This window comes from Rhinoderma darwinii, chromosome 1 (assembly GCF_050947455.1).
Source record: "Rhinoderma darwinii isolate aRhiDar2 chromosome 1, aRhiDar2.hap1, whole genome shotgun sequence".
NCBI lineage: Eukaryota > Metazoa > Chordata > Amphibia > Anura > Rhinodermatidae > Rhinoderma > Rhinoderma darwinii.
Window position 1 is genome coordinate 653043270 of NC_134687.1, and position 65129 is coordinate 653108398.

General features: G+C 40.7%; 1 protein-coding gene across 1 annotated transcript; it reads left to right on the plus strand.

The window, feature by feature from the left end:
• The first annotated feature begins 2715 nt into the window (after positions 1 to 2715).
• LOC142669792 (uncharacterized) lies at positions 2716 to 31830 on the plus strand. The gene is made up of 4 exons (XM_075847108.1): positions 2716 to 2835; positions 4428 to 4525; positions 4680 to 4788; positions 29217 to 31830. Exons 1-4 carry the CDS (start codon positions 2751 to 2753, stop codon positions 29930 to 29932), a joined length of 1008 nt encoding a protein of 335 aa, XP_075703223.1. The 5' UTR covers positions 2716 to 2750; the 3' UTR covers positions 29933 to 31830.
• The last annotated feature ends 33299 nt before the right edge of the window (positions 31831 to 65129 follow it).

The following is a 65129-nucleotide window of genomic DNA, read 5'->3' on the forward strand; positions in this document are numbered from 1 at the left end:
ATAGCACCAGGGACAATCCTGATAATCAGTATATATTATATAAGTGATCACACATAGCACCAGGGACAATCCTGATAATCAGTATATATTATATAAGTGATCACACATAGCACCAGGGAGAATCCTGATAATCAGTGTATATTATATAAGTGATCACACATAGCACCTAAGGGACAATCCTGATAATCAGTATATATTATATAAGTGATCACACATCACCTAAGGGACAATCCTGATAATCAGTGTAGATTTTGGAATAGCTGTGCCTGCAAATCCCTTATGTCAAATAATTATTTCTCCACCGCAACATGACGTTCAGTGTTGTCATGGGGATGGCCGCCTTTGGACATGACTGATGGATTACTGGCGTCTTTCTTGTTCCTATCTAGAAGAGGTTTATGTATTCGCACCATTAATGTTGTACAACCGACATATTGACCCTGACATTGTAGAGAGCGGATGAGATAAATGACGTGATGTAATATAATCTATATCTGTCTTACTAGTGACCCCGTTATCTGTACAAGACAAATAACTATTTGTAGCTCTGTTATAATTCCAGGATCGGCTTTTTATGACCACGGTGGAAATAACCTTCAGTGGTGAGACAAGTCTGACTCCGTATTTCACTGTCACATAAACTCGGGGGAGACGTTGTCCTCGTGTTGGGGTCTCTCTGGAATAACTCTTACACCATCCCGAATAATGTCATCCAGTCCTGACCGCAAATGGGAAGACACTTTACAATAATGTCTCTAAAATCCTTATACTTCACGCTGAAAGAAGTCGTAAAATATAATCATTTAGGAGTCCTAACATTTGTTTTTGTGGCGTTAACAATTATTTATTGTTAAAAAAAATCCATAATAAAACATTTTGTTAGGTGAAGTTTATTTTTTTTCTGTACACAATTGAAATTGACAACATCATTACTCCACAATCTCAAGGTGAGTACGGTCTCACAGAGGAGCCCCCTCCCAAACACTTAGATGCCTCAGTCACTATTGACTGCAGCATCGAAGAGGTTAAACGGTCGTAATCGTAGTTCTCTCCGGTCTCCGGTCTTTGCATCAGGTATCAGGTCTTCCCTATGTCATGTGAACAACTCCTGAGCGGTAAATGTCCTGTGCAGGAAGTGATTAATTGAGTAAAATACAAGTTTATACTGAATCTTGTCCCACAAAACAATGTATCACTCAGCTCTGCTCCACCTGTGCTATAACATAAGAGATCACACTGCATGTTCCCTATATATAATGTCACCTCAGCTGCTGCAGAACCTCACAGTTCATATCAAACACGGACTGCATAGTGTGCACCACGACTTGTGAGATGTTCGCAATGTCTCCCCAGTATCCGCCATGTGTGAGGTTGTCAGGAGTCAGGTCTTCATTGTCTGGAGGGGAAATGTCTTAATTTTACTCTTCTCACCTGAAAGATATGTCGCAAATGTGTGATATATGGGGGTCCCACCTCTATGTGGAGAACGGGTGTCCCCCGACCTACCTGGTGAGGTGATTACTGCATCCAGGTGGAGAATGAATGTAGAGGTGACCACACATGTGCACGACTCTCCCCATTCACTTGTATAGGAGGTCCAGAAACAGCCGAGCACGGCCAGAGGTGGAGCCGCATCTATCAGACATTTCTGGCATATCCTGGGGAGAAATGTCCGTGTTGGGAATACCCCTTTTATTCCATGTGGTGACGGCTCTGAGAAGATGTTTCTCTCAATGATCAATAAGTGAGGTTCTGTATGTCACACATGATGTTGTCCCCTGTATGATCTCCATCTTCTCCTTTCTTCATAAAGACGTCTGCAGTACTAGATCCTCAAGATCCTCCAGTTTTCCCATCCTCTCCTCCACAATGTTCCTTCTCCTGAATGACCCACCAAGGATGGACAAGGACAGGAATGAGGTGAGCAGAAGAATATTAGACTTCACCTTGGAGATCATCTACCTGTTGAGCGGAGAGGTAAACTTTTCTACATTATAGAACAAGTCACACATAAGGAAGGGACAATACATAATAGGAAGTAATAGGAAGTATCCGGTGTCCAGACCTTCCAAGTGACGTCAAGAAGCCACCAGCAGAAAAGCTAAAGATCAGCCACCAATGTGGTCAGTTATGTGTCATGTCACCAATGAAGCAATAGTAATGTTGTAGAGCAATGAGAATGACAAGGAACCAGGAGGATCAGGATGACATCTATATAGAAACATAGAAGATGATGGCAGGAGGAGAGCACATGGTCCATCTAGTCCCCACAATATTATTTCCTTTTTAGTTTTGGCCTCGTTCTATTTCCTCAATGTCTTTTTGTAGGTGAGGTCTCCAGTATTACAGATGTGGGGTCACTAGAGCTCTATACAGCGGGGTCACAATCTCCCTCTTTCTACTGAGGGGGGAATACTGTGTTCAGTTCTCTAAGTGTCTCTCTCCATACACAGGAGTACACAATAGTGAAGAAGACATCGGGTGACTGTACGACTCCCATCATCCATGAGTCAGGAGGATGGAGCAGTAGTCAGAGCCCCATCACAGAGCCTCCCCCTCGCTCCCGGATACATGAGAAGAAGATCTTAGAACTGATCTACAAGATGACTGAGCTGCTGACTGGAGAGGTGACACTGCTGGGAATGCTGGGGAATTCTACAGTAACGGCACTGGAGGAGTCTGGGTGATGACTGTATCATTGTGTGTGTCAGGTTCCTATAAGGTGTCAGGATGTCGCTGTCTATTTCTCCATGGAGGAATGGGAGTATCTAGAAGGAAACAAGGATCTGTACGAGGAGTTCATGATGGAGGACTTCCGGCCGCGCACATCACAAGGTGAGAAGAGACCGATATATATATATTGGCATTACTGTGGACACAGGCTGGCACTGGCGGCCATGTTGAAATCTTAATACCGTCATGTGCAGTACATATACACATGTATACAATGACGTGTATACGATTTTGGGTCTTTTCACATCATGTTAGATCCCTGTGTTTCGTGCTGCCGGCTGCTCATAACTCTGCATTAGTCACATTACATTGTACAGCGCTGGCGTATGTTCTGGATACAGATGCCATAAAGACGAGCAGGACGCTCTGTCTCCTAATGCAGAGTTATGGGCAGCTGGCAGCGCGGACTATGGGCAGTCCGTGCTGTAGTTAGAAGTAAACATGATAATACGAGTCATTTAGAAAGATGATTATCGGCACACTCCGGCAGTATAATAGTTTCCTATATAATCTCAGTATAATCGGAGGTTCTCTTTAATATTACAAGTTATGGGTTCTAGATTCTGGAGATGGGTCGATGATCCAGGGATTTATTTTGATTTCCAGATTTGGTGTCAGGGGAGGAGTTTTCCTCTAATGAGACAATTGTCATTCACCTCACGGGGGTTTTATCTTCCTCTGGATCAACACGGTCGGATTATAGGTTGGACATGATGGACTTGTGTCTTTTTTCATCCTTAATAACTATATAACACAGAATGTATGGAGCAAAGTTTACCACTAATGTAAAGTACAATGTGTTCTGGAAAGACAATCTCACAATGACTTGGATAAAAAAAAAGCTTATTCTCCCTTGTGCTATGTGCACCTTCTACAGGCAATTATTTATTTTTCATTAAATATTTGACTTTGTTTTTTTAATTGACTTTAATTAAACATTTTTCCAATTTTTACGATACAGCGGTTATGTCTCCTCTATACACAGGAGCGAGATCATTATCTATCAGCCTAATCTGTGAGTGAAGTGAACTGACGGCTGAGAGCGGGTCCTGAGTCTTTATCACACAGGATCACAATAATTACCCTCAGATCTAAGGTGATGAACACGGATACACAGGACCCGCTCTCAGCCGAGTCGTCAGTTCACTTCACTTACGGATTCGGCTGATAGCGAGTGATTCTGCTTCTGTGTGTAGAGGAGACATAACAGCTGCATCGTAAAAATAAAAACTTTTAATAAAAGTCAATTTAAAAAAAGAATGTGTATAAACACCTAAGACCAATATATATATATTTATTTAATTAAAGAAAATATTGTCTACAAAGATGTGTACAGTTTATATTAGGCTAATAAGCAGACGACACCTTGAAGTTTTTTGGTTTGCAGGGAAGTCTCAAAATTTGGGCGCCCTGTGTCCCACCATTTTCATGTGTATCCGCGTCCACAGAACATAGATACAGTTAAATACTATGGCGGAGCAGGGAGCCGTCGGCGCCCCGCTATTTGCTCTGGTAGGCCACAGTCGACTTTAGGCCTGCGGCTTACAAGGCTCCGAGACCGCGGCGCAGGTAGTGAGGACCTCAACATTGTCATTTCGGCTCTGATCAGTAAACATAGAAGTGTAGAGAGAAGTGTCTGATATATAGACAGATATACAGTAGTCATGTATTCAGTCACTGTGTGTTTCCTACAGATGGATCCAGTAGGGGAAATCCACCAGAGAGATGTCCCAGTCATCTGTATTCCCAGGACTGTCCAGAGGAAAATCACAATGTCCCAGAGACTCATCAGGTAGATGAAGCTGAGACCTATACCAGATCTATATAGGGGGGTGTGGAGCTTTTTGGTCCTGTGGTTATAGATTTTGGGGGTTTCTTATGTTGATCTGTTGGATTCTTCGTACCCTCTGCTGTATTGTACTGAATTGTTACATATGTGAAATCAGGGGGAAGATCTGACTAATAATAAAGTGGAGGATGAAGAAGAGCGGGTGAGGAGCGATCAACCGTGTAAGAGTGAAGTGGAGGAGGAAATTCCAGGAGGTGTTACCACAGGTCAGTAATAATGAATCTAGAAAGTGAATTGGGAGGTTTGTTAAGGTGGAGTTCCTCCTTAGTTCTACATTACAGTAACACGTCAGACAATGTGTTATACATAGTGCAGGAGCTGAGGGAGCTGTGACTGCACATAGAAGTTCTCTACAAGGTGATCTATGAACATGCACTAGGCTTAGTGTCAGATTTGGGGGGGGGGGGGGGGGGCACCAGCTACGATTAATAGCTGCACTAACATCCGGGATCTGAAAAAACTCAGTTTATCCACTTATTTTTTATGTCATTATATTAAAAATTCTAAAATTTTGCAGTTTTCCCTCTGGCCACGGAGTCTCATAATAGACTGATTCTTCCTGTTCTGTAGAGATCACTTCTCAGCAGTCGTCTCATTATCATCACAGGCAGGATTACACTGACAGGTAACACCTATATATAGATAACACAGGATCCATCATTGACAATAGGTGATGGACACAGCTCCCCTCCTCCCCCTCCCTGCGCAATGGCCACTGCACAGGTCACAGAGCACACCTAGAAATCTGTCCTGTAGAAGTCAATGGCTCAGCTCCAGACTATTGTTTCCCGTGACCCATGTGGCTGCTGTAAAGCATATCTCTAAATGCAGTTAACAGCTCAGACAAGATCGACTTGGCCTTAGTGACCGGCCATTCTTTTTAGTTTTTTCATTGTCTCATTCCAAGAGTCATACTTTTAATTTTTGTGTAGTCCTAGCCGTATGAGGGCTTGTTTTTTGCGGGACGAGTTTTATTTGTAGGTTTTTTATGTTTTAGAGTGAACAGAAATCGCCTCCAGCTGTGCCAGGACGTTTATCCGAATCTCCCGTGGCTGTAGGCGATGTCTGTTCAGTCTTCCATCGCTCCGTTAACCCCTTAAGGACGCATCTTTGTTTTGGCCTTAAGGCTCCGAGCCCATTTTTCAAATCTGACATATTTCACTATGGTAATAACGTCGGAATGCTTAAACCTATCCAAGCGATTCTGAGATTGTTTTCTCGTGAGACATTGGGCTTCATGTTAGTGGTAAAATTTGGTCGATATATTCAGTGTATATTTGTGAAAAATTGCAAAATTTAGAGAAAATTTTGAAAAAATTGCATTTTTATGAATTTAAATGCATGTGCTTGTAAAACAGACGGTTATACCCCCCAAAATAGTTACTAGTTCACATTTCCCATATGTCTACTTTAGATTGGCATCGTTTTTTGAACATTCTTTTATTTTTCTTGGACGTTACAAGGCTTAGAACATAAACAGCAATTTCTCATATTTTTAAGAAAATTTCAAAAGCCTTTTTTTTAAGGTACCTGTTCAGTTCTGAAGTGGCTTTGAGGAGCCTATGTATTAGAAACCCTGATAAAACACCCCATTTCAAAAACTAGACCCCTCAAAGTATTCAAAACAGTATTTAGAAAGTTTTTTTTAACCCTTTAGGAATTTCACAGGAATTAAAGCAAAGTGGAGGTGAAATTTGCAAATTTCATTTTTCTTGCTGAATTTCAATTATATTCCATTTTTATTCTGTAACACAGAAGGTTTTACCAGAGAAACACTACTAAATATGTATTGTCCAGATTCTGCAGTTTTTAGAAATGTCCCACATGTGGCTCTACTGCGCTCGTGGACTAAAACACAAGCCCCAGAAGCAAAGAAGCACCTAGTGCATTTTGAGGCCTCTTTTTTATTAGAATATATTTTAGGCAGCATGCCAGGTTTGAAGAGGTGTTGAGGTGCCAAAACAGTAGGAATCCTCCAAAAGTGACCCCATTTTGGAAACTACACCCCTCAAGGAATTAACTTATGGTTGTTGTTACCATTTTGACTACACAGTTTTTTCACAGCACGTATTTGAATTAGGCTGTGAAATTTAAAAAATGAAATGTTTTCCAATAAGATGTAATTTGTGATCAAAATGTCTTATTTTCACAAGAAATAAAATACCCCATTTTGTCCCCCAATTTGTCCTGAGTGCGGCAGTACCCCATTTGTGGTGAAAAAACTCCTTCTGAGCTCTCCCATGGGCCCAAACGGCAAAGTAGCGCTATGTGTTTGTTGGAGTCCATATTTTGCTGGATTGGTTTTCGGGTGCCATGTCGCATTTGCAGACCCCCAGAGGTATCAAAGCAATGGAAACCCACCAGAAGTGACCCCATTTTGGAAACTACACCCCTCAAGGAATTAATTTATGGTTGTGGTTACCATTTTGACCGCACAGTTTTTTCACAGCACGTATTTGAATTGGGCTGTGAAATTAAAAAAATGTACTTTTTTCCAATAAGATGTCATTTTTTATCAAAATTTCTTATTTTCACAGGGAACAAAATACCCCATTTTGTTGCCCAATTTGTCCTGAGTGCGGCAATACCCCATTTATTCTGATAAACTGCCGTTTGGGCCCATGGGAGGGCTCAGAAAGAAAGGAGCCCCAGAGGTATCAAAGCAATCGAAACCCACCAGAAGTGACCCCATTTTGGAAACTACACCCATCAAGGAATTGATTTATGGTTGCTGTGACCATTTTGACCGCACAGTTTTTTCACAGCACGTATTTGAATTGGGCTGTGAAATTTAAAAAAAAATCATTTTTTCCAGTAAGATGTCATTTTTGAGCAAAGTTTTTTATTTTCACAGCGAACAAAATACCCTATTTTATTGCCCAATTTCTCCTGAGTGCAGCAATACCCCATTTGTGGTGATAAACTGCAGTTTGGGTCCATGGGAGGGCTCAGAAGGAAAACACCACCATTTGGCCTACTGGAGCTTTTCTGGTGCTATGTCATGTTTGCAGAAGCCCCTGAGGGACCAGTACAGTTGAAACCCCCGAGAAGTGACCCCATTTTAAAAACTACGCCCCTTAAGACATTCATCTAGAGGTGTAGTGAGCATTTTGACCCCACAGGTACTGTGTAAAAGATAATGCGCAGCAGATGGTGCAGAGTGAGATTTGCAATTTTCTATACATATATGTCAATTCAGTGTCCGATATATTGTGCCCAGCATGTGCCACCGGAGATATACACCCCATAAACTGTAATGTGGGTTCTCCCAGGACGGCAATACCCTACATGTGGCTGTTATTAGCTGCCTGGGCACACAGCAGGCTCAGAAGGGAAAGATGAGGGGGATAAGCTGTGCGGAGTGCGTCAGGGTAGATGAAAAATCTAAGGGATGTATGATAAATTTTAAAACACTTTCATACAGAGCCCTGGTTTTTCGGGACACGCGTCACATTGATATATTGTGTCCTCCCTTATCCCCCTCTTATAGCAGACTTTGCACCTCTTTTGACTTTTTCCCTTCTTGCCAGTTTGGGGAACTTCTCCTGGAAAGTGTTGCCCTGGTACAATGCGTGTGACCTCGCTTACAGAAGTACTGGGTGCCCCCCCTTCTTGGTCCCTAAAGATTAGTTTCTTGATAACCACCTCTTGAAATTCCAGGAAAGTTCCCCTCTGGCCTGCACATCGATGTAGCACATACGCATTGTACAATGCCATCTGTATGATGTGCACGGCCAGCTTCTTATACCACACCCGCGATTTGCGCATGGCGCTGTAGGGCTTCAGGACTTGATCTGACAAGTCCACCCCTCCCATGTACCTATTGTAGTCCAGGATGCAGTCTGGTTTGGGGGTCTCTGTACTGGTACCTCGTACAGGTACATGGGTACTGGGGTGGCATCTCTCTTGTCTTGTAGTTGACACACAATATGTTGCTGCTAGAATGTGCCCTACTCTCACCCCTTCTGAGTGTTTGCCCCAGCAGAGTCTTAGGGAAGCCTCTCAGGTTTCTTCTAGCAGTGCCGCATGCCGCAGGACTTCTGGAAGCGAGGCAGTTGAAGAGTGGGACGCTGGTATAAAAATTATCCAGGTAGAGGTGGTAACCCCGGTCCAGCAGTGGGTGCACCAAATCCCGCACAATTTTAGCATTAACTCCCAGTAAGGGGGGGGGGCATTCTGGGGGCTGAATACTGGTGTCCTTCCCTTCATATATCCTAACTCTGTAGGTGGGCACGGCTCATTATCAGTATAATGTAAGAAGCGAAGTATTGCCTAATTTATTATTTTTTAGGTTCCAGTTCAGTTCTGAAGTTGCTTTGAGGGGCCCATATATTAGAAACCCCTATCAAACACCCCATTTTAGAAACTAGACCCCTCGAAGTATTCACAACAGCATTTAGAAAGTTTATGAATTTAGAGCAAAGTAGAGGTGAAATATTTTTTTATACCGTTTTTTTAATAACACAAAAGGTTTTATCAGAGAAACGCAACTTAATACGTATTGCCCAGATTCTGCAGTTTTGAGAAATATCCCACATGTGGCCTTAGTGCGGTAATGGACTGAAGCACCGGCCTCCGAAGCAAAGGAGCACCTAGTGGATTTTGAGCCCTCCTTTTTATTAGGCACCATGTCCGGTTTGAAGAGGTCTTGTGGTGCCAAAACAGTGGAAACCCCCCAAAAGTAACCCCATTTTGGAAACTAGACCCCTTGAGGAATCCATTGTAGTTTTCTTGGGGTGCATGCGACTTTTTGATCCGTTTTTGTTCTATTTTTAGGTGGCGTGGTGACTAAAAAACAGCAATTCTACTATTGTTTTTTCATTTGTTTTTTTTTTACAGCGTTCACCGTGCGCTATAAATGACATATTCACTTTATTCTGCGTGGCGATACGATTACGGCGATACCAGATGTTTATAGTTTTTTTTTATGTCTTATGGCGTTTGCACAATAAAATACGTTTTGTAAAAAATCATTCACTTTTTGTGTTACCTTATTCTAAGAGCCAGAACGTTTTTATTTTTCAATCAATAAAGCCGTGCGAGGACTTATTTTTTGCGTAACGAACTGTAGTTTCGATCAGGACCAATTTTAGGTACATGCGAATTTTTGATCTCTTTTTATTCCATTTTTTGGGAGGTGAAGTGACCCAACAATTGTGATTGTGGTACGGTTTATTATTATTTTCTTTTACGGCGTTCACCGCGCGGGATAAATAACAAAATAATTTTGTAGTTCAGGCCGCTACGGACGCGGCGATACCAATTATGTGTAGTTTATTTGTTTGTTTATATATTTTTATTAATAATAGAGGACTGATAAGGAAAAAAGGGGGATATTACTTTTAAAACTTTTATTTTCTTATTTTTACACATCTTTTTTTTAACTTTTTTTTTCACTTTATTACTTTGTCCCACTAGGGGACATGAGGGCAGGAGGCCCTGATCGCTATTCTAATACACTGCACTACATGCGTAGTGCAGTGTATTAGAACTGTCAGCTACTCACTGACAGCAAGCTCAGTGGGTCCTGACTTTGTCAGGACCCACTAGGCTTCCGTCGATGGCATAGCCGGACGCCATTGTTAGGTGTCCGGTTGCCATAGTCACCATCGCCGGCCGCTATCGTGTAGCAGGCCGGCGATGGTAGCTTAACCCCTTAAAAGTATTGAACGCGGCTTTTAAGGGGTTAATCAGCGGGGATACAGCGATCGGTCCCCGCTGTAGGAGTTGCGGCATCTGCTGTACGAGACAGCAGCTGTCACAGCTCCTGCATGTGTCGGGAAGACGGCCGAAATGGCTGTTACTCCCGCGACGTAATTTTCCGTCGCTGAGCGCGAATGGCATGGTCAGCGCGACGGAATATTACGTCGCTGAGCGTTAAGGGGTTAATAATAGTAATAACAATACTATATTACTATAATATTAATACTACTACTACATTACTATAATACTACATTACTATAACTATAATACTACATTACTATAACTATAATACTACATTACTATAATAATACTACATTACTATAACTATAATACTACATTACTAGAACAATAATACTACATTACTATAACTATAATACTACATTACTACAACAATAATACTACATTACTATAACTATAATACTACATTACTAGAACAATAATACTACATTACTATAACTATAACACTACATTACTAGAACAATAATACTACATTACTATAATACTACATTACTATAATACTACATTACTATAACTATAATACTACATTACTATAATAATAATACTACATTACTATAATAATACTACATTACTATAACAATAATACTACATTACTATAACAATAATACTACATTACTATAATATTAATACTACTACTACATTACTATAATACTACATTACTATAACTATAATACTACATTACTAGAACAATAATACTACATTACTATAATAATACTACATTACTATAACAATAATACTACATTACTATAACTATAATACTACATTACTAGAACAATAGAACAATAATACTACATTACTATAACTATAATACTACATTACTAGAACAATAATACTACATTACTATAATAATACTACATTACTATAACAATAATACTACATTACTAGAACAATAATACTACATTACTATAACTATAATACTACATTACTATAACTATAATACTACATTACTATAATACTACATTACTATAACTATAATACTACATTACTAGAACAATAATACTACATTACTATAACTATAATACTACATTACTAGAACAATAATACTACATTACTATAATAATACTACATTACTATAACAATAATACTACATTACTAGAACAATAATACTACATTACTATAACTATAATACTACATTACTATAACTATAATACTACATTACTATAATACTACATTACTATAACTATAATACTACATTACTATAATACTACATTACTAGAACAATAATACTACATTACTATAACTATAATACTACATTACTATAACTATAATACTACATTACTATAACTATAATACTACATTACTAGAACAATAATACTACATTACTATAACTATAATACTACATTACTATAACTATAATACTACATTACTATAATACTACATTACTATAACTATAATACTACATTACTATAACTATAATACTACATTACTATAACTATAATACTACATTACTATAATACTACATTACCATAACTATAATACTACATTACTATAACTATAATACTTCATTACTAGAACAATAATACTACATTACTAGAACAATAATACTACATTACTATAACTATAATACTACATTACTATAACTATAATACTACATTACTAGAACAATAATACTACATTACTATAATACTACATTACTATAACTATAATATCTCTACATTGCCATAATACTATAACAATACTACATTACTATAATACTTCATTGCTAAAATACCACATTACTATAATAATACTACATTATTATAATACTACAATACTATAACTATAATACTACATTACTATAACTATAATACTACATTACTAGAACAATAATACTACATTGCTATAACTATAATACTACATTACTATAATAATAATACTACATTACTATAATAATAATACTACATTACTATAATACTACATTACTATAACTATAATACTACATTACTAGAACAATAATACTACATTACTATCATATTAATACTACTACTACATTACTATAATACTACATTACTATAACTATAATACTACATTACTAGAACAATAATACTACATTACTATAATAATACTACATTACTATAACAATAATACTACATTACTATAACTATAATACTACATTACTAGAACAATAATACTACATTACTATAACTATAATACTACATTACTAGAACAATAATACTACATTACTATAACTATAATACTACATTACTATAATACTACATTACTATAACTATAATACTACATTACTAGAACAATAATACTACATTACTATAACTATAATACTACATTACTATAACTATAATACTACATTACTATAACTATAATACTACATTACTATAACTATAATACTACATTACTATAATACTACATTACTAGAACAATAATACTACATTACTATAACTATAATACTACATTACTATAACTATAATACTACATTACTATAACTATAATACTACATTACTATAATACTACATTACTAGAACAATAATACTACATTACTATAACTATAATACTACATTACTATAACTATAATACTACATTACTAGAACAATAATACTACATTACTATAACTATAATACTACATTACTATAACTATAATACTACATTACTATAATACTACATTACTATAACTATAATACTACATTACTATAACTATAATACTACATTACTATAACTATAATACTACATTACTATAACTATAATACTACATTACTAGAACAATAATACTACATTACTATAATACTACATTACTATAACTATAATATCTCTACATTGCCATAATACTATAACAATACTACATTACTATAATACTTCATTGCTAAAATACCACATTACTATAATAATACTACATTATTATAATACTACATTACTATAACTATAATACTACATTACTATAACTATAATACTACATTACTAGAACAATAATACTACATTACTATAACTATAATACTACATTACTATAATAATAATACTACATTACTATAATAATAATACTACATTACTATAATAATACTACATTACTATAACTATAATACTACATTACTATAACAATAATACTACATTACTATAACAATAATACTACATTACTATAATAATAATACTACATTACTATAACTATAATACTACATTACTATAATAATAATACTACATTACTATAATAATACTACATTACTATAACAATAATACTACATTACTATAACAATAATACTACATTACTATAATATTAATACTACTACTACATTACTATAATACTACATTACTATAACTATAAGGGCACGTTCACACATGGCGGAATTTCACTTAAATTCCGCTGCGGACACTCCGCAGCGTTAATCCGCAGCGGAGCCGTTTCTCCATTGACTTTCACTTTAATTTAGCAGTGTTCGTTTACACGATGCGTACAATTCCGCTGCGGAGCATAGGCTGCGGAGCGGAATTTGGTGTCCGCAGCATGCTCTGTCTGTTGCGGAGCAGTGGCGGACTCATGGCGGAATTTCTCCATTGACTTCAATGGAGATTCAAAGTTCCGCAATGAAGTCCGCAGCTGTCATGCACATGTCATGTGTGCTGCGGATACGTCTTGCTTTTTTAACTTGACATTTCTTCATTCTGGCTGGACCTATGTATTTCTAGGTCTACAGCCAGACTGAGGAAGTCAATGGGGCTCCCGTAATGACGGGAGCGTTGCTAGGAGACGTCAGTAAATAGTCACTGTCCAGGGTGCTGAAAGAGTTAAGCGATCGGCAGTAACTGTTTCTGCACCCGGGACAGTGACTACCGATCCCAATATACATGTATCTGTAAAAAAAAATGAAGTTCGTACTTACCGAGAACTCCCTGTTTCTGTCTCCAGTCCGGCCTCCCAGGATGACGTTTCAGTGTAAGTGACGGCTGCAGCCAATCACAGGCCAAGCACAGGCTGCAGCGGTCACATGGACTGGCGCGTCATCCAGGGAGGTCGGGCTGGATGCCGAAGGAGGGACGCGTCATCAAGACAACGGGCGGTAAGTATGAATTTTTTTTAACTTTCACTAGGGAAAGTGCTGTCCCTTCTCTCTATCCTGCACTGATAGGGAGAAGGGAAGCACTTTTCCCGCAGTCCGCAGCAGCTAGTCCGCATCAATTTTCTGCACATTTTGTGCAGATCCGCAGCCGTAATCCGCAACCCGGATTAGGTGCGGCATTGATGCGGACAGTTGCGGAGGAATTCCGCCATGTGTGGTCATGCCCTAATACTACATTACTATAACAATAATACTACATTACTATAATAATACTACATTACTATAACAATAATACTACATTACTATAACTATAATACTACATTACTAGAACAATAATACTACATTACTATAACTATAATACTACATTACTATAATACTACATTACTATAACTATAATACTACATTACTAGAACAATAATACTACATTACTATAATAATACTACATTACTATAACAATAATACTACATTACTATAACTATAATACTACATTACTAGAACAATAATACTACATTACTATAACTATAATACTACATTACTATAATACTACATTACTATAACTATAATACTACATTACTAGAACAATAATACTACATTACTATAATAATACTACATTACTATAACAATAATACTACATTACTATAACTATAATACTACATTACTATAACTATAATACTACATTACTATAACTATAATACTACATTACTAGAACAATAATACTACATTACTATAACTATAATACTACATTACTATAATACTACATTACCATAACTATAATACTACATTACTATAACTATAATACTACATTACTATAACTATAATACTACATTACTATAACTATAATACTACATTACTATAACTATAATACTACATTACTATAATACTACATTACTATAACTATAATACTACATTACTATAATACTACATTACTAGAACAATAATACTACATTACTATAACTATAATACTACATTACTATAACTATAATACTACATTACTATAACTATAATACTACATTACTAGATCAATAATACTACATTACTAGAACAATAATACTACATTACTAGAACAATAATACTACATTACTATAACTATAATACTACATTACTATAACTATAATACTACATTACTATAATACTACATTACTATAACTATAATACTACATTACTATAACTATAATACTACATTACTATAATACTACATTACTATAACTATAATACTACATTACTATAACTATAATACTACATTACTATAACTATAATACTACATTACTATAACTATAATACTACATTACTATAACTATAATACTTCATTACTAGAACAATAATACTACATTACTAGAACAATAATACTACATTACTATAACTATAATACTACATTACTATAACTATAATACTACATTACTAGAACAATAATACTACATTACTATAATACTACATTACTATAATACTACATTACTATAACACTACATTACTATAACACTACATTACTATAACACTACATTACTATAACTATAATACTACATTACTATAACTATAATACTACATTACTATAATAATAATACTACATTACTATAATAATAATACTACATTACTATAATACTACATTACTATAACTATAATACTACATTACTATAACTATAATACTACATTACTAGAACAATAATACTACATTACTATAATACTACATTACTATAACTATAATATCTCTACATTGCCATAATACTATAACAATACTACATTACTATAATACTTCATTGCTAAAATACCACATTACTATAATAATACTACATTATTATAATACTACATTACTATAACTATAATACTACATTACTATAACTATAATACTACATTACTAGAACAATAATACTACATTACTATAACTATAATACTACATTACTATAATAATAATACTACATTACTATAATAATAATACTACATTACTATAATAATACTACATTACTATAACAATAATACTACATTACTATAATAATAATACTACATTACTATAATAATACTACATTACTATAACAATAATACTACATTACTATAACAATAATACTACATTACTATAATATTAATACTACTACTACATTACTATAATACTACATTACTATAACTATAATACTACATTACTATAACTATAATACTACATTACTATAATAATACTACATTACTATAATAATAATACTACATTACTATAATAATAATACTACATTACTATAACAATAATACTACATTACTATAATAATACTACATTACTATAATAATAATACTACATTACTATAATAATAATACTACATTACTATAATACTACTACATTACTATAACTATAATACTACATTACTATAACTATAATACTACATTACTAGAACAATAATACTACATTACTATAATAATACTACATTACTATAACTATAGTACTACATTACTAGAACAATAATACTACATTACTATAACTATAATACTACATTACTATAACTATAATACTACATTACTATAATACTACATTACTAGAACAATAATACTACATTACTATAACTATAATACTACATTACTATAACTATAATACTACATTACTATAACTATAATACTACATTACTATAACTATAATACTACATTACTATAACTATAATACTACATTACTATAACTATAATACTACATTACTAGAACAATAATACTACATTACTATAATACTACATTACTATAACTATAATATCTCTACATTGCCATAATACTATAACAATACTACATTACTATAATACTTCATTGCTAAAATACCACATTACTATAATAATACTACATTATTATAATACTACATTACTATAACTATAATACTACATTACTAGAACAATAATACTACATTACTATAACTATAATACTACATTACTATAACTATAATACTACATTACTATAATACTACATTACTATAACTATAATACTACATTACTATAACTATAATACTACATTACTATAACTATAATACTACATTACTATAACTATAATACTACATTACTAGAACAATAATACTACATTAGAACAATAATACTACATTACTATAACTATAATACTACATTACTAGAACAATAATACTACATTACTATAACTATAATACTACATTACTATAACTATAATACTACATTACTATAACTATAATACTACATTACTAGAACAATAATACTACATTACTAGAACAATAATACTACATTACTATAATACTACATTACTATAACTATAATACTACATTACTATAACTATAATACTACATTACTAGAACAATAATACTACATTACTATAATACTACATTACTATAACTATAATATCTCTACATTGCCATAATACTATAACAATACTACATTACTATAATACTTCATTGCTAAAATACCACATTACTATAATAATACTACATTATTATAATACATTACATTAAGAATATTACATTACTATAATAATACTATATTACATTAACAATACTACATTACATTGACCCATTCCCGCAAATTGACGGGTCTGGTACGTCGGCATAAGAAGCAGCTTCCCGCAATCCGACGTACCAAACCCATCATGAAGATAAAGCAGGCACAGGGGCTGTGCTCATTTTATCTTCAGCGGGTGTCAGTTGTAATGTACAGGTGACATCCCGCTGCAACGGCGGCAGTCGCAGGACCGAATAGACTTAACTGTCAAATGAAAAATGACAGTTACAATACACTTCACTACATAAGTACATACATACACTACCGTTCTAAAGTTTGTGGTCACCCAGACAATTTTGTGTTTTCCATGGAAACTCACACTTATATTTATGAAATGAGTTGCAAAATGGCTAGAAAATATAGTCAAGACATTGACAAGGTTAGAAATAATGATTTTTATTTCAAATAATAATTTTCTCCTTCAAACTTTGCTTTCGTCAAAGAATGCTCCATTTGCAGCAATTCCAGCATTGCAGACCTTTGGCATTCTAGCTGTTAATTTGCTGAGGTAATCGGGAGAAATTTCACCCCATGCTTCCAGAAGCCCCTCCCACAAGTTGGATTGGCTTGATGGGCACTTCTTGCCATACGGTCAAGCTGCTCCCACAACAGCTCTATGGGGTTGAGATCTGGTGACTGCGCTGGCCACTCCATTACAGATAGAATACCAGCTGCCTGCTTCTTCCCTAAATAGTTCTTGCATAATTTGGAGGTGTATTTTGGGTCATTGTCCTGTTGTAATTGGCTCCAATCAAGCGCTGTCCACAGGGTATGGCATGGCGATGCAAAATGGAGTGATAGCCTTCCTTATTCAAAATCCCTTTTACCTTGTACAAATCTCCCACTTTACCAGCACCAAAGCAACCCCAGACCATCACATTACCTCCACCATGCTTGACAGATGGCGTCAGGCACTCTTCTAGCATCTTTTCAGTTGTTCTGCATCTCACAAATGTTCTTCTGTGTGATCCAAACACCTGAAACTTCGATTCATCTGTCCATAACACTTTTTTCCAATCTTCCTCTGTCCAATGTCTGTTTGCTTTTGCCCATATTAATCTTTTCCTTTTATTAGCCAGTCTCAGATATGGCTTTTTCTTTGCCACTCTGCCCTGAAGGCCAGCATCCCGGAGTCGCCTCTTCACTGTAGACGTTGACACTGGCGTTTTGCGGGTACTATTTAATGAAGCTGCCAGTTGAGGACCTGTGAGGCGTCGAGTTCTCAAACTAGAGACTCTAATGTACTTGTCTTGTTGCTCAGTTGTGCAGCGGGGCCTCCCACTTCTCTTTCTACTCTGGTTAGAGCCTGTTTGTGCTGTCCTCTGAAGGGAGTAGTACACACCGTTGTAGGAAATCTTCAGTTTCTTGGCAATTTCTCGCATGGAATAGCCTTCATTTCTAAGAACAAGAATAGACTGTCGAGTTTCACATGAAAGCTCTCTTTTTCTAGCCGTTTTGAGAGTTTAATCGAACCCACAAATGTAATGCTCCAGATTCTCAACTAGCTCAAAGGAAGGTCAGTTTTATAGCTCCTCTAAACAGCAAAACTTTACAGCGGTACTAACATAATTGCACAAGGGTTTTCAAGTGTTTTCTAATCATCCATTAGCCTCCTAACACAGTTAGCAAACACAATGTAGCATTAGAACACTGGAATGATGGTTGCTGGAAATGGACCTCTATACGCCAATGTAGATAATGCATTAAAAACCAGACGTTTGCAGCTAGAATAGTCATTTAGCACATTAACAATGTATAGAGTGTATTTCTGATTAATTTAATGTTATCTTCATTGAAAAAAACTGTGCTTTTCTTGCAAAAATAAGGAAATTTCTAAGTGACCCTAAACTTTTGAACATAGTGTAGTGTAGTGTACATAGTGCAGTGTGTCCGTACCGGGTATCAGAAGATCAAATCTACAACTCCCCTAGTAAGTTAAAAAAGAAATGTTCAAGAAAAATAAATAAATTTAAGTTTTAAGTAATAAAACCAATAATCAGTTTCCCTGATCAAGTCCTTTATAATTAGAAAAAAAAAAAAAAAAAAAAATATATATATATATATATATATATATATATATATATATATATATACACATATATATACATAATAGGTTTTGCCTTGTTCGGAACGGCCTGAACTATAAAAATATCACATTATTTTTACCGCACAGTGAACACCGTAAAAAAATTCTATAAAAAACAATGACAGAATTTCTTTTTTTTGGTCACCTTGTCTCAGAAAAAATTGAATAAAGTGGTCAAAAATTCGCAAATGCCCCAAAATGGTAATCACAAAAACTACAGTTCGTCCTGCAAAAAACAAGCCCTCCCGCAACGATCTCAACTGAAAAATAAAAAAGTTATGGCTGTCAGAAAATGGCGACACTAAAACATGATTTTCTTTTATAAAAGAGTATTTTTAGTGTGGGAAAGTAGAATAAACGATACAAATTTGGTATCGCTGTAATCGTATCGACCTGTAGAATGAAGTTAACTTGTTGTTTATACTGCATGGTGAACACTGTAAAAAAGAAAAAACAAAACCTTGCTAAAAGTGGTTTTTTGGTTTCCTCGTCTCCCAAAAAATGGAATAAATAGTTATAAAAACAAAATCGCATATACCCCAAAATGAAATCAATACAAATTACAGCTCGTTCCACAAGAACCAAGCCCTCACACAGCTCCGTCAGTGGAAAAATAACACGTTATGACTCTCAGAATGTAATGATGCAAAATGACGGCTCAGACAAATTTTTTAGGTCCAGTAGTTTCTCACAAAAAAATTCCCCGATCATCATGTGCTAGACCTCACAGGTGGTCCACGTAGATGTAGCGGAGATGAGGACACTTTAGGGCCTTGTGCTGCTTATAGGGCTAGCTTTGATTAAAAAACGGGTGAAAATCAGGAGCTGTTTTCCGTTGAAAACAGCTACGTATTTTCAGCCTTATTTTGTTAATTGTGTGAACATACCCTAATACTACATTACTATAACAATACTACATTACTATAATACTACATTACTTTAAGAACACATTACTATAACAATACTACATTACTATAATACTACATTACTATAATAATACTACATGACTATAACAATACTATAATACTACATTACTATAACATTACTATATTTCTATAATAATACCGCAAGGTTTAAACTTACCAGAAATTAGTGAATTTACTCCACGTGCTTATTTTAACAATCCAGTTTTCCACTCGGAAGTGTCGCTAAATTGGCAGCGTTTGGCAGACATAAGAATGTCTAGATTGGGCAGCCCCTATTTGGATAGTTCCACAGTGCCATCTGTAGATACTGCCACTGGGCCCTGTGTAGATGCTGCCATGGGGCCCTGTGTAGATGCTGCCACGGGGCCCTGTGTAGATACCGTCCCGGGGCCCTGTGTAGATACTGTCCCGGGGCCCTGTGTAGATACTGCCACGGGGCCCTGTGTAGATACTACCACAGGGCTATCTGTAGATACTGCCACAGGGCCCTCTGTAGATACTGCCACACCCCTTCTCTATAGATAATGCCACAGTGCCCTCTGTAGATACTGCCACGCCCCTTAGATAATGCCACAAGACCCTCTGTAGATAATGCCACAGGGCCCTCTGTAGATAATGCCACAGGGCCCTCTGTAGATAATGCCACAGGACCCTCTGTGGATAATGCCACAGGACCCTCTGTAGATAATGCCACAGTGCCATCTGTAGATAATGCCACAGTGCCCTCTGTAGATATTGTCACACCCCTTCCCTATAGATAATGCCACATTGCCCTCTGTATATAGTGCCATGCCCTCTGGATAATGCCACAGTGCCCTCTGTAGATACTGTCACACCCCTTCCCTGTAGATAATGCCACATTGCCCTCTATAGATAGTGCCACACACCCCCCCCCCTAGATAATGCCAGTGTCCTCTATAGATAGTGCCACCACCCCTATAGATAGCTCCATTGGGGCCCCCTCTAGGCATGGAATCCCCAGCCAGAGTGTAACCGACACTCTGGCAGGGGATTACTTTCCTGGAAGAGCCCCTGACGTCTCTGTCCATATATAGACGTCACCAGACGTAACGGTCTATCAGTGGATTTGCTGGCCAGAGCGTCGGCAACGCTCTGTTCGGGGATTCCGGTCCAGGAGGAGCTGACCTCCCCGTCTATATATGGACAGTTACGTCAGGGGCCACGTATTTTAGCGGAGTACCCGGTCAGAGCGTTCATATATGGACAGTTACGTCAGGGGCCACATCTATACGTGGAATCCCCGGCCAGAGCGTCGGCAACACTCTGGCTGGGGGTTTCACTCCTAGAGGGACTCCCAATGGAGCTATCTATAGAGGGGGTGTAGCGCTGTTGACAGGGTGGGATGTGTGGGGTGGCACTATCTACAGGGGACTGTGTGGGGTGCTACCTACAGGGGGGTGGAACTTTCAACAGGGTGGTGTATGCGGTTCTCCTTCGAACTTCTCTTTGCTCTCCCGCTGTCAGCGGGCTGCAGATGACAGCCTCAGGGACTGCATGAGGCCTGTGGGCCGCATGTTTGGGACCTCTGCCCTAGGGGATTTGCTGATTGTTGGATCGCTTACAGAATATACTGTAATAATTATGTATTGCAGTATGATGTGTTTTTTTACCGGCTACTATTCAAGCTCTGCCACAGAGCACAAAGATGGCAGACCTCATTGTCAGAATGATGGAAATCCCCATATATGACCCCATTTTTAAAACGACACTGCTTAATGTATTTGTTAAGGTGCGTTGTAAGTATTTTGACCCCAGAGTTTTTTCGTAAGAATTCATGCACAGCAGGTAAAAAAAAAAAATACTTTTTCCACAAATGTGTTATTTTAAAGACAGATTTATTTGTAAAGCGATCATGAGAATGAAGAAACACACCCCAAAATCTATCACCCTGTTCTCTTGTGTTCAAAAATATCCCCTTTGTGGCTTCAATCTGCTTGCTGGACACACGACTGGGCCTAAAATGTAGGGAGCACCCTTTTGTTTTTCATACACAATTGAATGGATTCCAGGCCCCATCCCATGTTTGTAGAGGCATTATGCTGCCAGAAGATAGAAACTACCAAGAAATTACTACTTTTTTAGAACTACACCCCTTAAGGTATTCATCTAGGGGTGTAGTGAGCAGGCTGAACACAAAATTTTTGAAGGACCCCAGGGCTGTCTGACCATATTTCCTGTTAGGGCATACTTAGGTATGTCCTAACAACTGCCTGTGTACTATCCGTACACAGGCTAATGTACAGGCATATAGATGTCTGCCGGTACATTAAAGTTTAAAAATGAAAAAGTAAAAAAATAAAATAAAGTAATGTTAAATAAAAAAAAAAACACACACACATATTACAATAAAAATTCAAATAAGTCTCAATACATAAAATATACACATATTCGGTATCGTCGCAACCGTAATAACAGATTTATAGCGTCATTCATGTTTACGCTGTTATAAAATTAAAAAACTGCTTTCTTTAACTTATTAATGTGAGGCACGAGGTATTATGCATTTTGTACCTCCATGTGCCTCACATTAATAGTAATTAACCCCATCATGTACCTCACACATTAACCCAATGTTGTCCATTATGACTGAGGAACATGATGAGGTTAATTACTATTAATGTGAAGCACGTGGAGGTTCAAAAATCATCACACCACCCGCCTCACATCAGAAAACTTTTTTTATTATTATTATTGTTGGCAAAAGTATCGTTTTGGTATTGAGTATCACAATACTACACGAAGTATCGGTATCGAAGTCCAAATTCTGGTATCGTGACATCCCTAGCGGGAATCCCACTCTTTTTTTTCCATACTGTCCCGCAGGCCCATGTATTTGCAGTATGGAGGGATGTTTAAAGAGCAACGCTTGTATAAAAGTTGTCTGTATAGACGTGGTACCTTTTGTGCAGGAATTTTTCCATTATGTTCCACACCATTATGTTCCAATAGTTTCTGGGCAGCCAGGGGGAAGAATTTGGTGTTCATTTATTAAGCCGATCATAGCCTGGGTCTTCGGGGGACTTGAGAATTATCGGTAAAATGCATGAACCGCATTAGGGCTTCATATCGGTTTGTGGATGTCACTGCTACAAAAACAGAGATAGCGTGGACAGCAGGATCGGACAGATGTTTTTTATTTAACCAAACACATTTTGAGAGTAATTCCTAAAAAAAAATTCAATTTCAAGGACACTTGTGCAATTCCACATTCTTAAGTAAATAGAAGCAGGCTTTTGCAGAACAAATTGTCTAGCATAAGGATTAGTCTTCTGGACAATTAATTGTAGGACTGTATTATTATGGTCTCTGGTTGTTGCTCTGAGCCCTCAACTACCTTCGGTAGCTAAGAGAATGGAGCTTAAATAAAATCATTTGACACTACTTTAGGCTAAAAGGTGTATTGGTTGTCACTAAAAGTCACTAAAAGGTGTATTGGTTGTCACTAAGGGGTTAAAGGGCCAAATGTGCTGTCAGAGGGCGGACTTCATTGCCAGACAAGGTTCTGCTTTTAAAAAAAAATGATCAAGCTAAGCTTTATTTAACCGCTTCCCGACTGTATATTCACGTCGGCACTTGCTGGGCTCTGTGCCGTGCCGACGTGAATTCACGGTGGGTGTTAAAAGCGCGATCCGGGTGTCTCAGAGTAGCGCTGACACCCGGATCGCGCTGTTATCACCTGCCTCTGGTCCCAGAGACATGATCGGGACCTGATTAGTTCAGGTCCCGGTCATGTGATTGCAGGGAAAGTGTGTTGTAGCAACGAACTGGAAAGTTTGTTGCTATGACAAACTGGAAAGTTTGTTGCTACAACAAACTTTCCCGGGGACCGATTGCAAGTGCTGCAGTCGGTTATAAGGCAGAACCGGGGGCCATATAACAGTTCCCGGGTCTGCCATGCACAGCAGCCTATGAGAATCAGCGGGATGCTGGTTCTCATAAGCTTCCTGTCAGTGTGACCCTCAGCGTCACACTGACAGTTTATAATACGTTACACTACCTAAGTAGTGTAATGTATTATAGCAGCGATCAGTGCTGCCAGTCTTCAAGTAAAACAAGTAAAAAGTAAAAAATAAAGTAATAAAAAAAGTTTTATAAAAGTGTAAAAATAAGTTCTAAAAGTTACAAAAACTAAAATGCTTTTTTTCCTATAATAAGTCTTTTATTATAGGAAAAAAATGAAAATGTTAAAAAAAAGTACACATATTTGGTATCACCGCGTTCATAACGACCCAAACTATAAAACTATAATATTATTTTTCCCGCACGGTAAACACCGCAAAAAAAATTATTAAAAAACAATGTCAGAATCACTATTTTTTGGTCATTAACCCTCCCAAAATATAGAATAAAAATTGATCAAAAAGTCGCATGTACCCAAAAATAGTACCAATAAAAACTACAACCCGTCCCGCAAAAAACAAGCCCTTATATAGCTTTTTTGACGGAAAAATAAGAAATTATGGCTCTCAGAATATCAGTATGGTGAGAGAATAGACATGGACCGCACAATTCACAATATATACGTTGATCTGAGCCGCTAGGCATAATTTAGAAACATGAACATGAGGTTCTTTGTAAACACAAAAAATGAATAATTTTATCGAAAAGTGATTTTATTGCGCAAATGTCACAAAACATAAAAAAACTATATACATATGGTATCGCCGTAATCGTACCGACCTGCAGAATAAAGTAGAATGTGATTTATACCGCACGGTGAACACTGTAAAAAAAAATACAAAAAACATTGTCAGAATTTATGTTTCTTTGTCACTTTGCTTCCAAAAAAATCTAATAAAAAGTGCTAAAAAAAAATCACATGTACCCTAAAATGGTACTAATGAAAAGTACAGATTGTCCAGCAACAAATAAGCCCTCACGCAGCTCCGTTGGAGAAAAAGTAAAAAAGTTCTGGCTCTCAGAATATGGCGATGCAAAATGTGCAGAGTGTTCCAAAAGCGGATAGGATCAGGCGCCATTTATCAGTGTGACACAGGCCACATATCCGCGAATTATTATTTATGTACCCCATTATTATACCCTCTTATTATGCCCTGATGTACTCTGCCCAGTTTACATATAGCCCCACATCATAAACTGAAATACCAGCAAAACCCCAAACAGAACAGTTACCAAGCAAAATCTGCGCTCCAAAAGCCAAATGGCGCTCCCTCCCTTCTGAGCCCCAGCACCAGCTTACGTCCACATATATGATATTTTATATCCGGGAGAACCCGCTCAACATTGTACGAGGTTTTTGTCTTCAGTGGCACAAACTGGGCACAACATATTGTGCATTAAAATGGCATATCAGTGGAAAAATTTAATTTTCAATTTGCACCATCCGCTGCGCATTAACGCCTTGGAGCAACACGACTTAATAGCTTGTCGTTTTGCGAGGGGTTATATATGGAGCGGGCTCACGCACTGCGCCCGCGCCATATTCTGCAGGTGTCCGCTGTGTATTACAGCTGACACCCGGGACTAACAGACAGGAACAGCGATCACGCTGTTACAGGAGTCTGTAAAAATGATATTATACTGCATTACATTAGTATTGCAGTGTATTGTACCAGCAACCTAATGATCGCTCGTTCCAGTCCCCTAAAGGGACTTTTGGGAGGTTTCCACTGTTTTGGTACCTCAGGGGCTTTGCAAATGCGACATGACACCCGAAAACCATTCCAGCTAAATTTGAGCTCCAAAAGCCAAATATTGTTCCTTCCCTCCTGAGTCCTGCCGTGGGTCCAAACAGCAGTTTATTACCACATATGGCATATTGCTGTAATCAGGACAAAATGCTTTACAAATTTTGGGGTGATTTTTCTACTTTATTCATTGTAAAAATTAAACATTTCTATGTTTTTTCAGAAAAAAGTAGATTTTAATTTTCACGGCCTAATTCCACTAAATTCAGCAAAAAAACTGTGGGGTCAAAATGTTAACTATACCCCTAGAACAATTCCTTGAGGGGTGTAGTCTTCAAAATGGGGTCAGTTTTGGGGGGATTCCACTGTTTTGCTCCCTCCAGGGCGTTGCAAATGCGACATGGCACTGAAAAACAATCCTACAAAATCTGCGCTTCAAAATCCAAATGGCGCTCCTTCCCTTCTGATCTCTGCCGTGGGTCCAAACAGCAGTTTAGTACCACATATGGGGTATTGGCGTAATCGGGAGAAGTAGCTTTACAAGTTTTGGGGTGCTTTTTAATCTTTATTCCTTGCAAATATTATTTTTTTTTTATACTTTTTCAGAAAAAATTTAGATTTTCACTTTCACAGACAAACTCCAATAAATATAGCAAAAGACCTGTGGGGTCAAGATGCTAACTATATCCCTAGATAAATTCCTTGAGGTGTGTAGTTTCCAAAACCGTCTCACTTTTGGGGGATTTCCACTGTTCTGGCACCACAAGACCTCTTCAAACCTGACATGGTGCCTAAAATATATTCTAAAAAAAGGAGGCTCCAAAATCCACTAGGTGCTCCTTTGCTTCTGAGGCCGGTGTTTCAGTCAATTATCACACTAGCGCCACATGTGGGATATTTATAAAAACTGCAGAATCTGGGCAATAAATATTGAGTTGCATTTCTCGGGTAAAACCTTCTGTGTTACAGAAAAAAATGTATTACAAATGAATTTTAGCAATTACAAATGAATTTTAGCAAAAAAAATACAATTTGTAAATTTCACCTCTACATTGCTTTAATTCCTGTGAAGCGCCTAAAGGGTTAAGAAACTTTCTGAATGCTGTTTTGAATACTTTGAGGGGTGCAGTTTTTAATATGTGGTGATTTATGGGGTCTATCTAGTACATAAGGCCCTCAAAGCCACTTCAGAACTGAACTTGTCCCTGTAAAAATAGCCTTTTGAAATTTTCTTGAAAATGTGAGAAATTGCTGCTAAAGTTCTAAAGGTTGTAACGTCCTAGAAAAATAAAATAACGTTCAAAAAACAATGCAAATATAAAGTAGACATATGGAATATGTAAAATAGTAACTATTTTGTGTGGTATTACTATCTGTTTTACAAGCAGATACATTTAAAATGAGAAAAATCATAATTTTTGCAAATTTTCTCTACATTTTGGTGTTTTTCACAAATAAGCAATGAATTTATTGACCAAATTTTTCCACTGACATAAAGTACAATATGTCACGAGAAAACAATCTCAGAATCGCTTGGATAGGCAAAAGCATAAATTGACACATGTCAGATTTGAGAAAATGGGGCTGGTCATGAAGGTCAAAATGAGCTCGGTCTTGAAAGGGTTAATAAAAGTGGATGATTGGGTGTAGACCAGAATCCTGGACTTTGTCATCAATAGAATTTAAAGGGAATGTGTCGCTAGTAATTTTTTAAATTTTTTCACAAGTCAGGAAATATTATAAATTAGATTCTAATTTATAACATTTCCAAGTGCTGGCCACTAGATGGGACAGTTCCCAAAATTGCAGTATGGTCAATGTGGTAAAGCAACCTCATTGCTTTATGCTGCAAATTTAGGGTAGACACACTCCCTCTAGTGTCCTCACACAATCCACCTTCCCTTATTCTGGCTAGTGCCAGGAGAAGGAGGGTTTTGAATCTTCAAACCTCCTACACTGTGTGCCGCCATTTTCTGAGCGACTGCACAGTGTAGGAGGAGTAGATACAGTTCTCAGCACACAGTATAACCCGAACATACACGAACATAATACACACATCACATACACAAACATAAATTACCTTCTCCTGCCGCCACCTCCGCTCCTATTCCTTGCGCCTTCGCTTCCTTGAACATATGGCCTGAAGCTGCGGCCGGAAGTAGTCATCGGCTTCCGGTCCACATGAAGTCGGCAGCAGCTTCCGGTCCCGGTCCACGTGAAAATTTCACCGGATTTCGCTCTGCGAACGAGCTTCGTTTTGGTCTATGTGGGAGCGGCGCATGCGTCGTCCCCACGCAGACGGCGTACGCTTCAGAGAATGGAACGGCTCCCGTTCGCATTCTCTATGGGGTTGTATGTGTCGTATTCCATCTCTGTATGTGTCGTTAATCGACACATACTGAGATGAAAAAAAAGGCAGCCCCCATAGAGAAGTAAAATCAAGAACACATAAAAAAGTAAAACTTGAGAATACAATTAAATAAAATTTATGTTAATATCATATTAAAAACAATGGGATAAAAAATAAATACATTTCATGACACTTTCCCTTTAAAGTGTTATACAAAATGTTGTAATGCTGAAATAACACATATAGTTTTTGAGGCAGGTTTTTGAGCTGAAGCCATGAGTGGATTCAAAAGGCATTTCTTAAACTTCTCCCTCCTGCTTGATCCACTTCCGTCTTTGGCTCAAAATGCTGCATGTGCGTTTCCAGTCTAATATGATTGTTTTAAATTGTGTTTTGCAACCAAATCACACAAACATTTTTAATCCTAACAGACAATCCCAGTGAGAACTCTGAGGCAAACTTCACGTTATTGATGAATTATAAAGATGAAGATATCTTCCAGCACTCTTCAGGACTTTCTCCTGACCAATCACAGATTGTTACAAGTACGGGTCAGAAAGGGGGTAACAGGTTTCAATGTGGTAAACCGTTCACAAAATGCTCAGGTCATTTTACAAACAGAACAATTCACACATCAGAGAAGCCATATTCATGTTCAGAATGTGGGAAATGTTTTACAATTAAATCAAGTCTTGTTAAACATGAGAAAATTCACACAGGAGAGAAGCCATTTTCATGTTTAGAATGTGGGAAATGTTTTACAAACAAATCACATCTTGCTGTACATGAGAGAAATCACACAGGGGAGAAACCATATTCATGTTCAGAATGTGGGAAATGTTTTACAGTTAAATCAAGACTTGATTACCATGAGAGAATCCACACAGGGGAGAAACCACATTTATGTTCAGAATGTGGGAAATGTTTTACAAATAAATCAAGTCTTACTAGACACGTGAGAATCCACACAGGAGTGAAGCCGTATTTATGTTCAGAATGTGGGAAATGTTTTACAGATAATTCAACTCTTGTTAAACATAAGAGAAGTCACACAGGAGAGAAGCCGTATTCATGTTCAGAATGTGGGAAATGTTTTTCACAAACATCACATCTTGTTAGACATGAGAGAAGTCACACAGGAGCGTAGCCATATTCATGTTCAGAATGTAGGAAATGTTTTAAAGATAAAGCACGTCTTGTTATACATCAGAGAAACCACACAGTGGAGAAGCCAATTTGATGTTTTATATGTGGAAGATGTTTTACAAAGATATCAAATTTTGGAACTCAGAGAATCCACAGTATTTACCTGCTAAATCGTGTGTCCATTCGTCACCTATGTGGGTGGTTGTGGATGCCTTACTGTGTGTTCTTACCCTCAGGGTAGATTCAGTTCCTGCAGATTTGTAGCAAAAATTTCTGAAACTGAAAACGGCTTCATACATCTGAGTGTGGTTGATTCTGAAAGCCCCATTCAAATAAATGGGACAGCTGCAGACAATTCTGAAACAAAACTGTTATTTGTGAATTGAAGTTTGACTAAAAGTCCTTCATGTGTATTTCCCATTTCTTATTAATACACTCTTGGATTTGGCTAAAAAAAAAAAAAGCTGCCAGCATGATTCCAGCCTTATAGAGGATCTAGGAGGAACGTGTCTTCTTTAACCCGTTATTCCCCACCAATATGCCATTTCACGGCGGCCACTAATGTGCTTTTTTCTGATGCATACGCCTTTTCACGGCGCTGCATCAGAATAAATAAACAGATCAGAGAGCCGTTAAATGTCCCTGCTCTCAGCCACCAGAGGTAGCTGGGGGCACCCCTGCTCGAACGAGTGAGATCGAAATGTGAAGTCTTAGATCCTCAGTTAGTCAGCCTGGTTTTCACCGAGTAGCGCGGGAAGAATTAAACCAGAAGCAGAGCTCAGGTAGAATATCCTCTCTCGATGAGATAGGAGCACAACCCTTTATTTAAAACAATGCAAAAACGTATATAGCAAAAATGGCGTCAATTATCAGTATATGATCTTGGGACACCTCCAAGGTGCTAATTGGTTCTTGTTCAAACATGTCCTTTTCTTATTTGTTCAGTAAGTTTGTGGGTTAATACTACATGTTGCTTCTTTCACATTCCAGGGTGTTGTCTCATGCTCCGGCGCCATCTTGTGCCATCTTGTCATACTACATAGCATTATAGCAAAATATGATATACTGAGAAGCTTTATGTAAGGATAATAATGATTTTTGCAAATACACAAATATACATAGTGGTGATCCTTCACAGTCCCCCCATAAAATTATTATTATTATTATTATCCCTTGCTGCCCCCTAGTTAGTCTAGCAACCTACTGATCACTCGAACCAGGTGGGTAGGGGTTTTGGATTTCTTCACCAGTTTGAGATGAGCTACTCGTTATGAGTAACCCCCCTTTGTACCTGGACAATCCTGGTTCCTGAATGATCCTAACTTTCCCTACCTTTGGATTAATTGTTCTGATAATACACAACTGTTTTAAGGGGACTAGCGGATTCTGCGTCGGTGTAGAGATCTTTTTCCTCTAGGCAGGTTAAAGCAACATCAGGAATCGCCTGGTCAACAGTTTTTGTGATAAGTTTTCTTACACAAGGGACCACACAACATGCAATTACCAAAAGAATAATGATTATTATTAAAATAATGACCCCTACTTGTGCAAGGGCACTCTTCCAGTCGAAAAACCATTTGAAATACTGGTCCTAAGGATTATTTATTCCAGAATTCTGCTTAAGTTCAGCTGACAAGTTCTCCAGTTTGTTTTTTGTTTTTTTAAATTGCTATAGTAGTTTTACCGTTAGGGCCGGTGTTATCGGGAACGTATGTACAGCAAACTCCTTTTACTATAGCGCATACACCTCCTTTCTCAGCTAGAACCATGTCTAACGCTAACCTATTTTGGAAAGCCATGATTGTAGTGGGCCCTAACTGGTCTACCAATCCCTGTGATGTGTCACGAGTGTAATGACATAACGTTGTTCGTTGTAATAAAGATAATTTATTCAATCTACATTCTTGTTCACTGTAATTATTGGGAGTATGGATTCAAACCCTGCTGCCACTTTATCACGTGCTTTGAACTCATCTGGGACCCCCCCCCTTTCCTCATATTAAATTACAGAAATTATATATTATGATTATAAAACTCAAACAATATATCAATAGGGCCACAACTAATATGATGCCATCACCAATGTCCGGTTTGGGTATGGGGTCGTCCCACCAGTGTATTGACAAGTCCTGTACATCATCGTTCTCTTCTTCTCCTGATTAAAACACTTGATACTGCTGACGGATTCACTCAGGTCTTTGGTCTTTACTTCACTTTAAACAGATAAAAACAAGGACATTTATGCAAAAACACCGAAAAAGGCCATACTTACAAATGGACACAGCCAGGTCTGAAACGCTGATGAAGGCGAGTGAGCAGGTGCTTTAAATAATAATAGCCACTCCCACTAGTCTCCCCTCAAGACTAGTGGGAGTGGCTATTATTATTTAAAGCACCTGCTCACTCGCCTTCATCAGCGTTTCAGACCTGGCTGTGTCCATTTGTAAGTATGGCCTTTTTCGGTGTCTTTACTTCACTTTGCTGATGTCATTAGGACTTGGTTTGGTCCTTCTCATCTGTTCGACACCGTCTCTTTTAGTATACGTCACCGGGCTGTACATAGCACCTCATGCTGTGAGCCTGGGGTGAGATCCCACGTAGACGTATTAGTGGAGTTTTATTGTGACTACCACAAACCCTCCGCATCTGTCCTCTTCCTCCGGTAAGTTACTTGTCTGGGCGGCTGCTTAGAATTGTGACAGTTCATGACAAACGCGTTGTACTGGCTCAGGCTGCACCTGCCGCACCTCAGTGATGGAGTTCATCGTATTAAAAGTCTTTTAGTTAATGTTTACTGGCACTTGCTGGGGACCACCAACCCTTGTCAATTGTTAAAATAAATACTAATTTGGTGATCTCATCTACGTAATATAAAAGTTGTTCCAAGTACATACAATAATAATGACAGGCCCTTAAACTACATCAAACAAAATAATTTGGCTTCATAATGTAATTTCATACAGAGAATATAATCTTTATGCCTTTTATGGGTTTCTCACCTAGTGTCAGTGTTTTAGTGAAATTTTTTAGGGACCCATTTTCCTTTTGTGTGAGAATCAGTGCCTTACCAGGTATCAGGGTTAGATTTACCTGCCACCAGGGATCCTCCATCCATCCTGCTATGGGTAAGGGCACACTGGTATTAGACCATGTATACCTTTTTGTGTTATCCTTTACCTTTGAGAGATCCCAACATGTAGTGTTAAGAAGTTCTTTTTCACTAAGGGGCACAGCCATGTATGGCATGGATTTTGAGCTTATGGGACTGTGTGTGCATATCCAACAATCAGATAAGTTTATTAATGCTGTTATAATTTGATGATATTTTATGAATCTATTGTCTACTTCTTTCTTGAGAACTTGAGTCATCGTCCCCACGAGGGGCAACATCAACACCAACCCTGCCAAGGGCAACATCATCGATAGAAGCGACGTCATCTGGGCTGATAACCTTTTTACAATGGCTTGCATGTATCCAATTGGCTGGTCCTTGGAGCTTCACTGATGTGGCGGTGACCAGCTCTACTTCTACTGGTTGGCTGTACCTTGGCTCCAGACTGCTCCTGTTGTGTATCTTTGTTACCACCCAGTCTCCAGGTTGTAGCGAGTGGGTACCTGAAAGAAAGTTTGGATCTGGAATAGAAGTAAGGATTAGTTTGTGTCCTCTCCAGTTGTTTGTGTAGGGCAGCCAAGTATATAGTCATATTGTCATAATACTTTTGTAACTGCTGAGGGAAATACAGTCCTGTCTTTGGCATATTTCCAAACAATATTTCATAGGGAGAAAGTTTATCCTTCCCTCTCGGTGCGGTTCTTACAGAGTATAAAGCCAGGGGTAGACTTTGTGTCCACGGTAAAGAAGTTTCATTCATGGCCTTCTGGATTTTTAATTTCAAAGTTCTATTTAGTCTTTTTACTTTACCACTGCTTTGTGGGTGATAGGGAGTATGAAATGCTTGCTCTATCGCAAGGCTTTTTAATATGTTCCTCAATAGTTCTTGGGTAAAGTGAGTACCTCTGTCACTTGTCTCCTGTACTCCATAGCGGCACACTACCTCCGCTATCAGTTTCTTTGCTGTGGTATCTGCATTTGCTTTAGCCACTGGAAAAGCTTCTGGCTATCCCGAAAATAAATCCGCACAAACAAGTACATATTGATAAATTCCCACCTTAGAAAGGGCAAACCTTAGAATTAAGATGCCTCAGCTGTCCTAGACCTATTGTTGCACCTCTCTCCTCCCATTCTGCTTACTCTTGAGGGGGTGCTTGGTCCTGGAAAGCACGCAACAAGGTCTCTGTGATGGGTTGTAAAACAGGCTTCACTATCATCAGAGGGAGAGCAGCAGCGTCCTTTGCCGCTGCATCCGCAGCCTCACTCCATTTTGATATGAGATCACTGTTATTAGTGTGGGCCTGTACTTTGACTATAGCTGCTTGGTCTGGCATGTGCAGTGATTCTAGAAGTTCTTCTACTGCTTTTGCATTTTTTATAGGTTTACCTGCCGAGGTCAAAAACCCTCTGGCTCTCCATATTGTCCCAAAGTCATGTGCAACTCCAAAGGCATATCTGGAGTCAGTGTATATGTTGACACGATGTTCCTTACCCAATTTACACGCCTCAGCGAGTGCTTTTAGTTCTGCCTCCTGAGCTGAGCTGCTGGAGGGTCGGGACTGTTGTATGACGGCTTTACCATTGTGGAACACTGCATACCCGGTGAGGAACTGTCCTTTGTCTTCGCTCCAATATCGAGATCCATCTACAAAATACTCAGCATCAGGGTTAATCAGAGCAACATCAAATATACTGTTTATGCCTTTTGATTCCATATCCACTAGGCTTTGACAGTCATGTTCATATTCAAAATTAAATAGTTCATCATTAGTGGATAGTTGAGATATAAGGGGGTGTCCATGTCCCTGTCCCCCCACTCCTCCCCCCTTTTGTTTAGAATCTAGGGGCAGGAGTGTAGCTGGATTCAGAACAACACAACGTTTGATAGTCACATTAGCGGACAGAAAAGTAAGTTCAATTTTAGTAAGTCTTGCAACTGATAAGTGTTTTGTCTTGACTGTGTTCATCATTTCTTGCACTGCGTGTGGGACTTGCACAATAATGTCATGTTGGAGAACAATATCTGTTGCTTTATCCACTAAAGCTGCCACTACTGAGACAGCGCGTATGCAGGTTGGGGATCCTAGTACAATGGGATCCAGAGCAAGGGAGTAATAAGCAAGAGGTCGCATCTGGCCTGCATGATCTTGGGCTAATACTCCAGAGGCATGGCCTGCCTGTTCATGGCAGAACAGAGTCAATGGCTTATTGTAGTCAGGAAGTCCCAGTGCTGGCCTTGTAGTCAGTGACAGTTTCAGGGAGTGAAAATTGTCAATTGCCTCAGGTGACAGTACAAATGGGTCAGAGGTGAGACCGTCATATAATGGTTGCGTCATAGCAGAGGCCTCCCTGATCCAGGCTCGGCAGGACCCTATTAAACCCAGGAAAGTTCTCAATTGTTTAGGGTTTCTAGGGACTGGGTGTTTCTGTATGATTTCCAGCCTGTCAGGGGTTAAGTGTTTCATACCTTGGGAAATACAGTGACCAAAGAAAACAACTGTTTTGGCACATAATTGCAGCTTGTGCTTGCTCGCTTTACAGCCAACTTCTTCTAGGAACATTAATAGTGATTTACAATCTGTTTCACTGTTCTCCAGACTCTCACTACAAAGTAACAAGTCATCTACATATTGCAGTAGAACTGAGGACTGATTGGTGGGCTGCCAGGTGTCCAGAATAACTTTCATGGCACGTGAGAAGATATCAGGGGAGTTTGCGGCACTACCCAAGCATATTGTCTCCCCCTATGTGTAAATGCAAAATACTGCTGGCACTCTTTATCCAGCGGGATGGAGAAGAAAGCATTGGCTGATCTATAACTGTGAAATAGACTGCAGTGCCGGGGACCTGGTTGAGCAGGGGATGTGGGTCAGGCACTTGTGGTGTATTCATTATTGTCACAGCATTTACAGCCCGCAGGTCATGTACCATCCACTACTGTACAGGTTGACCTGGCAATGTCTTCTTCTTTACTGGGTAAAGAGGAGTGTTGAAAGGTGAGATTATGGGCACTATAAGATTGTTTTCCAGTAAGGAGTTAATATCCTTTTCTATAGCAGCGTCTTGCTGTGGACTCAGAGGATATTGCTTTATACATACAGGACGGTTCTGCATGTCTGGTTTTAGATTTACTTGTACAGGCGGCACATTTAAAACTCCTACATCCATCTTATCTTGTTCTCATAGTTTTTCTGGGATGTCTGCCAACCACAGGGGAGGGGTACTTGGGGCTTTTTCAGTGTCCGGCATACTTGCCATACTAACGAGTTTGCATAGCAGGGACTCTGGAATGGCAGAAGTTAATGTAGGTGTGCCAGAAGAAAAGTCCAATTCTGCTCCCAGGGCACTGAGTACATCTGTCCCCAATAAATTGTAGGGAGTGTGTGGTGACACTAACACACGGGAGACAATGGATTGTGTGTCATGGATATTCAGTCGCATTGGTGCATATGGAGACAAAATGGGCGGGTCGGGTGCCGATTGTAGGGTGGTGGGCGCCATTTCCATCGCTGGAAACGGGTGTTACGGGCTTTAGAGGTATATAATAAGTATCTTCCGGTGTCAGGAGAGGGAATATGGGTGTATAGGGCCCGGAAGAAGTAGCAAAATGGCCACTGGGGCGGAAGGGGATGGCTTCTGAATGGGAGTTTCCTGTGGGGTAGCAAGATGGCCGCTGGGGGGAGTGTCCTGGTGCGTTCCACCGGTATGGGGGGGTTCCAGTGTTTTGGGCTGCAGTGGAGGGGTCTGTGTTGCATCATCTGGTGGAACACAAGGAGGGACTGGGTATGGGCTGGCCAATCCACGTACTGCACAAATTTCTGCCACTAAGGGGTTCTATTGTCCACATTGTGGACATAACTAACATTGGCAGCCATTTTAAGGCGGTGGCTGTTCATTCTTTCCATACAAATAATGATTTACTTGTCCTTTCTTGTCTTTACATTCTTTTACAATTCCCGGCCATTTTTCAGGCTGCAATCTACCTTCAGCGGGCAATTTGCATATTCCCATCAGTTTCTTCATCTTACCAACATACTTTTTCCTTCTTTTTTTTTTCAACTAACTTGCGCGCGCTGAACTTAAACTTGGGAGGCGTCCCTCCTTTTGTTTTAAACACACTTTTTAGGACTTCCATCGTCCCTACACGTCCCTACCACTATAGGTTTTACCTCCTACCTCTAAACTATCACTATATGGGTTTTTTAACCCCCTACCACTAATGCTACCACTATATGGGTTTTTTAACCCCCTACCACTAATGCTACCACTATATGGTTTTTTTTAACCCCCTACCATTAATGCTACCACTATATGTGTTTTTTAACCCCCTACCACTAATGCTACCACTATAGGTTTTACCTCCTACCTCTAAAAGCTATCTCTCGTGTGTTATTATTTTTTGTTTCTCAAATACTACCAGTCTCTTCTTTTCCTGTTATCTATATTTTACCTACAGGCTGACTTAAAGGGAAACAACAGTTCTTTACACTAGGCTCTTAGGACTGTATGCCAACTAACACAGTCTCTGTTGTTCAGAATCTCCCCACCAGACTGACTAACACAATCCGTCACAATCTGCAGAAACACTCACGGACAACAAATAAGATGCCGATATTATCAGCAACTTACCGTGTCCTAGAAGTGATCAAGCTCGGTGAGTGTCCCCGGATCGATCAGGACGATGTAAACGTCAGGTCATGGGATGGACCGGTCAGTGGCCAATACAGCCCCACGGGTTGGGCGCCAAATGTGAAGTCTTAGATCCTCAGTTAGTCAGCCTGGTTTTCACCGAGTAGCGTGGGAAGAATTAAACCAGAAGCAGAGCTCAGGTAGAATATCCTCTCTCGATGAGATAGGAGCACAACCCTTTATTTAAAACAATGCAAAAACTTATATAGCAAAAATGACGTCAATTATCAGTATATGATCTTGGGACACCTCCAAGGTGCTAATTGGTTCTTGTTCAAACATATCCTTTTCTTATTTGTTCAGTAAGTTTGTGGGTTAATACTTCATGTTGCTTCTTTCAAATTCCAGGGCGTTGTCTCATGCTCCGGCACCATCTTGTGTCATCTTGTCATACTACTTAGCATTATAGCAAAATATGATATACTGAGAAGCTTTATGTAAGGATAATAATGATTTTTGCAAATACACAGATATACATAGTGGTGATCCTTCACAGATATAAGTATCAATCTCACCCGTTTAACCCCTCAGATGCGGCTCTCAATAGCAAGCGCCGCATCTGAGTGGTTTTGGAGAGAGGGAGGGAGCTCCCTCTCTTTCCACCGGCACCCGGCGATAATAAAGGCCCCCAGGTCTGCCTGTAGTGAATGCCTGCTAGGTCATGCCAGAGGCATGGATTAGCAGATGCCTATCCGTTTTAAAGGGACAGGCAGAAATACACTGCAATACAAAAGTATTGCAGTGTATTATAAAAGCGATCGGTTGATCGCATATTAAAGTCCCCTAGTGGGACTAGTAAAAAAGTTTAAGAAAGTTAATAAAAAAATTAATTTAAATAAATGAATAACCCACTTTTTACCCTTACAAAATGCTTTATTATTAAAAATAACAAAACAAAATAAAGCAAAAAAAGTTACACATATTTGATATTGCCGCGTCTGTAATGACCCCGACTATAAAGCTATTACATTATTTAACCCGCACGGTGAACGCCGTAAAAAAGAAAATAAAAAAACAATGGAAAAATTGCTGTTTTCTGTGAATCCTGCCTTAAAAAAATGTGATAAAAAGTGATCAAAAAGTCGCATCTACTCCAATATGGTACCAATAAAAACTGCAAGTCGTCCCGCAAAAAAAAAAAGCCCTCATACAACTGCATCGGCGGAGCAATAAAAAAGTTACGGCTCTTCAAATATGGAGACACAAAAACAAATAATTTAGAAAAAAAGTGTTTTTACTGTGTAAAAGTGGTAAAACATACAAAATCTATACAAATTTGGTATTGTTGCAATCGCAACAATCCGCTGAATAAAGTTATTATGTTATTTATACCACACCGTAAATGGCATAGATTTAGGACGCAAAAAAGAATGGCAAAATTTCTAGGTTTTTTCTATTCCCCCAATAAAAAGTTAATAAAAGTTAATAAATAAATAATATGTACCCCAAAATGGTGCTATTAAAAAATACAACTTGTCCCCGCAAAAAAACAAGACCTTATACAGCTATGTTGACGCACGATGGAAAAACGTAAAAAATGCCTTGGTCATTAAGGGGTTAAACCTCTGACGTTTGGTTTTCTCTTTGTTATTGAAATGTGTGGTATCACCATGCCGAGATCCAGAGAGCTCTGAGGCATTCAGAAAGGACATTGATGTCTATGATTCCGGAATGGGAACACAGCTAAACTATTAGATGTCAATCAGTTCACTGTCCAGAAAACCATCTACATGTGGAGATTACAGACAACTGCCAATTGGTCCAGGCCAGTCTGTCTCAGTAAGATCAGCCTGAGAGCAGAACACAAGATGCTGAGAGAAGTTTCTGAGAACCCCAGAATTTCTTTAAAAGATCTACTGCAGATTTTGCCACTCTTGATGTCTACCATTGGCAAAAAAGGCTTCAAAAATGAAAACTACATGGGGGTGTGCCAAAATAAAACCTTTGCTATCCAGAAAAAACATCAGGGCAAGACTACAGCATGGTTGTGAACATTTAGGCAAAAAACATGACTTCTGGAATAGTCTGCTGTGGAAAGTAGAATCAAAAATTTATTTGTCCCCAGTACCAGAAGACATGTTTGGCATAAATTATAGACCGCATTTCACAAGGAAAAAACTGTAAATGACTGGAGAGCATGGGGAATAAATGTTATGGTTTGGGACTGCTAAACTGCATCAGGACCTGGGCAGCTCATCATCCTAGAATCCACTATGAATTCTACATTGGCAGAGGCTGTTTGAGGATAATGTGAGACTGTCTGTCAGAAAGCTTTAAGTTCAGCTTAAAGTAGACTTTGGAACGTGGCAATACCAGTAAACCCACCAAGGAATGGCCAAGAAAAGTAATGGAGGGTTCTTGAAAGACAAAGTCAAAGCCCAGCTCTAAATCTCATTAAGATTTGGGAGGGGGGATGTAAAACTGGTTGTGCATTCTCCCCATGAAAGAATAAGAAACAAAATCTCCCATATGGGAGACTAGTAGACTGTAAAGCCTCATTCACATTTGCATTTTTTGGACAATAAGGCTGGGTTCACACGACCTATTTTCAGACGTAAACGAGGCGTATTATGCCTCGTTTTACGTATGAAAATACGGCCACAATACGTCGGCAAACATCTGCCCATTCATTTGAATGGGTTTGCCGACGTACTGTGCAGACAACCTGTCATTTACGCGTCGTCGTTTGACAGCTATCAAACGACGACGCGTAAAAATACAGCCTCGTCAAAAGAAGTGCAGGACACTTCTTTCAGACGTAATTTGAGCCGTTCTTCATTGAACTCAATGAAGAGCAGCTCAAAATTTACGGCTGTCAGAGAAGCCTCGCAAAATGCGAGGAGGAGCATTTACGTCTGAAACGAGGCAGAAAACAGTCTGTCTTTTCAGACGTAAAAGCCTGCTACCGTGTGCACATACCCTAAGACAAAACTAGGCGTATATCCACAACATACAAGACATGCAAATCTCTCCATTATACTTTTCTCTGTTTATGTTCCGCTTCCAGTTTTTGCTTATAAATACTAATGCAAAATACTAACCAAAATACGCTAGTGTGAATAAGGCCTTTTAAAAAAAAAAAAAACTCCTGCTGGAGGTTGTTTTTACCAAAAGGGCAGAACCAGGTATTTGAGCCATGGAAGGTAGTGGCATATATGTGAGGTTTAAATTTTTGTTTGTTTAAAAAATGATTTCAAATTGAATTTATACTTAATTTCCTTTCACCTTTTTTCTTTTTAATACTGTATCAATGAAGATTAAATATTGCTACACATGTCAACAAATGTAAAAAAAAACAAAAACGTGACTGAAGTCTGTAATGGCAGGAAGGAGGTGAAGGGAAAGTGAGCCCTAATCTACCCACCGCCCTGTCCCTGCCTACTTGCAATGACCCGCCCTAGGCGACGGGGTACAACTGGGCGGCGGTCCTTACGCTGTCTAAGTGCACGGGAGAACAAACAGGGAACACGCAAGGGAAGGGGCAGTAGCCACGGAACGCCGCGAGGAAACGGAGAGGTGAATGAGTAGTCAGGACCAGGATGAAGAGGAGTATACCAAAGTGAGCACGGAGAAGGAAGCAAGCCAGGGGCAAAGCAAAGCAGGTTAAGCGGAACTGCAGCAAGGCAGAAGCACGGCAGAAGCAAGCTGGAGCAAGCAGCAGTGAGGCCAGGAATCCAGAAGAATTACAAGCACTGAGGAAGAGAACACGGCAGGTAATAAAGGACAGGGGGCGGAGCTAACTCCGACTGACCAGGCCGCGATAGGCTCTCCCACTCCTGAGCCTGCCACCCTGGTTGGTGGGAGATGGTGTCAGTCGAACAGGTCTGGCCTCAGGTGTGGATTGATTAATCCCAGGAGTATACCTAGACGTAGTACCTGGCAGATCCCTAACAGTACTCCCCCTTTTATGAGGGGCCACCGGACCCTTACTAAGAGGACCCGGTTTAGTAGGGAAGAGAAGGTGGAACCTCCTGATCAATACCCCAGCGTGAACATCACGGGCAGGTACCCAAGTCCTCTCCTCCGGCCCGTATCCTCTCCAATGGACCAGGTACTGGAGGGAGCCCTGGACCATCCTACTGTCCATAATCTTGGCCACCTCGAATTCCACCCCCTCAGGGGTGAGAACGGGAACAGGAGGTTTCCTCGAGGGGGACCAGGACGGGGAGCAGCGTTTAAGGAGGGAGGCATGGAAGACGTCATGAATGCGAAAGGATGGGGGCAGCTCCAGACGGAAGGATACAGGGTTGAGGACTTCAATGATCTTATAAGGTCCAATAAATCGGGGAGCAAACTTCCTGGACGGAACCTTAAGGCGCAAGTTCCTGGACGACAACCAGACCAAATCCCCGACGACAAACCGGGGGTTAGCAGAACGTCTACTATCCGCCTGAATCTTTTGTGCGCTCTGGGACGCCTCTAGGTTCTTCTGAACCTGGGCCCAGACAGTGCACAGTTCCCGATGAACATCCTCTACCTCAGGATTATTGGAACAACCAGGGGAAACAGAGGAGAACCTTGGGTTAAACCCGAAATTACAGAAAAACGGGGAGACCCCTGACGAGTTACTGACCCGGTTATTCAGGGAAAATTCAGCAAGGGGAAGGAATGAGACCCAATCGAATTGACAGTCAGAGATGAAACACCTTAAATATTGTTCCAGGGATTGGTTAGTCCTTTCCGTTTGGCCATTAGTTTCGGGATGGAAGGCGGAGGAGAAGGACAGATCAATCTCCAACTTTTTACAAAAAGCTCTCCAAAATAAGGAAACAAATTGTACCCCTCTGTCAGAAACGATATTGACTGGGGCCCCATGGAGACGCAGGATGTGTTTAACAAACAACGAAGCTAACGTCTTGGCGTTAGGTAGCTTCTTAAGGGGCACAAAGTGGCACATCTTGCTGAAGCGGTCTACTACCACCCACACCACCGACTTGCCCTGAGATGGAGGCAAATCGGTGATAAAATCCATGGAGATATGGGTCCAAGGTCTCTGGGGAATGGGCAAGGAACGTAGTAGGCCCGCAGGTCGGGACCTAGGGATTTTGGACCTAGCGCAAACCTCACAAGCGGCGACGTAAGCCCTAACGTCTTTAGGCAACCCAGGCCACCAATAGTTTCTGGTAATGAGGTGTTTGGTGCCCAAGATGCCAGGATGACCAGATAGAGCGGAGTCATGGTTTTCCCTGAGTACCCTTAGCCGGTATTACAGGGGAACAAACAGTTTGTCCCCAGGGACGTTCCCGGGAGCTGCACCCTGATCAGCCGCGATATCAGAAGCTAAATCAGAATCCGTGGCAGAAACGATTATACCAGGGGGTAAAATACAAGCAGGATCCTTCTCGGAAGGAGGATTGGCCATGAAACTACGTGACAGAGCATCAGCCTTAATATTCTTGGACCCAGCCCTATAGGTAACCAAGAAATTAAATCTGGTAAAGAATAGTGCCCACCGAGCTTGTCTAGGATTAAGCCTCCGGGCCGATTCTAGGAAAACCAGATTCTTGTGATCCGTAAGGACCGTTACCTGGTGTCTGGCCCCCTCCAGGAAGTGCCGCCACTCTTCAAAAGCCCATTTAATGGCTAGAAGTTTGCGGTTGCCAATATCATAGTTACTCTCCGTGGGCGAAAACTTCCTAGAGAAGTAAGCACAGGGGCGGAGATGGGTGAGGGAGCTGGTACCCTGGGACAAGACGGCCCCCACTCCCACCTCGGATGCGTCAACCTCCACAATAAATGGCTCCTCTTGGTTGGGCTGAATCAGCACGGGGGCCGCGATAAAGCACTTCTTGAGGGTCTCAAAGGCCTGGACGGCCTCAGGGGGCCAATGGAGGACATCAGCACCCTTGCGAGTAAGGTCCGTAAGAGGCTTAGCGACGACCGAGAAGTTGGCAATAAATCTCCTGTAATAGTTGGCGAACCCTAAAAAACACTGTAACGCCTTAAGGGAGGCAGGTTGGACCCATTCCGCCACAGCCTGAACCTTGGCAGGGTCCATGCGGAATTCATGAGGAGTGAGGATTTGCCCTAAAAATGGTATCTCCTGTACCCCAAAGACACATTTTTCAGTCTTAGCAAACAGATTATTCTCCCGAAGGACCTGGAGCACCTTCCTGACATGCTCCACGTGGGAGGACCAGTCCTTGGAAAACACCAGTATGTCATCAAGGTACACAACAAGAAAATTACCCAGGTAATCTCTCAGGATTTCATTAATAAAATTCTGGAAGACAGCAGGGGCATTACACAACCCAAAGGGCATGCCCAGGTATTCGAAATGACCCTCGGGTGTGTTGAACGCAGTTTTCCACTCATCCCCCTCTTTGATGCGGATAAGGTTATATGCCCCCCGTAGATCGAACTTAGAAAACCATTGGGCTCCCTGAACCTGATTAAAAAGATCCGGAATCAAAGGAAGTGGGTACTGGTTCCTTACGGTGACCTTATTCAGGTTACGATAATCAATGCACGGCCTAAGAACACCATCCTTCTTCCCCACGAAGAAGAAGCCAGCACCTACAGGAGAAGTCGAGGGGCGAATGAAACCCTTGGCCAGGCATTCTTGGATATACACCCTCATAGCTTCACGTTCAGGACATGAAAGATTAAATATCCTACGCTTAGGAAGCTTGGCACCAGGCACCAAATCGATGGCGCAATCGTAATCTCTATGGGGGGGGCAACACCTCGGAGGCCTCCTTAGAAAACACATCTGCGAAGTCCTGAACAAACTCAGGAAGCGTGTTTACCTCCTCCCGGGGAGAAATAGAGTTAACAGAAAGACATGACATAAGACATTCACTACCCCATTTGGTGAGATCCCCAGTATTCCAATCAAACGTGGGATTATGCAACTGCAACCAGGGAAGACCTAATACCAGATCAGACGATAATCCCTGCATCACCAGTACAGAGCACTGCTCCAAATACATGGAGCCAACCAGGAGTTCAAAAACAGGAGTATGCTGAGTAAAATAACCATTAGCAAGGGGAGTTGAGTCGATACCTACTACAGGGATAGGATAAGGTAAATCAATAAAAGGCATCTTTAGAGACATAGCAAATTCCACAGACATGATATTAGCAGATGAGCCAGAATCCACGAAAGCACTGCCCGTGGCAGACCGGCCAGCAAACGAGACCTGAAAGGGAAGCAAAATTTTATTGCGTTTCACATTAACGGGAAATACCTGTGCGCCCAAGTGACCTCCCCGATGATCACTTAGGCGTGGAAGTTTTCCGGCTTCTTATTCTTGCGCCTGGGACAGGTGTTCAGTAGATGCTTGTCGTCCCCACAGTAGAAGCAGAGACCATTCATTCTGCGAAACTCCCTACGTTGTCGAGGGGACATGGAGGCCCCGAGTTGCATAGGTACCTCCGAGTCCTCCGTGGAGGGGCGAGGAGACGGGACCTCGGGGGGGATCGCAGAAAAGTCAGAGGGGAGCACATTGAAGCTTTCAAGCTGACGTTCCCTGAGACGTCGGTCAAGTCGTACTGCTTGGGCCATAACCTGGTCAAGGGAGTCAGAAGAGGGGTAGCTAACCAGCAGATCCTTCAGGGCGTCAGATAATCCTAACCTAAACTGGCACCTTAGGGCCGGATCGTTCCACCGAGAAGCTACGCACCACTTTCTAAAATCAGAACAGTATTCCTCAACCGGTCTCCTACCCTGACGTAAGGTCACCAGCTGACTCTCAGCTAAAGCAGTCCTGTCAGTCTCGTCGTAAATGAGTCCGAGGGCAGAGAAAAAACGATCAACAGAGGAAAGTTCAGGGGCGTCAGGAGCCAAGGAGAAGGCCCACTCTTGGGGCCCTTCCTGGAGTCGGGATATGATGATACCCACCCGCTGGTTCTCGGAACCTGAGAAGTGGGGTTTTAGGCGGAAATACAGTCTGCAACTCTCCCGGAAGGAGAGAAACGTCTTACGGTCCCCTTAGAACCGGTCAGGTAACTTGAGGTCGGGTTCTAGAGGTGAGGTGAGGGGTACTACTAAGGCAGCGTCACCCTGGTTGACCCTCTGGGCCAGGGCCTGGACCTGTAGGGAGAGGCCCTGCATCTGCTGGGTCAGGGTCTCAAGGGGGTCCATGATAGCGTCAGCGTAGGAGAAATGGTAGACTAGGTAGGGGCTTGTAATTATGTAATGGCAGGAAGGAGGTGAAGGGAAAGTGAGCCCTAATCTACCCACCGCCCTGTCCCTGCCTACTTGCAACGACCCGCCCTAGGCGACGGGGTACAACTGGGCGGCGGTCCCTACGCTGTCTAAGTGCACGGGAGAACAAACAGGGAACACGCAAGGGAAGGGGCAGTAGCCACGGAACGCCGCGAGGAAACGGAGAGGTGAATGAGTAGTCAGGACCAGGATGAAGAGGAGTATACCAAAGTGAGCACGGAGAAGGAAGCAAGCCAGGGGCAAAGCAAAGCAGGTTAAGCGGAACTGCAGCAAGGCAGAAGCACGGCAGAAGCAAGCTGGAGCAAGCAGCAATGAGGCCATGAATCCAGATGAATTACAAGCACTGAGGAAGAGAACACGGCAGGTAATAAAGGACAGGGGGCGGAGCTAACGCCGACTGACCAGGCCGCGATAGGCTCTCCCACTCCTGAGCCTGCCACCCTGGTTGGTGGGAGATGGTGTCAGTCGAACAGGTCTGGCCTCAGGTGTGGATTGATTAATCCCAGGAGTATACCTAGACGTAGTACCTGGCAGATCCCTAACAAAGTCGTTGAAGGCTCCATACACGTGTAGTAAATAATAGAAAAAAGGGATGGGGATAAAGGACAAAAGTTACTTGTATCGTTCGATCTAATATAAAACCTGCACCAGAAGGAAGGTTTTGCCTACCAAGGGGGATATATGGCGAATGGTCCCTCTGTTGCAAATAACAAAAAAATATTTTCAAATCCTATTAATATTTTTGTTATTTATTTATGGTTGGTTTTTTATTATTTTTATGTGGTTATAAATTCAGATATTATTCTCCTTAGATGCCACTGGTACTTCCAATAGATAGCAGAGGTGAATACAGAAATAAAAATGGGAATAGGAGGAAAGTCCGTGTTCCAAATTGAAATGCTATATCCCTAATAATCAATATCTTTGTGCATGGTAACACTGCAGTAAATTGTATTAGCAGCGCTTGTGGACACCATGCAGCCTCTCCTTTGAGATATACCCTGCTATAAAGTTTCACCCTAACAGGCAGAGACACAGCGGCAGCGTACATATAACCACAGCATGAGCAGAGACAGCAGCAGCGTACATGTAACCACAGCATGAGCAGAGACACAGCAGCAGCATACATATAACCGTAGCATGAGCAGAGACACAGCAGCAGCGTACATGTAACCACAGCATGAGCAGAGACACAGTAGCAGCGTACATGTAACCGCAGCATGAGCACAGACACAGCAGCAGCATACATGTAACCACAGCATGAGCAGAGACACAGCAGCGTACATGTAACCGCAGCATGAGCACAGACACAGCAGCAGCATACATGTAACCGCAGCATGAGCAGAGACATAGCAGCAATGTACATGTAACCACAGCATGAGCAGAGACACAGCAGCAGCGTACATGTAACCGCAGCATGAGCACAGACACAGCAGCAGCATACATGTAACCGCAGCATGAGCAGAGACATAGCAGCAACGTACATGTAACCACAGCATGAGCAGAGACACAGCAGCAGTGTACATGTAACCACAGCATGAGCAGAGACACAGCAGCAGAGTACATGTAACCGCGGCATGAGCAGAGACACAGCAGCGTACATGTAACCACAGCATGAGCAGAGACACAGCAGCAGCGTACATGTAACCACAGCATGAGCAGAGACACAGCAGCAGCGTACATGTAACCACAGCATGAGCAAAGACACAGCAGCAGCGTACATGTAACCGCAGCATGAGCAGAGACATAGCAGCAGTGTACTTGTAACTGCAGCATGAGCAGAGACACAGCAGCAGCGCACATGTAACTGCAGCATGAGCAGAGACACAGCAGTAGTTCAGAATAAAAGTTAGTAAAAAAGATCCAAAGAGAGGAAGCGTTAACCCGTCCATACGCGTGTAATTTTGGAGGGTAGAAGAATGATTGTGAGTAAGCCTAAAATGACATTAGTGTTTAACTTACACATGAAAAACCTTTATAGTTGTGTTACCATCCACAGAGCAGGTTTTACATGAACTACCACTCCTATCCTGACACAGCCGCAATGATCTCCCATCATCTTACACTAAACCTTATGTATAATGTTGTGTTAGAATTTTATTTTGTAATAAAGTGATTGATTCTCACAATGTTTTTTGGTATTTCTGGTGTTTGTTGAATTGGGTTTTATCAATGTACCTAAAAAGGGTTATCTGTCTGTTTACAAGGCAATGATGTCACATCACATGGTGAGGATTGGCTGCCTTGGACACAAGACAGGGTGCCATGACACCTCATAATCATAGAGAAGTGGGAAGCTGCAATGTGGAAATAAGCAGAATAAAGGAGTATTCCCAACACAGGATATGCCATAAATGTCTGTTAGATTCAGGTCCCGCCTCTGGTACCCGCACCTATGTGGAAAATAGGGGTCCCCTGACCTGCCTGGTGAGTCGGCTGCTGCATCATGGCAGAGAACGGATGTAGAGGTGGCCGCACATGGGCATATACTAGATCCATGTTCCTAAAAAGAACCTCTTGGTTAAAGACCCCAGATCTATATGTTTCCGGCTTAGGAAGTCCGCAACCATGTTTTCTGATCTTTTTAGATGGACTGATGAGAGAGTCAGATTTTCCTTGGCCCAGGTGACATAAATAGTATTGTCAGACGGAATCTTGACATGGTGATATCTTAATTGTAGAAAGGCCAATTTTAGAGTTTTCCAGACCGCTCTCAATTCTTGGTAATTTGAAGATCAAAACCAGACGTCCTGAGGTCAAGTTCCCTGTAGAAATTTGTCCTGAAAATAAGACCCAAAGGTTGCTTCATATTTGCTCAGGAATCTAGAGATTATTTAAAAATTCTTCTGTCTAAAGCCATGAACAAGAGGAATAGAAAGTGAAGCAAAAAATCAACTAATAAAGCAAATAGATGAGGCAGCAAACCATAATGAAGTCATTATTATGAGGGACTTTAACTACCCTGATATAAACTGGGAGGCAGAAATCTTCAGGTCCCACAAATGAAACAGGTTTTTTACAATAATTAAAGACAATTACATTTCACCACTGATGGAGGACCCAACAAGAGGGGGAGGGGGCTTCTAGACATAATATTAACCAATAGGCCAGACAGGATATCAAAAGTATACATACGTTTTCATGTATTCTTTAATAACATGTTTGGTAGAGTATCTACAATAACACTAAACTTCAGAAAGGCCAATTTTCATGGGCTAAGGGATGACCTTAAGGGCATTAACTGGGGTAATATCCTCCAAAATAAAAATACACAAACTAGATGGGACATATTTAAAAGCCTCTTAAATAGGTCCTGTGAAAAATATATACCTGAGGCCAGATTCACACGAACGAGTGCAAACTCGGACGTGAAAAATGTCTGATTTTCACGTCTGAGTCGCACCCGTGCAGGACACGTTTTCACAGATCCCTCATAAACTTGAGACTATTGAGGGATCCGTGAAAATAGGACATGTCCTATTTTTCACGGGTCCTTCACACAGTCTGTTTAAACAATGGCTGTGTGAACAGCTCCATTGACATACATGCGTCCATGTGATGGTCGTTAAAACAACAGCGTCACACGGACGAGATATATGCTTGTCTGAATCAGGCCTTATGGGAATAAACAAGCAAGAAACAGGATGAAACCGATGTGGATAAATAAAACCGTAAGGGGGCAATAAATGATAAAAAGAAAGCATTCAAACTACTAAAGAAAGAAGATCGTTAAGAGGCATAAAATAATTCTAAAGAAAAAAATAAGAGACTTGTCAAAAAAAGTAGAAATAACCCAAAAATATTTTTCAAATACATAAATAATAAGAAACTGAAAACTGCAGCGTCGTCGTCTCAAAAATAATCTGGGTATAATGGTGGAGGAGGATGAGGAAAAGTCCAATCTATTAAATGTCTTCTTCTCTACACAGTAAAATCCAATGTCAGACGACAAGATTAGGGATAAAGTAAATTCTCCATTAAATGTCACCTGCTTAACCCAGCAAGAAATGCAGCGCCGCCATAAAAACACTAAAATAGAGAAATCACCGGGTCAGGATGGCATACACGAGTTCTGCAGGAATTTAGTGCCATGGTAGACACACCCTTATTTCTTATGTTTAAGGATTTTATCATGACTGCGTCTTGTAGTTTATGTAGTAACTGCTCCTCTTTGGTGAGGCGTGTGATGTCAGCGCAGTCGACTCATTACAATGGTAAGTTTTGAAAATAACTGCCCGCAGCATTAAGGTTTTCCGACTTACTTACTTAACCCCTACCCGCACGAGTAAGTAACTGTACGTCGTTGCGGGAGGTTACTTCCCGCAAGAGGACGTACAGTTACTGAGTTTTTTTCCGGTGCACACTGTCGGCGACAGTGTGCACTGGGAAACGGGAGGTCAGCTGTCGCCGACAGCTGACACTCCACTCTTGCCGGCCAGCGGTCCTTTGCCGCTGATTTCGGTTGAAATCGCCGAATTTTAGGGGTTTCTAGTATATCGGCAGACCCTGATCCGAAATCACAGGGTTTGCCGATAGTTAGTATGGCAAACGGAAGCCAAACAATGGCTTCCATGTCTGCCATGGACGGAAGCCCATCAGGACCAACCTTCGGCTGGTCCTGATAGGCTTCCTGTCAGAGTGACATGAAGTAACTGTGTCGTTCCCGATGCACACTGTCGGCGACAAGGTGTGCATCGGGAACTGGGAGATCAGCTGTCCCCTATAGCTGACACTCCAGTGTTGCCGATCATCGGCTCATCGCCGCTGATTTCAGCAATTAACCCGATAAATGTGGTGCTCGATTTCGATCACCACATTTAGGGGGTTTGTAGCACATCAGAGCCCCCCGTGCAATTGTGGGGGCTGCTGATGCTTGTGATTGCATCCGGAGGCCAAGCAACGGCCTCCGGGTCTGCCATGTATGGAAGACTATGAGGACCAGCCTCTGGCTGGCCCTCGTAGACTTACTGTCAGAGTGACTGTGACGTCACACTGACAGTTGGAATACATTACACTACCTAGGTAGTGTAATGTATTCTAGCAGCGATCAAAGCTGCAGGTAAAAAAAAGAAAGTGTAAAAAGTAAAAAAAAGTTAATAAACAAAAAAGTAAAGTGTAAAAAAAGTTAATAAAAATGTTTTATAAAAGTGTGAAAATAAAAGTTTTTGTTTTCCTATAAGTCATTTATTATAGGGAAAAAATGAAAACGTTAAAAAAAAAGTACACATATTTGGTATCACCGTGTTCGTAACGACCCAAACTATGTTAATTTTTCCGCATGGTGAACGCCGCGAACAAAATAAACGGAAAACTATGTCCGCATCGCTATTTTTTGGTCCCCACCCCTCCCAAGATATAGAATAAAAAGTTATCAAAAAATCGCATTTACCCCAAAATAGTACCAATAAAAACTCCAACCCGTCCCGCAAAAAACAAGACCTCCCACAGCTTTTTTTACGAAAAAAAAAAAATTACAGCTCAGAATATGGTGTCTCAGAAAATAAATTATTTTATAGAAACGTAATTTTATTGTGCAAACGCTGCAAAACGTTAAAAAAAACGATACACATATGGTATATCGGCGTAATCGTACCGACCGCCAGAATAAAGTAAAACGTAATTTATTGCGCATTGTGAACGCTGTAAGAAATAAATTATTTAAAGCGACAAAATCGCTGTTTTTTTTTTGTCACCTTAGCTATAAAAAAGATCCTGTGGGGTCAAAATGCTCACTATACCCATAGAAAAATTCCTTGAGGGGTGTAGTTTCCAAAATAGGGTTACGTCTGGGGGTTTCCACTGTTTTGGTCCCTCCGGGGCGTTGCAAACCCGACATGGCACTGAAAACCAATCCAACAAAATCTGCGCTCCAAAATCCAAAAGGCGCTCCTTCCCTCCTGAGCTCTGCTGTGGGTCCAAACATCAGTTTATGACGACATATGGGGTATTCCCGTAATCGGGAGAAATTGCTTTACAAATGTTGGGGTGCTTTTTCTCCTTTATTCCTTGTAAAAATGAAAAAATTCTATGTTTCCACAGAAAAATAGGTGATTTTCATCGTCACAGACTAATTCCACTAAATTCTGCAAAAAAAAACTGTGTGGTCAAAATGCTAACTATACCCCTAGGAAAATGCCTTGAGGGGCGTAGTTTCCAAAATGGGGTCACTTTTGGGGGTTTTCGACTGTTTAGGTACCACAAGACCTCTTCAAACCTGACATGGTGCCTAAAATATATTCCTAAAAAAAGGAGGCCCCAAAATCCACAAGGTTCTCCTTTGCTTCTGAGGCCGGTGTTTCAGTCTATTAGCACACTAGGGCCAAATGTGGGATATTTCTAAAATCTGCAGAATCTGGTCAATAAATATTGAGTTGCATTTCTCTGGTAAAAACCTTCTGTGGTACAATTTTTTTTTTATTACAAATGAATTTCGGCAAAAAAAATTAAATTTGTAAATTTCACCTCTACTTTGCCTTAATTCATGTGAAACGCCTAAAGGGTTAAAATACTTTCTGAATATGGTTTTTAATACCTTGAAGGGTGCAGTTTTCAAAATGGGCTGATTTATGGGGACTTTCTAATATAGAAGGCCTCCAAAGCCACTTCAGAACTGAACTGGTCTCTGAAAAAATGGCCTATTAAACTTTCTTGAAAATATGAGAAATTGCTGCTAAAGTTCTAAGCCGTGTAACGTCCTAGAAAAATAAAAGTACGTAAAAAAAATGATGCAAACATAAAGTAGACATATGGGGGATGTTAACTAGTAACTATTTTGTGTGGTATTACTATCTGTTTTACAAGCAAATACATTTAAATTGAGAAAAATGCTAATTTTTGCTAAAATTTGACGTTTTTCACATATAAATATTTAATTTATCGACCAAATTTTTTCACTAACATAAAGTACAATATGTCACGAGAAAACAATCTCAGAATGGCTTGGATAGGCATAAGCATTCCGGAGTTATTACCACATAAATTGACACATGTCAGATTTGAAAAAATCATCTGTGTCCTAAAGGGGTTAAAATGTTTTCCCATCAGGGACATTTATGACATATCCACAGGATATCGTTAAAAGTAGTTTTATTCGTATAGTATTAAAAATAGGGCACTAAATGCCAAAAGTACTGAGTGTAGGCATAGGCACACAGATCCACGGTCCCTGATAAATGTCAGGAAACAGGTGATATTGAAAAACCTTTCAATCAATATGACACAAGACAGGGGTAGCAGTAGTACTCCTCAACCACTTGCCATAGCGATGCAAAGGTAAACAAGCCTCCTTGAAATGTCCTGTATGCACATAGAAACAGACGTGCCACACTCTGGACATGCAAAGGGGACCTAAGCAAATGTAGATGTGGTCTGGTTACCACAGTAAAGCAGCGTCCCAACGCGTTTCTGCAGCCCTGTAACTACAGGGCAGCGTCCTCAGGGGTTAAATTCGCTTATTATTAATGAACTGCCGAACAGCACATTTTCTGCTGTTTATTTTGTATTCTCCGGCGTGCAATGAGACACTGATAGCTGGTCTAACACGAGCTGGAGAAACTCAAGTGCCTTATACGGCTAGCCCCACCTCCTTCAGAGGCGTGATGGAAAGCCAGGACCAATCGGTGTGTCACAACGCCAGAATGACGCCCACCGACATAGACCGGCCTCCTAATGACATCACAGCCAATCACAACGATGCAGAACGCATCACCAGTTGCTAGTGGAATTTCAGGCGATCTCGTATATACATTGCTGCAGCAACAGAGTAAGTGTCAGTGTGACAGAGGAAAGTTACAGCTCATGTATAGACAAGGGAACTCAATTGGAACCTGTAGGAGCAAACACTACCAGGTATCCATAAAGAAGTTCCCCACAGCCCAACACCTGCAAGAGAGAATGCCACCTAATGACATCACAGCCAATCACAGCGATGCAGAATGCATCACCAGTTGCTAAGGGAAAGTGTGGCAGAGGAAAGTAACAGCTCATGTATAGACAGGGGAACTAAATTGGAACCTGTAGGAGATAACACTACCAGGTATCCATAATGAAGTTCTCCACAGCCCCACACTTGCAAGAGAGAATGCATAATAGATGGATAGGAGAGACTAACAGATACTGAAAGTCAGACTCCATCCTAGATACATCCATGTCACGCCTAAAAAGAGATAAATTGTTAGTGCTAAGGAGTATCTAGATATTCCTATTAGGATATATAGTCAGTCAGGGTAGAAGATAGTAGAACACAGGGTATACACTGCATATCGTTGAATAAAAATTAATAAATTACTAATTTAGAACAGGTATCAGGAATTTGCTTTAATATTGGGTAATTGCCCACAAATGGCTACCTTTTATAGCCTCCCCAAGGTTCATAAGGGACTACATCCCCTTAAAGGTCGGCCTATTGTGTCTGGCATTGGGAGTATCTCGCAGAATGCCAGTGTATATGTCGACAGGATACTCAGACCCTTTGTTGTGGCACTTCCATCGTATGTGAGAGATACGATGGAGGTGATGAGAAAATTGGAGGGCATTAGGGTTGAAAGCAACGTGCACCTTGCGAGTCTGGATGTGGAAGCGCTCTATAGCTCCATCCCACATACCTTGGGTTGTCAAGCAGTGGAATACTTTCTCCCGGATAGGGGTATCCTCAGTAATTTTGGCATTTAGTGCCCTATTTTTAATACTATACAAATAAAACTACTTTTAACGTTTTTCTAGGCAGGACTATACATTTATTAATTAACGTTTACTATTTACACTGATTTTTTGGAATATCCACAGGATATGTCATAAATGTCAGATACATGCTAGTCCCAACTCTGGGACCCGCACCTATTTCTAGAACAGGGCCCCATTCTACGTGTGTTCCGACTGATTTCCGACCATGAAGAAGAAAACAGCGTAGCTCGCTGAGTTGCGCTGTTTCCGTAACGCGCATAGTAGTGAATGGCAGTTACAGAAGCAGCATAGCATGCGAGTTACGCTGTTTCCATAACTACCATTCAGTCCTATGTGACTTACGGAAACAGCGTAGTTTAGCAAGCTACGCTGTTTTCTTCTTCATGGTCGGAAATCGCATGAGTCAGCCACAACATAGACGTAGAACGGGGTTTAGGGGGCTCGGTTCTAGAGATAGATCTGGGACCCAGAGGTGGGACCTGCATCTGACATTTATGACATATCCTGTCGTTATATCATAAATGTCCTTGATGAAAAAAACTACTTTAAGTCACCTGACCTCACTCATGCTGTTAGGACAGATCCTATCCTATGTCCTCACTACAGCTATTTTTCTACATTTAGGCCTCAGCTAAGTTTCTAAATTTTAGGTCAGGAGCAGGTGGAGGGCAGATGGAGCCAAGTTCTGTCATTCACTACTAGTGAATGAGGCTGTGGCAGTCTGAGTGAGAGGTCAGTGCGTGCCGGCTCGGAAGTGGACCAGTCACCTGACCTGAATCACCTAACTTCAGGTCAGGTGATTGGACTGCTCCACTTCCAGGTCGGCACGCACCGGCCTCAGACCGCCACCATACTTGGCACTGACCGCCGCCTTCCACTTGCTCCTATATGTCAGTTAATAGGGTGTGCAGACGCAGCCAAGGAGGGAAAGACACAACGACAGTGGTGGTCAGAGTGAGGTTGGGGCATGCTGTGCGGGGAATGGATCAGTCCAGGTCACCTGACCTGACGTCACTGACTCAGGTCAGGTGACCGGATTGGTCCACTTTTGGACTGGCAAGCACCGATCTCACTCAGACCGCCGCCACCATACTTGGCTTGGTCTGCCTTTCTCCTCCTAAACATGTGTAGGGTGAACGGAGCCAAGTAGCAAATACGCAGTGGCAGAACGGTCTGAGTGAGGACAGACCGGACCAAATAATCCCACGGGCCTTATACGGCCCGCGGGCCGGACGTTCCCCACCCCTGACCTAGACTGTACCTTGGTTAGGCTGTGGATGTTTTGTATCTAGACTAGACCTGGGTAAGGCTGTGGATGTGGTGTATCTAGACTGGACCTGCATAAGATTGTGGATGTAGTGTATCTATGGTGGCTTAGTGGTTAGCACTATTGCCTTGCAGCGCTGGGGTCCTGGGTTCAAATCCAACTAAGGACAACATCTGCATGGAGTTTGCGTGGGTTTCCTCCGGGTACTCCAGTTTCCTCCCACACCCCAAAAACATACCAATAAGGAATTTAGATTGTGAGCTCCAATGGGGACAGTTAAAAAGAGGACCTCTGTACAGCGCTATATAAGTAACTGAAATAATAATAATAGACTGTGGATGTGGTGTATCTAGACTGGACCTGCAAAAGATTGTGCATGTAGTGTATCTAGACTGGACCTGGGTGTGGATGTGATGTATCTAGATTGGATCTGGGCAAGGCTGTGGATGTTTTGTATCTAGACTGTATCGGTGTGGATGTGGTGTATTTAGACTTGCTCGGTCCGCCCTTCACCAGCTCCTAGGACGGGATGTGGTGTATTTAGACTTGATCGGTTCACCAGCTCCTAGGACGAAGCCAAGTAGCAAATACGCAGTGGCAGCATGGTCAGGACCAAATAATCCCGGACGTTCCCCACCACTTACTTAGACTGAACCTGGGTAAGACTGTGGATGTGGTGTATCTAGATTAGACCTGGGTAAGGCTGTGGATGTTGTTCATCTAGATTGAACCTGGATAAGGCTGTGGATGTTATGTATTTAGACTGAATCTGGATAAGCCTGTGGTTGTGGTGTATCTAGAATAGACCTGGGTAAGGCTGTGGATGTGGTGTATCTAGACTGGACCTGCATAAGATTGTGGATGTAGTGTAGACTGGACCTGGGTAAGGCCCCATGCTCACGACCGTATTTTTTCCTGTCCGTAAATACTGGCGTAAATACGGGTCCTTTGTCACCCGTATTTACGGACGCGTTTTCTCTGCTATATTGCACTGTACTAATCGGCAGCCCCTTCTCTCTATCCAGCTCTGTGCCTGTGATTGGCTGCAGCGGTCACATGGGTTAAAACGTTATTCCAGGAGGCCGGACTGGAGAAAGAAGCAGGGAGTTCTGGGTAAGTATTAACTTTTTTTAGGGTTTTTGTTAGCGCCGCGCATGGTACTCACTGTCCAGCAGTAGTCACTGTCCAGGGTGCTGAAAGAGTTACTGCCGATCAGTGCAGCCCCTTCTCTCTATCCCGCATTGATCGTTTAACTCTTTCAGCACCCTGGACAGTGACTATCCCCCGACGACGCCTTGCAACGCACGTAGCCACCCGTAATTACGGGAGCACCATAGACTTCTATGGGCCTGCACGTGCCGTAATTACGGCCTGAAATAGGACATGTTCTATATTTTTCAACGGCCCGAGCAGCTTCCTGTAAGAAGTCTATGGGCCTGTAATTACAGCCCGTATTTACAGGCGTTTTTACGTTCCTGTGCATGGGGCCTAAGGCTGTGGTTGTGGTATATCTAGACTAGACCTGGGTAAGGCGGTGGATGTGGTGTATCTAGACTGGACCTGCATAAGATTGTGGAATTAGTGTATCTAGACTAGACCGGGGTAAGGCTGTGTATGTGGTGTATCTAGACTGAACCTGGGTAAGGCCGTGGTGTATCTAGACGGATTTCGGTAAGGCTGTGGATGTGGTGTATCTAGACGGACCTCGGTAAGGCTGTGGTTGTGGTGTATCTAGACTGGTCCTGGGTAAGGTTGAGAATGTTTTGTATCTAGAATAGACCTGGGTAAGGCTGTGGATGTGGTATATCTAGACTAGACCTGGGTAAGGCTGTGGATGTGGTGTATCTAGATTGGACCTGGGTGTGCATGTGGTGTATCTAGACAGGACCTGGGTAACGCTGTGGATGTAGTGTATCTAGACTGGACCTGGGTAAGGCACTGGATGTGGTGTATCTAGACTGGACATTGGTTAAGGCTGTGGATGTAGTGTCAGCTATTGATTTGGGCAGAGGAAATGTATGACTTGATGCAACTTTCCCCGTGATAGCTGAAATTGCAGAGTTTATGAAGCCAGCCTCGCAGTGATCACCTGATCGTTAAAAGGGACCCTTGCCAATAAACTGATTACAGGGTATCCCGCTGTTGCGATCAGTCATAATCTGTGGAGGGACCTGGCAACAAAGATCAATTCCTCTGCAGCGCCACCATAGATGAACTGAAGTATTACACAGAAATTAAAATCAATGGACTGTCCTTTTAGTGCACAGATGTTTCAGGTCTCACCGTGAGACGCTCTGTTTTGCATATTTCCACTAATTAAGCAGGTTCTTGAACGGGGGAACGCATCTCAGAATTTCCCAAGAGGAGTTTTAAAAAGTTTTTTTTTTAACAAGACAATTCCTTTAAACACAATAATTAAAGGGAAGGTGTCACGAAAAAAATGTTTTTTTTATATGTTATTGCTTTTAGTATGTCATTAAAATACATTTTATTTATTTGTGTTTTTGTGTTGTACTTTTTTCTTTCTTTTACTTCTCCATGGGGGCTGGCATTTTTTTTTTCATCTCTGTATGTGTTGATTAACGACACATACAGAGATGGAATACGGCACATACATCCCCATAGAGAATGCAAACGGGAACCGTTCCATTCACTATAGCGTACGCCATCTGTGTTGGAACGGCACATGCGCCGCTCCCACACAGTCCAAAAGGAAGGTCTTCGGCAGAGCGACATCCGGCGCCATTTTCATGTGGACCGGAAGCCACGGCCGGACAGTAAGATGACTACTTCGGGTCACGGCTTCCGTCCATATGTTCAGAAGCAAGGACTAGGAGCGGAGGCAGCGACAGCGGCGGCGGCAGGAGCAGGTAAGTTATGTTTGTGTGTGTTTATGTTCGTGTTATACTGTGTGATAAACACTGTATCTAATCCTCCTACACTGTGCATTCGCTCAAAAAATGGTGGCACACAGCGTAGGAGGTTTGAACATTCAACCCCCTCCTTTCTCCTGGCACTAGCCAGGACAAAGAAGGGGGGATTGTTTGAGGACACTAGAGCGAATGTGTCTTCTCCAATTTTGCAGCATAAAGCAATGAGGTTGCTTTACCACATGCCAATGCTGCAATTTTGGGAATTGCTCACTCTAGTGACCAGCACATGAAAATGTTATAAATTAGAATCTAATTTATAATATTTCCTGACTTGTGACAAAATAAAAAAAATTAGAAAAACGTGTAATCATTTATATACTAACAGTTTAACTAAAAAAAAAAATTCTAGCGACACATTCCCTTTAAGGAGGCAAAATCAATTTCTGCATAAGGTTGAGGTGTGTTTTGAAGAAGCCACTAAATAGTATTTCTGATTTTCAGAATTGAGAGCAAAATCTGTGCATTCAACTCTGGTTTTTAACCCCTAGGCGCACCAGGATGCAACTGTACGTCCATGTGGCCAGTGTAAAGGATCTGCCAGACACAGCTTCTGTGTCGACGCCCGTGGGTAATCAGTCTGCACCTGCTCCTATGTCTGTGAGACTGACTCCATCTTCCACCACTCAGGATGGCAGGCTTAGGAGTAGGAGAGCCTATCACAGCTTGGCCAGACGGAGCTAGCTCCCGCCCACTGTCTATTTATACCTGCCTTTCCTGTTCCTCCTTTGCCTGTGATTCTGCTCTGCTTGTTTCCTGGCTCTGCTGCTGCTGCTTGAACTACTGATCCTTTGCATGTTATTGACCTTGGCTTACTGACCACTCTCCTGCTCAACGTTTTGTAACTCGTGCACTCCTGGTTTGACTCGGCTCGTTCACTACTCTCGTTGCTCACGGTGTCTCCGTGGGCAGCTGCCCCGTTTCCCTAGCTTCTGTGTACCCTTGTCTGTTTGTCTGTCGTGCACTTACTGAGCATAGGGACCGTCGCCCAGTTGTACCCCGTCGCCTAGGACGGGTCGTTGCAAGTAGGCAGGGACTTAGTGGCGGGTAGATTAGGGCTCACCTGTCTGTCTCCCTACCCCATCATTACAGCCAGTGTCTTGAGGCACAGGGACGTACAGTTACTGGGTGGTTCCCGGTGCACACTGTCGGCGACAGTGTGTACCGGGAACCGAGAGGCCAGCTGTCCCTGACAGCTGACACTCCATTGTATGCCGATCAGCGGCTTATAGCCGCTGATTCCGGCAATTAACACCTTGATTGCGGAGATCGATTGCAATCACCACATTGAGGGGTTTCTAGCTCATCGGCAGACCTAACGATGGCTAGCATGGCGATCGGAGGCCAAGTAATGGCCTCAGTGTCTGCCATATACGGAAGCCTATCAGGATCAGCCTCCTGATAGACTTCCTGTCAGAGTGACAGGACGTCACTGCCGTTCGCGATGCACACTGTCGATGACAGTGTCTGTGATAGTGTCGGCGACAGTGTGCATCGAGAACCGGGAGGTCAGCTGTCCCTGACAGCTGACACTCTACTAGTTGCCGATCGCTGATTTCGGCAATTAACCCATTACATGCGGGGCTCGATTGTGATCTCCGCATGTAGGGGCTTTGTAGCACATCAGCAGCCCCCATGCAATTGTGAGGGCTGCTGATGCTTGTGATGGCACCCGGGGGCCAGACAACGGCTCCCGGGTCTGCCATGTATGCAAGCCTATGAGGATCAGCCTCTGCTGGTCCTCGAGAACTAACTCAGAGTAACTGTGACGTCACACTGACAGTTGGAATACGTTACACTACCTAGGTAGTGTAATGTATTCTAGCAGCGATCAGAGCTGCAGGTAAAAAAAGAAAGTGTAAAAAGTTAAGAAAAAATTAAAAATAGTTAAGAAAAATGTTTTACAAAAGTGTAAAAATAAAAGATTTTTTTTTCCTATAATAAGTCTCTTATTATAGGGAAAAAATGAAACCGTTAAAAAACAGTACACATATTTGGTGTCACCGCGTTCGTAATGGCCCAATCTATAAAACTATAATGTTATTTTTACCGCACGGTGAACGCCGCAAAAAAATAAACTAAAAACAATGCCAGAATCACCATTTTTTGGTCACCACCCCTCCCAAAATATAGAATAAAAAGTGATCAAAAAGTCGCATGTACCCGAAAATAGTACCAATAAAAACTACAACCCGTCCCGCAAAAAACAAGCCCTTACACCGCTTTTTTGACTGAAAAATAAAAAAGTTACGGCTCTCAGAATATGGTGAAACAGAAAATAAATTATTTTATAAAGAAGTGATTTTATTGTGCAAACGCTGCTAAACATAAAAAAAAAACTATATACATATGGTATCGCCGTAATCGTACCGACCCGCAGAATAAAAGTAAAATTGTCATTTATAGCGCATTATGAACGCCGTAAGAAATAAAGAGTTTAAAACGCCAAAATCACTGTTTTTGGCCACCAAAGCTCTAAAAAAATGTAATAAAAAGTGATCAAAAATTTGCATCTACCAAAAAATGGTACCAATAAAAACTACAGCTCGTCCTGCCAAAAATAAGCCCTCACACCGCTCAATTCATGGAAAAATAAAAAAGTTATGGCGTTTGGAAGGCGGGGAGTGAAAAACTAAAATGGAAAAGCAAAAAAGGATCAGTCCTGCAAAGGTTAATTAATTTCTATTAAAAAAATAATAATTATTACCACATGTGGGGTATTGTCGTACTCGGGAGAGATTGCGTTACAAATTTAGGGTGACTTTTTCTTCTTTATCCCTTGTGAAAATGAAAAAAATTCAACATTTTAGTGGACAAAAATGTTTATATTCATTTTCACGGCCTAATTCTACTAAATTCTGCAAAAGACCTGTGTGGTATAAATGCTTACTAAACCACTAGAAAAATTCCTTGAGGGGTCTAGCTTACAAAATGGGGTCACTTTTGGGGAATTCTTCTTAATTCCATGTAAATATTAAAAATGTCTGTTATTTCAGAAAAAAAGTAGATTTTCATTTTCACAGACTAACTCCAATAAATATAGCAAAATACCTGTGGGGTCAAAGTGCTAACTATACCCCTAGATAAATTCCTTGAGGGGTCTAGTTTCCAAAATGGGGTCACTTTTGGGGAGTTTCCACTGTTTTGGCACCACAAGACCTCTTCAAACTCGACATGGTGCCTAAAATATAATCTAAAAATAAGCAGGCCCAGAAATCCACTAGATGCTCCTTTACTTCTGAGGCCGGTGTTTCGGTCTATTACCGCACTAGGGCCACATGTGGGATATTCCTAAAAACTGCAGGACCTGGGCAATAAATATTGAGTTGTATTTCTCTGGTAAAACCTTCTGTGTTATACAATTTTTTTTATTACAAATGAATTTCGGCAAAAAAAATAGAAATTTGTAAATTTCCCCTCTACTTTGCTTTATTTCCTGTGAAACGCCTAAAGGGTTAAAATACTTTCTGAATGCTGTTTTGAATACTTTGAGGGGTGCAGTTTTTAAAATGGGGTGATTTATTGAGGTATTATAATATATAAGGCCCTCAAAACCACTTCAGAACTGAACTGGCCCCTGTAAAAATAGCCTTTTGAAATTTTCTTGAAAATGTGAGAAATTGCTGCTAAAGTTCTAAGCCTTGTAACGTCCTAGAAAAATAAAAGGATGTTCAAAAACGATGCAAATATAAAGTACACATATGGGAAATGGTAACTAGTGACTATTTTGTGTGGTATTTCTATCATTTTTACAAGCCGATACATTTAAATTTCGAAAAATGCACCTTTTTGCAAATTTTCTCAAAATGTTGGTGTTTTTCACAAATAAATATTGAATTTATCGACCAAATTTTTCCACTATCATAAAGTACAATATGTCATGAGAAAATAATCTCAGAATGGCTTGTATAGGTAAAAACATTCCGGAGTTATTACCACGTAAATTGACATGTTAGATTTGAAAAAATCGGCTGTGCCACAAGGTTAAAACATGCTGCGTCCTAAAGGGGTTAAAACAACCCCTGTCCATATGCACTAATAAGCCATATTAACGCTGTAGAAGGAGGTCCCCCGCTCAGGATCCCCTCTATGAGCCGGAATATAGGGCCGCTCTGGCGGACTCTACGCGTCCATGCATTACATAGATGGACATTCATTTCAGTGGCTGGTATAAAATGCTACATGTCTTTGTTTTTCCAGCACTTCCCACAGATGCTTAATTGATATCTGAGGAATTTGGAGGCAAAGTCAACACCTTGAACTCTTTGCTATGTTCCTGAAAACAAATCTTGAACAATTGTGTGGCAGGTGCAATATCCAGCTGAAAGAGGTCACTGCCATTAGGGAATACCGTTGCCATGAAGGGGTGTACTAGTCTGTAACAATGTTTAGGTAGATGGTACCTGTCAAAGTAACATCCACATGAATGCCAGGAACAAAGTTTTCCCTGCAGATCATTGCTCAGAGCATCACATCGCCTCCGCTGGCTTGTCTTCTTCTCATGGTCTGTCCTGGTGCCATCTCTTCCCCAGGTAAGCGATACACCTGCGTAAAAGAAAACACGATTCATCAGACCAGGCCACCTACTTCCATTGCTCCATGGTCCAGTTCTGATCCTTACCTGCCCATTAGAGGTACTTTAGTCACTGGACAGCAGTCCGCATTAGAGCTCTGACCGGTCTGTGGCTACACAGCTCCATACGTAGCAAGCTGCGATGCTCTGCGTGTTCGGACACCTTTCTATCATAGCTAGCAGTAACTTTTTCAGCAATTAGTTCTACAGTAGCTCTTCTGTGGGATCGGACCAGACGGGCTAGCCTTCACCCCCATGTGCACTAATAAACCTTACTTAATAAACATCCATGATCCTGACGCTGGTTCACCGATAGTCGCTCAGGTCCTTACACTTGCCCATTTTGCTTGCTTCCAACACATCAACTTCAAAGACTGTCTGTTAACTTGCATGCCTAATATATCACCCGCCCCCTTGTCAGGCTCCATTGTAACCATATAATCAGTGTTATTCACTTCACCTGTCAGTGGTTTTGACGTTATGGCTGAACGGTGTATGTATTGTAAGGGAATTAGGTAGCGGGACAGTCGTCTCCTGGGGTAGACGGGCACTAGGTATCAAACACGCCAGTAAATTTCAGTCCGCACAGCAAAGATGTGGTACTACTGGCCTCAGCCAGTTTTATTCATGATACATCCCCCTGAGGAAGCACACGTGGCGAAACGCGTGTCGGGGTTTATGTGGTGGAGCGGACACTGTCTGTGTTCAGACATATAACCTTATTTAAAGCACTGTTAGGCTGGCTTCACACGACCTATTTTCAGACGTAAACGAGGCGTATTATGCCTCGTTTTACGTCTGAAAATAGGGCTACAATACGTCAGCAAACATCTACCCATTCATCTGAATGGGTTTGCCGACGTACTGTGCAGACAACCTGTCATTTACTCGTCGTCGTTTGACAGCTGTCAAACGACGACGCGTAAAAATACAGCCTCGTCAAAAGAAGTGCAGGACACTTCTTTCAGACGTAATTTGAGCCGTTCTTCATTGAACTCAATGAAGCACAGCTCAAAATTTACGGCTGTCAGAGAAGCCTCACAAAATGCGAGGAGGAGCTTTTACGTCTGAAACGAGGCAGCTGTTTTCTACTGAAAACAGTCTGTCATTTTAGATGTAAAAGCCTGCTACCGTGTGCACATACCCTTACTCTTACCATACCTTCTCTTGTTTACAATCATCTACTAGATGTGTACATTATATTTGAGAGAGTTTCTCTCCTTTTCTTGAGGGATGATGTACTAGTGATATATTTGTTGTTATAGGGGTCTGTATAAAAGACTCACATATTTACCCGGATACTATAGTCAGCAAGAATATTTGGTGCTGACTCCGCACTTCATACTAGAGTCGTATCTTTCTTATGTATTTTAAATTGTTTGTGGTATTTGTCTAATAAAAATGCAATATTCTTATATATATATATTGGCGTCAAAAGCTCTGTTTGTGTCTTTGCAATATATGAACTAGTTTTATTTACAGGTTGTACATGAATAAAAAAGAAAACAAACAAAAAGAAAACTCTATGCCTGTCCGGCACTAACTATACAGTAGGTATCCTAGCTAACACAGTGCAGGCCTAATGCCTGGCAAGATAAACCATGCAGACCATACAACCTGTTATGAATGCAGTCGGTTTTGCTCTCCCAAGGCTGGGAGAGAGTGTGACTGAACTGCAGCCTTTTTAAAGGGCTATCACACCTGACCCCTGATTAATCGCTAGACAGCCCAAAACCTGGACTGTGTGGTGGAGTGGGGACCCACCCATCTCTCCC

Excerpts from the sequence above, each read along its gene's own strand:
- LOC142669792 (XM_075847108.1), top strand. The coding sequence starts at position 2,751 with ATGGAGGAATGGGAGTATCTAGAAGGAAACAAGGATCTGTACGAGGAG. Across the intron at positions 2,836-4,427 it reads CCGGCCGCGCACATCACAAG|ATGGATCCAGTAGGGGAAAT; the intron begins GTGAGAAGAGAC and ends TGTTTCCTACAG. Across the intron at positions 4,526-4,679 it reads ATGTCCCAGAGACTCATCAG|GGGGAAGATCTGACTAATAA; the intron begins GTAGATGAAGCT and ends ATGTGAAATCAG.